The following is a 70347-nucleotide window of genomic DNA, read 5'->3' on the forward strand; positions in this document are numbered from 1 at the left end:
ACCCGAGGCTTTTATATTCATATGAAATGCAACCTAGTCATGTCCTTAACAAAGCGAATCCAAATCAAACGATGAAATCAGCGTTTTAATATAATTTCCAATAAAAAAAACGGTCTTATGAAACGAATATTTTTCGACAATAAGTATTTCTACTCTAATAAAGTATCCATACAAAATAGTTGGTAGATTCACTCTAGCAAATACAGGTTATTAAAAACAAAACCTCTACTCTCAGAGACTCATTGGTCTTATATATGCAATGTGTATGAACGAATATAAAGCATTTTGAATACTTTTAACATTACCAATCTATACGCATTTGTACATTGTATGTATTGGAATCATCATTATCGAAATAACCGCTCTATATAGTATACGTACCAGAGAGCTGCAACACAATCAAATCAATTCAGTTCAGCATAGAGAACATTGTTGATCAATTCGGGTACCCGCCACCGTCAACTGATCTGATGCAACACGAACAATCTGTTCTTCGGCAATCACGATCGAGTAAACGGTATGGCTGGCTTCGGTTCCAATCGTATCATGTCAGTTCATAGCGTTGCGACGATTGTTTGAATCGATATGAAACTTCGGGTAAACTATAAGTAAATCTACGAGTAACACATAGAGCGTTCAGCACTTAAATCTATGAGTTCAGCAAACAACAACAATTACATACATGTATATACAAGCATATGTATGTATTTGAAATAGAACAGAAGTGCATGAGTAAATCAGTGTTTAGGGGATGATATACAAACCGATCATTTCAATCATTGAAGCATGAGTTTGCATCACTTCGGGTATTTTCTGCTGATGCGAACGTTCATAAACAAATCAGGTATAAGCTGATCGCTAGTGATTCAAAGTTGTTCTCTATCGCTGATTTGAAGACAAACGGTTGGCTTCGTATACATGAACCGAACTGACAGAATCAGACAGAGTAACGGATCAGTACTTAAGTATAAACAAAAATTTATTACTCCTTGCAGTTCTCTGATACGTACACATATGTATAGTATATGTACATTTACATTATGTGATATAAATATCCACAATAACACTTTCATATGAATCTTATACAAATGGTGGTTAAAATTTAATTGTAATCAAGTTATATTAGATATACATATGTGTATATTAAAAAGTTATAGAATACATTTATGTTTTGAAATAGAATCTATTCGAAATCTACTTTCAAGGGCTCTTCTCAACGTTTGGATGAAAACCAGTTGAATCGGCTGTATAAGTTACCCGTACCTTCTCACCATTTTCACCGGGAAGAAAATATTCACCATGAATTCCATTAACATCGCCCTGTACTTTAGCTTCCACTCCATTGGTTGCCTCATATCCATAGTTGAAATGTCCTTGAGCATCAATTTCGCGGTAATTCGATTTTAACTCTGCCTGGACATCTTGCTCATTAGCGGCTACAGCCCCCACGAAAACTAGTAGCAAAACCTTTAAATATAATATACACATATGTATGTATGCATATGTGCATGTGTGTAAATAAATGAATCGACAAAATATAACGAACTAATGAATTTAAAACAACTAAAGTCTTGAAAAAATGCATTTGACATTTTTCGATAATTTTACTTACATACGAATATTTAAGCATTTTTCAAATCAATAGGTATTATTCCTCTTAGTTGGCAAGATCAACTGAGAATCGTTATCATCGTTGCGCAAATTATAAATTGAATATTATTAAAAATCAAGATTTGTATGAGTACATATGTATGAACATATATACAAACCCATATTTCTACTCTGTGAACTGGTTTAAAGTCATCCAATCACCTAAATTTAAAATTATTAATTTTTAATACACTATAGATGACTCCTGATATATGTATGTATGTATACTAAACGATTAGATTTATATCAATACATAAGTGTGTATATTTAATTATTTGCGTGGACACAAATTAGTCAAAGAAATAAAGCACCTATTGTATATGTACATACATATGTACATATGTATGTAGTTACTTCATATTTTTATACACTCACATGTTATACTCTAGTTTTTTACCTAACAGTTGTTTGTATCATCTAAAACTAATCAAGATAGATATAGAATTGTATACACATACATATGTACATATATATAATATTTATGCAAATGATCAGGAAAACAGGAAGTGTTGAATTAGGTATGACTGTATGTCCGTTCAAGCGATAACTTATGTGTCATAGGATTACTTATTTTCATTAAAAATCAAACATCAAAATAATTTTCGATCGGAAACTTTTAGGCGATCATTGATACCGTCGATAACCTGCTTTACCAAAAGTAAACTGTTTTATCAACACGATACGAAAGATGAGATTGTATACAGGATACATCAGTACCTGTGTTACTGGCATACCATACCCCTTCCCAGGTTTGTGAGGTAGGCTCGGGACCCGCCACGTGCAAAACCCTACCAATGAAAAGGAAACAACAGCCTCGGATAAGTGACCCCCTTTTGATGACGACCCCTGCAAACGTGTTAAGGATTACGATTTAATGGTATGCACCTGGAATGTCTGGTTCCTTAATTGGGAAGGTGTACCTGCCCAGCTGATTGACGTCTTCGTTAGAGTAAAGGCTGACATCACTGACTTCCAAAAGTGTGATGGACGAGACAAGTACTAAATCGAGTATGTCCTTGTGGCATTTACTACAGTGGTCATATAAATTTCCGCAATTTCGGTGTGGGATTTGTGGTGGGAAAGAGACTTCTTGCTGACTACTGGCATTCACCCACAATCCGCATCAAAACGAAGTTCTTCAACATATCGCTGATTTGCGCCCACGCTCCGGCGGGACAGAAGGACGATGTGACGAAAGATATTTTACGACCCAAGGTCCCAACATTGACTCAGACCACTATCTTGTTGCAACCGAACGATTATCAACTCGACTTGCACTCCTGCTCTCTGAGAGCACTCGTCAGTAACTCGGTATAAGAACTGTGGGACGACATTTCGAGCTTCTACGGAGAGGATTGCCTAATATTCTGAGTGCGTTGTAGCTAAAGGATCTAGGTCCAGGAGTCATGGCCAGATGAAGCAGTACAATTCGGGTGGGCCGTTAGAGCGAATTGGCGTGGTTATGGATGGTCCATCTCTCATCAATAAATTGGGAAATATACACGTTTTGGTAGTCAAGGAATGTTTCAGCGAATGCCAGAAGTACTTAATACCCAATTCCTAATCAACAGGATGAACCTGTAGTGGATGTATTCATTAACAAGGGGGTAACGCGATTCGGTCAAGGGGTTTACCAGAAACTGAGTATCGTTTTCAATATAGAATTAACGCCGATAAGAAAAGGACGGTTAAGCAAATCAACAGAATACAGTTCATATAATTAGATTTAACAAAAGCGCGTTTATTTCTTTTCATAATTTTCATAAAGAAAACAAGGATGCAAAAAGATTTACCTCATTTTTGTGAACAAAAAAATGGAACAAATTCTTCACATATTATTTTGAAACTAACCGTTCAGCAACTCTGAATTTGACACGTGCTGAGTTAGAAGACATATGTATATGTAATTAGTAACCATAATCAGTTAACTGTAAATTGTTGCGAGCAGTTAGTGTAAAAATGAGTTCTAAACAAATATCTAGTGATTTAAGTATCTAGTGATTTAGTGATTTTCTTCACTTGCGTGAACTTCTACACATGAATCCATCCTCCATATCCCATCCCTCAATGAAAATTACAATCGACCACAACGCGTGCGGAATGGGATAGATACCAAGAGTTGAAGAGGGAAGCGAGACGTATTTGAAGACAGAAAAAGAGAGAGGCCGAAATGCGTGAGTACGAAGAGCTTAATAAGCTGCTCGAAAATTCTACGAAAAAATGTGGCGACTAACAGTAGGTTTCAAGAGCGGAGCATACTCTTTTAGAACCTCAGAGGTGATTAAATAACCGATGCTCAGAGCATACTAAAATTATGGAGGGAACACTTCACCAGCCTGCTGAATGGCAGTGAAAGCCTAACCAGGAATAAGGGGATGTCCAACTTATTCCAGTGTGAGAGCGCTTCAAAATTATCGTTTTTTATAACATTTTCCATTGTGGCCAGATCAAACAAAATAAGAGCTTTTGAGCATTTAAATTTAAACACCCAACATTTATTACGATTGTAAATTATTATCTATTGGCGAAACTACTTAAACCCTTTTTTATGATCTTATGGTAAATTAAAACAACTGACTTTCGATCTTTAAATACTTAATAAGGTGAGTTAAGTCTGTTAATTCTCAATTAATAAATGTTTTTTATCATTTGTAATTAAAAATTAATTGCAAAACGTTTCATGAGATATGTTTAATTTTCGCAAGTTTCTTTCATTTTCATTGTTTTACATTTTTTTATTAGCGATCTTGACCGACGGCAACAAATCCCCCCGTACACATATGTATATTTTTAGTATAATTTCAACCTGGCCGTTTATCTCTGTCTTCAAACACGGCGGCGAAGAACTGATAAGGAGCATATATCAGCTTCTTTGTAAAATATGGTCGGACGAAAACATGTCCAACGATTGGAATATAAGTGTGCTCTGCCCAATCCACAAAAAGGAAACCCCACAATCTACGCCAACTACCGTGGGATAAGTCTCCTAAACATCGCATATAAGGTTCTATCGAGCGTATTGTGTGAAAGATTAAAGCCACCGTCAACAAATTGATTGGATCTTAGCAGTGTGGCTTTAGACGTGGAAAATCAACAACCGACCAGATATTCACCATGCGCCAAATCTTGGAAAAGACCCGTGAAAAGAGAATCGACACACACTGTCTGAATTAGGTATATCTGCAAAACTAATACGACTGTGTAAGCAGACGTTGAGCAATACCAAAAGCTCCGTCAGGATCGGGAAGGACCTCTCCGAGCCGATCGATACCAAACGAGGTTTCAGATAAGGTGACACTCTATCGTGCGACTTTTTTAATTTGCTGCCGGAGAAAATAATTCCAGCTGTAGAACTAAATCGAGCAGGTACAATCTTCTATAAGAGTGTACAGCTGCTGGCGTATGCCGATGATATTGATATCATTAGTCTTAACAGCCGCGCCGTTAGTTCTGCTTTTTCAGACTAGATAAGGAAGCAAATCAAATTGGTCTTGGTCTATCTTGGAATCAGCATTAACAACAACAACAATGTCAGCCTCGAAATCAAACGCAGAATAACTCTTGCCAACAGGTGCTACTTTGGACTGAGTAGGTAATTGAGAAGTCCTCCCTCGACGAACAAAAACCAAACTCTATAAGTCAATCATTATTCCCGTCCTGTTTTATGGTACAGAGGCATGGATGATGACAACATCTGATTAGTCGACGTTACTAGTTTTCGAGAGAGAGGTTCTGCGAAAGATTTATGGTCCTTTGAGTGTTGGCCACGGCGAATATCGCATTCGATGGAACGATGCGTCAAACTGCGAAAAGAAGAAACGAGTGGCGCGCTTTTGTTAACTTGGCTATAATAACGTAAGCGGTGTCTGTGCCAGTAAAGAAGAAGTACAACCGTTAGGTGAACAAAACTTTAATACTTTGAAGCAATTGGTTGTGGTTTAACCGCGAAAAAAAAATGGAAATATAAAGAAACGTTTCAATAACGCAAAGGAATATAGGAAAGAGCCGCAAGCATTCTGGGACTCCGTTGTTTTTTGCGATCAATCAAAATTCAATATATTTGGGTCCGATGGACGTCGTTTTGTCTATACCCACAGGGAAATATGGTGGGGGTAGTACTATGGTTTGGGCAGCAATGTCAGCTAAAGGGCCAGGAACTTTGCGTGTGTTGCATGAAACCTTGACTAAGTATTTAGATTTTTTGAAACAACACTTGCCCGAAACTGCAACGACATTGTAACCACCACGTAGTTCTTTATCTGGTGCATGATAACGATCCTAGACACTCAGCGATGGTCAAGGAGTGGCTACTTTATAATGTCAAAAAAGAGACACCACACCCAACGCAAAGTACGGATCTAAATCCGATAGAGCATTTGTGCGCCCATATAAAAACTGAACTAAGAAAAAGACCTATGCATAATAGAAACGACCTGATTGCCATTCAGGACATTTGGTCTAATATTTCTGAAGTAACAAGAAATTTGGTAAATTCTATGAATAGGAGACTTCAGGCTGTTATTGATGCCAAACGATATCAAACAAAATATTCAAAGTATTAATTTTATAAATAAGAACATATGTTTACCATAAATTCAATTATTCTTATTGTCCCACTAGCTGTTTCCTTTGCTGTAAAAAATCTCAATACTACATATGTTCAGTTGCAATATATTCAACGCCATCATTTGTCCCATTTTTTTTCACTGTATATAGTTTCGACGATATCTGAAGGTATTTCCCTGACTTTAAACCTTGCAAGTTGTGAGAGAATAAAATGTTCGGTTACACCTTCGTTAAAATAGTGTTGTTAACATCCGAGGGTATTTAATCGGCATTGATTCTTGTGATAAAAGTATGAAATGTCCGGTTACACACCACATAGATCTTTCTTACTGATATATTTTTAAACCTAACGACGCGTTTTTAGACACGCAGACATATTTTTCAAAATAAAATTAAACGAATAGGGGTTAACTTAATAATATAAGTTGCGTGTTTATAAATGTAACAAAAGTAAATACTTCTAAACTTAATATGCATTACACAAGTTTTTTCGTAGGCTTAAGTCCTCGTCGTTTCAAATCATTCACTACTGATTCAATTGGTGCTCCTCGGGCCAAATACGTAGTTTTGGTAATCATTTTCCGAATTCTGTTATTCTGGTGGGAAGTAAGTTGTTTGCTGTCAAAGTTGTTTAAAATTTTTTCGTCCACTACAGGAAAGGAATTTTTCGATGTAGGGGATTTATCCTTATTTCTTTGGTCTTTCTTAATTTGTTTTCTACGTTTTCTTTTTTCGCTGCTCTTCTTATGTGCTTTTTCACTAAAGTCTTCCCATTTGATGTCTTCTTTTCGGCCTTCAGCTATTTCCGAACGTCGAAAATTTTGCTCTCGTTTCTTCAAAAACTGCCTGGCTTCTTCACTTTCCATGTTTGGATTGTTTAGTAATTTTGCCTCCTCTTGCTGTTTCTGAATTATTTCGTTCTTGAAGGTTGACCATGGGGTTGGTAATTGAGTTTTCACAACTGGCGTAAATTTTTGTATACCCCATTCTTTCTCCTTCTTATTGAATTTACCCCGAGTATCAACTTTATTCCGGGACACTCCAAACTGCTTGTCTTTCTTGTGAAATCCAGGCTTTTGCCTAAACGGATTACTTTCCATTATCAAATCTTCTTCAACAAACGCGGATAGCACAATAAATGTGTAAAAAGTTATCGATATTAAACGAACCGATTAACTAATTTTTCTATGAACCTGTTGGATATACATCTTAAGGGCCGTCCATAAGCAGAAACTTTTGTATATTAATAGGGGTATTCGCTTGCTCTTGCAAGATTGCAGATTGCAAAAATACTATACTGAAATATACAAGGGCACGAGAGCACCCATTGCAGAATCTAGTGATATATGAATGGCTAATTCGGTCAATTTGTTGTGAATGACTATTAAGCATAGCTATTGTGAATTGGTGCACCTTCTGCATACATTTTTAACAAAAAAAACTGTAACAAATCTTTATATTTTAAATAGAAATAATAAAAACTATTTAAAACTTACCTTACTCAACAATTTAACGACGTAATATGTCTTTATGTAAAATGACAGCTAAAACAGGGTTGCAATTATATTTTTACGTGACATTGGATGCAAATATACATAGGTTTTGGTCTGACATATTTTACAGCCATTGCAAATAATTCTCTGCGTGTATTTGTTGTTGTGCCGGTGCACCAAGAGGAAATATATGCAATTCTTGCACCGTGTAAGGGTTTTGCAAGAGCAAGAGAATACCCCTAATACCCGTTTTCACTGCCGTTGGAAAGATGAAAAAACAGCTGTTTTTGCCATTCAAGAATTCACATCGCTTAATATATATCAAAAGAAAACATTGTCATATAGTATTTTGTAATAAAAGCCGTCTTCTGTTAAACATTTTCCATATAATGGAAATAATGGACACAAATTTTTATATGGGAAGTCGATTTTCAGGAGAAATTACATTCATTGCTGTAAAAAAAATGTGTTCATTTACATTTTTTTCTGATTTTTGTGTCTAAATCAGCTGTGATAATTCAATAGATTTCCAATGCTGACAAGTAGATGGCGCAAAATCAAATCACTTCAATGAAATGATTTTGAACTGTTATTTTTGCATGGCGAAATCGTGATAAATTTATAGGACTAGTAGGAGAAACCACTCAACAGCCGAAATCGTGTGATTAAGTGTCGGTCTGAACATGGTATTAGATTAGCATCCCCCCATTTCGGGGTTAAAAAGGGTATGTACGAACAGAAGAGAGAGGACTAATGGTTATTGAGATATAAAGGTAAAATATTCTACTATTTAAAATGCGTGTTTCTCCTATTTATAATGAATTTTACACTTATATTTTTAACTTTAATATCCACTAACACTTCACTCATTTGTTTCTACGCATTTATTTTATATTAAATAGTGCAAAAATAACTTAAATTAAATATTTAGATTAAATTAGATTAGATAAATAAATGAGGATTGCACCGCGCCCTAGGGCCTACTGTGCTCTCTCCCAACTCACAACGTCTCAACTAGCACCAGCAATTTGCTGAGTTCTAAGATACTGGTAGGTGCTATTGAGGCGGTGTGATCCATGTTTGGAAACATAGATCCAAGCGCCTTAACCCTGCGCCTACAGACTGCTGTGCAGTCTATTAGCAGGTGTTCCGGTGTTTGCGGTCACAGAACCGGCAATTTGCACAAGAAGATAGGCCCGTTGTAAATAAGCGCTTCTTGAGCTTGCAATGGCCAGTGTAGAAGGCGACAAGTAGCCTGAGTTTTTTCCTTGGGAGATTGATTACATATTTAAACCTTTTGAGGTTGTAACCATGTAACACAATTGGACGACGATGAAGCTGGAAAGAAATTGTCTCCGCGGAAAGAATTATTGTGGAGCTTATGCAACAAGCCGAGAAGGAGGTACAGTTCTTGCGCCAGACTAAACGCAAGCAACTTATATATGTGACAGTTTCATCATACCTGGACTTAAAAAGTTGTACGACTATATGATTAAGAACTATGTGAGGCCTCGTCGATGGTTGGCACTCAAAAACTTCGGGGTATACGCAAGCGCTGCCTACTTTATTTATTAGTGGACTTGCCAATAGAATGGATTTCGGCAACTATTCGGAGAAAGCGATCAGAAAGATATTTGAATATCATTGTGGCCCTCGCATTCTGATTATTACAAATGATTAGAATGGCATCCCACTTGTAAGCAATGTTGAATATGGGCAAAATGTTTTATCTTGTATGTAAAGTGGCTACAATTCAAAATGTTGTTAATACGACTAGTGCAGGTGAATCATTCGTGGCCGGTTTCTTGCTTGCCTTCCTGAATAAAGTAAATGGGTGAGTTGATTCCGTAACGGATGAGTATACGACTGACAGTTGAGAACCGGAGAAGCATCCGGTAGACCAACTCTCAACTTTTGCATACGGTGGCGGTTTTGAAGAACAGCTGATTTTTTTGCTTGCTCAGCGTATGCGTTGTGGCATACCTATACAATACGTACGCCTCATCATTCGCAACTTATTTAAAGTACAAGTACCCATTCTGACGTGGCCTTAACTTCTCACGCTGGACTCCATCACCATTCAGTTCTTAAATTATGATAATTTAAATTTTACTACTACTACTACTAATAGTTACATATTCATTAATTTAAAATATTGTTCAATTTGCTTACATATGTACTATTCTAAATTATTCAAAGTATAACAATTAATATAAACTACAAAATTTACAATGAACAAATGAATTGACACTAATTGTAGCTGCGTGAGCTCTTTATACGTATAGCTTAGATAAATTTTTAGGTTTCGATTATTCAAAATGTCAAGTAAAACGAATCTTTTCCACTGTTACGCTATCTACGTTTTTGTCAATAGATTTAGAAAAGGGTTGTATGTCATGTGTTATGAAATTGTAAATTTTGTCTGTTCTCTTTTAAGTTTTCTCCTTCGCTGAGTTAAGAATCGGCGCTATTTACGAGTTGTAAATTATTTCATAATGTTACGTTCATAAGTATTAGAACTAGGAATGACTAAGTTGACAGATTGTTGATTATTCCATTTGCGATATTACAGTTAATTTGAACGATGTTGTTGTTTTAACATATTTATATACATATGTCGTAGATGATTCCATTTTTTTGTATCACTTTACACGTTTATCATACTTTAGCACAATAACTTCACTTTATACTTTTATTATAATAATATAGTACAAGTTCTGTTCCTATCGATGTCACTTTTCGAACTGATTCTGCGAGGACACAGCGCCTAATTATTACGCACTTCTTCTTTACTCTAAAAGCACTTAACGGTTCCTGGTTCTTTTCTCTCTGTTCGCAGAATACGATCAGACCTCACTCAGAAACAGCTGTTATACAAAATATTAGCACTCCGACATACGCAGTCACAGTGACATACAAAATACAAGCATAAGCGCACCGACATATACATATAGGAAGTGTTCTTCGCATTTGATTCGACATTTTGTATTAAACATATTATAGAAATATAATAATATTATACTAGTACTAGTCTTATAATGTTTAATATGGTATGCTGTTAACCACCCACAGAGAGTAGGAGATGACTCCTGTTGTCAAATATCTGGGCCTCTGACCTCTGCGAATGGTAGGCACTTTGTCGTGGTGCAGGGGCTTAAATGTAATGCATTTACGGCATCTCCTAATCTTCATGAGCGGTGCTGCATGGTAGCTCCTGGGGGTTGGCAGAAGCTGCATGGTGTGGCGACCAATAGACAACACCTTCTAATCCAGGATGTTATGCGACTCCCGTGCCCATTAGATGATTTGCAGCCAGGAGGTTATTTCGGCTGTATCCGAACAGAGCCTTCCCAAACCGTGCCGCCTTGGGAAGTAACGGTGACCTTACCGCGTCAAGAGGCTCTGGCAAGTAGGCCCACTTAAATGGACCGATGGTCGTAAGAAATAGATGAACAACCCAAACAGAAAAACAAATACAACTACAACCACGTCGACAACAACTAAAACAACAACATCAACTGACTGCAACATACGAACTGCAAGTTCTCTCTGCTTTATTTACTAATCATTCAAGCAGCCAAACATACAATGTTTGAAATGACAGGGCTTGGCAGAGGGAGGTAATCTCGTCTCAGCAATTGAAGGCACTCCTGTGACGAAATACTGCTGGCTCTTTTCCCAAGGGACAACATTACCAAGATGATAAACTTCACTTGGAAGTAAAAAGTTATCCTTTTCAGTAAGTCTGAATGGAATGGTTCCACGCCTGACCTACTGCTAAGGGATAGCACAATCAAGTTGTAAACCAACTGCTCGAAAACGTCGGAGGGAATTATTGCAAGAGTCACAGGACCACGTACCAAACTCTCCATACCTATGGGAAGTTTTCCATGCATCTTCCAAGCGGAAGTCTTTTCTATAGGTGTGTAGAGATAAACCTCCAATGCAACTATCACAACGAAAGTATCGCCTTACTCAGCGATAGTCAAGCGGCACTTAAAGCAATCTCTTATGAGATTAAATCGCTACTGGTGCAAAAGTATATAGAATGACCGAACAGTCTTTCAGGTCGTAACCAAATGCACCTAACCTGGGTGGCTGGTCACAAGGGTATAGCCGGGAAAGAACTGGGCGACGAGCTCGCTCCGCAGCTTCCATCAGAATGGTAAAGCTGGAGCCCTATATGCTATACAGGAGCTGCTCCGCAAGAAGGAAAGAGTAGGCAGTGACAAATATTGGCAACAACTCCAAGGCATGCGTCAGCCCAAGTTCATAATAAGTAGTTACAACCTCAGCAGGTTTAAAAATGTAAATATAACCATTTATTTTGTATTATAAAGTGCAAAAATAACTTTAATTCCATGTTAAACTTTAGTTGAAATCCATTTATTCATACAATAAGAAAATGGTTGCAAACAAGCAAAAAATTAGTATTACCATATTTTGTAATAGAATAAAAATAAGAAAAAAGAAAGATTATGCCATCAATACAAAATTCAAAAAGGAAGTTCAACGCCAAAGAGCTGAGCACGCCCGATGTTATTTCTTTTAAGCGCGCCCGAAGGCCGCCAATGCAGAAAGGAATTCTATGCGAAAAACTAATGTATTATTTATTTCCTGTCATTGGCGTACTATTTGTTTTCTTTATTTCTTTTGGTTCTTCTGTAGAATATGTACGTAAGGTAACACTGATTATTAGTTAGAATGCAACCGTTTTGTTATTGTGTGAACAAAAATAATTGAACAAAAGTTAAATATTGAATAAAAGTTATTTTTACATTTTTTTTTTAATTTTTGAACTTTAAATGCAAATATCTCAAAAACCATAAGTCAGCGGCAACTATATATACATATATATATTTTCTTGTTCTGAAGGACCTCCTCTATCCGTACATTCTCATTTTAACCCCGAAATCGGAGGATTCTATTACAAAATTTACCCCATGTTTCCAAATAGGGTCCCATTGCCTCAATAACACCTAACAGTATATTGGAATTCATCAATTTCTAGGCAATATGATTCGTTATAACTCAGGAGAGGAAACAATAAAACTTAGATCCAGGTTTAACCGTGCGATTCTGCAACTTGAGACAGTCTCAAGTCTCTAAATTTGAGATTTTAAGTTAGAGACAATTTTTGAGACTTGAGATGATATTGCTATTCTGTAAGTGACAGTCACAAAATCTATTACATGTCATTATTCAGAGATGTTTTTACACTTGAATGAAAATAAATATGTCGATAACAAATATTAAATTTTCTATAACATAGTCAAAAAACATAATTATCAATGAAAATAAAAATATATGTTGACTTTGTTTCATAATATTTACGAAATTTATGTAAAATTGATTTATTTTTAACCTTTTCGTGTTTGAGTTGCTTACAAAAACGACAGTCGATTAATATCTATGATGATCTCTATTCAGTATATTCAAAATGGCAGACAAGAGTTCTTTTTAGTTTTGTGACCTGCTAACTACCAGGTCTCAATATTTTGAGACTAACGCTAGAGACTGTTTAGTGAATAGTAACTAGTCTCAAATTGATACTTTGCCTCAAAATGTCTCACATAGAGACTAGAGACTGGTTACAGAATCCCGTTATAAAGCTCACTTATTATCTATCTATCTAACCAGCTATAAATAATAATTGTATAGTGTAACCAACTTATGAGCCATAACATCAATACGTTATCGAAAAATAACATATGCACATATCTCCGACTCTTGGGAAATTGTTTTGGAAACTTCTGAATTATCGATATAGCAAAATAATAAATATTTGCCGCTTTTAGTTCTGTAGTGGCATTTTGCTCAGCAAAGATATAATAACAATCTAGAGGCAATATGGTAATTACTAACGATATCTCTTTGCCCACTGATGAAGAGTTAACAGTGCAAGAGTTGAATTTGTCCACTTCGGCCCTTCGAGCTGGTGCATTTCATTTAGGGAAACATTGTGAAAATCAGAATAATGTAAGTGGCGAAGTAATTAATTATAAACTAGTGATAATATTTTTCTTATTGTTGTTTAAAATAATTATTTTGGAATTTTAGTTCACTAACATTTAGTTATATAATTTTTCCAAGAGCTCTAACCTCAACGTGTTTGTGTCGGAACATCTGTTTTATATCCAGCTGATCCAAATGATAAACAAATTTTATTACAGGAATTTATGCTATGTCGACAAGAGTTAGACGACCCCCGGGCATGCATTAATGAAGGCAAAGCAGTAACTAGCTGCGCTTTGGACTTTTTCCGGAAAGTAAAAAAGACTTGCCATGAAGAGTTTCTTCAATATGCAACTTGTTTAGACAAAAGCAGCGGCAATATGGCTTTTGGACAGTAAGTTTTATGATTATAATTTATTGCTGTTTACTGTAATCGCTTTTATATTTCACGTTTTCGTTATATTTTGTTGCAGTTGCCGAAAGACACAAGGTGTTTTTGATAAATGCGTATCCGATAATTTAGGTATTGATCGTCCTGAATATGGCTACTTTACTCGAGCAAAGGTAAAACGTTTATTTTACATAAAGTTAAAATTATTAATTTCATTCTGTTTTATTTATAGATTCACTCCACTGAACGTGAAGCTCCTGCTAAACCTATAAAGAAGGAATATCCTGATGCTACACCTGGTCTGCCAGATGATTACCCAAAGCCTCCAGCCAAATATGGATCCCGTTTTCATTGGCTGGAATAAACTACAATCACTGTTATATATCACTGCGTCAGTCTTTAGTAAAAATACGGTGTGTAAATAGTGAATTCTCAGATTAATGCATATTTGATTGTTATTGAGAAAGGGAATATGTCATATATGGAAAAAAATATAATTCAATAATTAATTAACTAGCACAGTTTCCTTTACTACTATGTAACTGGTATATTTTTATTTTATCGCTTTCTAGATAAACAATTCTTTATTGTATCCAAAACGGTTATATATTGGCTTTTTAAACAGCATGCACAATATGTCAATGGTAGTCGGCCACTGCCCTCAATTTTTCGAGGACGTTGTACATTTTCATAGAACATCCAATAGTTTGACTCTTCTCCCATAAACACAAGTATTTTATCGTAGCGGAATCCTTCAACGTAAAACAATTTAGCATCACCTGAAAGAATTCGCCACTCTGTATATCGAACTTTGGAGCCTTGTGGTAATTTCGACCGTTCCCGGGCCATCACTAGATCAAACTATAAATAAATTATTATTAGTTTATGGAGAATTTGTACTTTGTTACTGTATATACCCAATCTCGTGCTTCTATTAGCGACGCACTAGGTGAATGCTTTTTATGTGTGAAACTAATACGTGGGTGATTCGGGTGGCTATATTGGTGAATTGAATGATTTTTAATTATTAAATTGTCTTTGTGTCATAAAATGATACTTACAGATGAGATTCATATGTCATACGGAGTACAACAAATTCAAAGTATACTCTCGGCGCCATTTTTGCAATATCAAATGTAGAGTTAAGATGGTAGGTCTATAATGTGCTTGTGAGAATGGCTCTAAATCTCTTTGAACTTTAGCTTTTATATGAAAAAAGCAGGTAGATGTACTTACGTGTATACCTCTCGTAAAAGACGTCGCTTTAATAGTTGTGCGAGTAAAGTTTCAAGGTCGAAAAACAACAGTGTTATGCTTGTTATTCCAAATTTAATTTTATTTAACAAAGGATCTATTTATGTATATATATATATATATACATATTAAACCACTAAACGCCCACATACTATTCTAAATACCATTTTGTCCTTTTTGGTACGATTTGTTCTGTTTTCTCTTGATATTCCCTGCTACTTCCCACGTTAGCCTGACTGTCTATCATGCGCTTATATTTTTTCACCAGATGTTCTAAATCGTCGTGTTCTTCTTTTTTTCCTTGTTTTGGTCTCTCAACCTCGTTTCGCTCAGCCAAATGAATTTGGCGAATTTTTTTGGCTTTCTCTCTACGTTTATTTGCTTTTACATTTTTTCGATGATCCTGTGCCTGTTCAGCAATTTTTTTATTTGATCGTAAACGGATGTTAGAACCAGGTTTTGCTGCTGTACCAACGAAATCGCCGAACACATCTATTTCATTGTCTTTCACACTTGTTTGAGGTGCAGTACGCGATTCTTCTAGTTTTTTTATATGTTTTTTTAGTTTCGCTTTATCGTCACTTTGAGGTATTTTTTTATTTTGATTTAATTTTCCTTGTCTTTTCAGGTTTCGCATTTCTTTTCGTTTTTCTAATTTTTCTTTGAAAGTTGGATTGTTTAGTTTGGATTTTTCTTTACGTTTCTCCTTTATTTTTTCTACTGTTCTATCTTCAATACTGAAAGCTACAATCGGGCGCTACAAAAAAAAAATATGTAAACAAAATTTTAGATTCAATTTATTTTATACAACAAAATGAAAAAGTAATACTCACATGTTGAGTTCCAAATATTGATGGATTGTTGTTAAGCTTTCTCAAGGCTGCTAATGCTTCTTGATGAGTGCTGAATGACATAAATCCAAAGCCTTTTGATTTCCCTTTTGGATGTTCAGGTGTAATTTTATTTTCTCGCATTACTCTGCATTCATGCGGTCTGTATCCCGTATAAGTCATAGCCATTTTTTTCAGCTTTTCGTTATCAAAATTAAGAGGCAAATTATGAATAGAAAGGCGATTTCTTGAAACAAAACTGTAAACAAAATTTAATGAAAATTTAATTATGCTTCTAGGAATGTTCAGCTTACCGGTTAAGATTTTTTAACACTTGAGTTTTTATTTGCTCCAATTTGTGTCGCTTAGTCATGTCGGATGCAGATACGCCTTCAGCAGACTTGCTGTTAGCCATAATAAGCCCTTCTCTGGCTAAATATAAGTTACGTGAGTCCTTTGCAACTTCTTTATTTGATTTGAACTTTTCTTGGTTTTGAATTTCATTCTTGCTTAACGCTGGATATATTTCAAGAAGTTGGTCCATCAAATAAATTTCACCAGCGGATTGTACACAAAGATCGGCGGATTCTTTATTCTTAAACTTAACAAAGGCTGTACCCTTTGAGTGACCCGATATCGGTTCTCGGTTAATAATTGCATAGTAAAGGGGACCGAATTTGCGAAATACTTTACGTACATCCGTATCCACTGCATCGAAGTTGACATTTTTTACGAATACCGTACAACCATTTTGCACATCATTCGATTTGTGCTTTTCTTTGTCCACCTGTTTAATTTTTAATTTTGATTTGGACTTGTCATCTGAAACCGAATAATCGTCTTCTGTCCTGTGCTCATCATCCTCGTTGTCACTTTCTTGTACATCATCATCTTCAGCATTTTCGGACTTAATTTAAATATACATGTAATAAAACAGCATCCAACTCGATTTATAAACAAAATTCTAATTCCACATAAAAATACCTCATCATTAGAAGAGTCTCGTGATTCCTTTTCGTTTTCTTCCTTTAGTTCTATTTTAGGTTTCTTTTCATCTGGTTCTTCTGAATTTTGACCTTTCTTTTTATTTGTATATTCATCTTTACCCAATGCCCAATCGATATACAGTGGCCGTCCGAGGAATTTCATATTATTTCCTTTTAAGATAGCTTTGGAAGCTTGGTTTACTCCACTGTACTGCACAAATGCGCAACCTACTAATTTTCCATCAGAACGCTTCAGAAGATTAAGTTCCTCCACATTACCCCACTGACTAAAATGTTTAAGTAAAGCATCTTCTTTTACTTTATAACTTATATTTCTCGCAATGATCCGAGCTTTCTTCTTCTGTCGGCGTTCCTTATCGTCTTTACGTAGTTGTGTATTGAATGGATTTCGCCGCTTTCTATTTGTTTCTTCTTTATCGACGGAACTGTTCTCAGTTTGAATTGAATTAGTTAACTCCATAACTTAATAGAAATACCGCAAGTATTTAATTCGAAATACTTTAAGAGCTGCTGATAAAAACAAAACATTTGACAATAAATAATAAGTGTATTGACGCACGTGGGTTGACCATACAGTACGTAGCACCATCTGTGTTATATGTGTTACAACACTTTTGGTGTTATAGCCTGTATCAGAGAACATAAAACATATGCCGCTATATGCGGTATAAAGTCACCCGGAGGTTCGAAAATATTTGTATTAGATATAAGGGGGCTAAGGCAGAGAACTTAAAAGTATACTTTAAGTTCTCTGATTCAAGTGCTGAACATGTAGAGCGCGATAGACTGCAAGCGACTTCTGTCAAATATTAAAATACACACGTTCTAAAGGACAGAGTTATTTAGACAGCTGCACGACTACACGACTGCAGGCCGTCAGTTGTCGCTCTCGCTAACTTCAAAATATTCTTATATTTGCCAACGTGAGTAGGACGACAGTAGAGTTGACTGCAGAGAGGAGCGATGCCACTAATATGTAAAATGTACAATTATTCAAAGCTCTAACAAACCTGACGTTATTTTACAAATAAAAGCATAAAAAAGCTCTGTTATATCATTTGTAATAACAATTTATAATTTAAAACAAATAAATTTACCTATTTACTTATTTTTTGCATAAAAAATTTCACTTTGAACAAAATATTAAAATTTCGCTTATGTCGCTGTCTTCTTACAAATGTTCATGTAGAAGAATTCACGACGCCATTTACAGTTCACTGTCGTGCTGCCATGCCGTGTCGCGTTCTATGTGTTCAGCACTCCATGCAAAGTTTTATCCCCTTCATTGCTGCTTGATTTGTATACTGGAAAGTAAAAGCATCAAATGAATTATAAAATTATATTATATGGGAAGTTGATTTGGATGTAAACCATTTTCGCAGTGTAAGATTAAAATGTCAGTAGATAATTAAAAAAAAATTGTTTGTTCTCCTAAATTTATTTATTACATGAATATTTTACGTAGATACCCCCAAAAAAATTACATTTTGTGTGTCATTACTGTCTAGAAATGTTTTTAATTTCTAAAAGAAGCAAATGCAAAATTATTCCAAATTTTAGTAAGTTGTTGCTTATCAAGCATCAACAAATTGAGGCATAAATCAAATAATTACACCTCGTAATAAATTAGAACGCGTTTAACACCACCTTTTTGATTAAGACAGAGATGTTTGCAGTCATCAGCCCGCGATTCAGTGTGGTCAATTTTGATTATGACATTTTGGTTGTCATCGCGTAAAACCTGCCTTGTTCCGTTTGCCTTTTGGTAAAAGAAAATATTATATTTAAAGGAAGTTAATAATGTTTTGTGCATATACACATTTGGGAAGCCTGGGGCGAAAGCCCACACATAATCGCTATATTGCACGGACAAGAACAGCTGGCGAAAGGAGAACAGCGGAAACAAGGTAACCAAGCCAATAAATTTCCCGGATCCTTGAAATCTACATGAATATTTTGTATGTAGTTACTACATAGTTTACGCAAATAAAAAAGATATAGAACATACATAATATTTAGAAATATGATAAACAAGCTCATCACTCATCATTCACATAAGATAAAAAAGCATGTCTGTAAAATAACAGTTCTCTTCCTTCCTATACTTCCTAAAATAAAATTAAATTTTTTACAATAACAACCACTATTTATTGTTATAGACCTTACCAATTTGATTTGATGAGAGACTTATCTCAGCTTGTAAACAAGTCTCCCCGTAATATTAGACGAATAATGGAACACAACGCCTACTCTCGTTCATTCTTCAACCCACAACGGATAAACGATGTACTATCCAGAACGAAAACCACTATTACCTCAAATGGTATTTGTGTAAGTGTGGATATCGGCTTACCCATGCGAAAGCGTGCCAAACACTTGATTGATATCACTTTTAGTGCATCTGGACAGATGAATTCAAAGCTACTTGTCCCATTATTTGGCCAACAAATGTATGTAGAAATTATTGCATATTAAGAGGGAAAAAACGTTAAAACCGTGTAATTTTTAGAGGTTTTGCTCGCCATTTCAAAACGGATCGCTCTATTGACGCAGAGATGAAAAGGAATCCCACAATATTTTCTAGATTAAAGACAGCTTTCGGCGGAAGCTCACAAAAAATTGATGCGGAAATGTCTCAAGTACAAGCGGAAACATTAAAAAAATTGCTTCAAAAAAGTAGCGAACAGGGACAAAAGAAAAATGAAGTATGAAATTTGGTTTTTGCATTTTTATTATTTATTTAAAAATATTTTGCAGGTGGATAATATCAAAATAGCCTTTGCCGAAGGATATTTGGCTGCTACAAATTCCGATGAGTCACCTAAGTCGGGGAAAACTATGAAATACCTTAAAGTAAGTGCTTCAGGATTGATTCATGTAGAAAATGTATTTTAACATCTAAACTTTATTTTCAAAGGTTTTTCAACAACTATTGGTAATAGTTGTCTTCATTGGAATATTTCTAAGTTTGTTCTCGTCCTCAAATGGTTCTATGTTTAGGTATGCAATACACAAGTGTTCTTTTAATTTCTATACGTTTTTGTAATGCTAACTTAATGCTCTCATCAATTAATCTGATTTACGTATCTCTCATGTTAATATGAAAGTAGAATACAACTGGGCAACCAAGTAGAAGTAGATCCAGAAGAAATTCATGTGACATTTGATGATGTTAAGGGATGTGATGAAGCTAAACAAGAGTTAAAAGAGGTCGTGGAATTTCTTAAAAGTCCTGAAAAGTTTTCCAATTTGGGGGGTAAATTGCCAAAAGGTGTGCTATTAGTTGGACCTCCTGGTACTGGCAAAACGCTACTTGCACGTGCGGTGGCTGGCGAGGCAAACGTTCCATTCTTCCATGCTGCTGGTCCTGAATTTGATGAAGTACTCGTTGGCCAGGGAGCAAGACGTGTACGCGATCTATTTAGTACGTATAGTTTTTATATTTAAATATATATATATTATATATATATCAGCAAATTGTTTACAAACATTTCAGAAGCGGCAAAGCAGCGTGCCCCTTGTGTGATCTTTATCGATGAAATCGATTCAGTTGGAGCAAAACGAACGAATTCAGTTTTACATCCATATGCCAACCAAACCATTAATCAATTGTTGGCAGAAATGGATGGTTTCCACCAAAATGCAGGTGTAATCGTATTAGGCGCCACAAATAGGCGGGATGATCTTGACCAAGCCTTATTGCGGCCAGGACGATTTGATGTTGAAGTAATGTTGTATCTCCTTAAGTGATATAGCTGTTTTGTAAAATTCTTAAATACGGTATCTTCGTTTTAGGTTGTGGTATCCACCCCAGACTTTACTGGTCGAAAAGAAATCCTTTCACTTTATTTAGCAAAAATTCTTCATGACGAAATTGATTTGGATATGTTGGCTCGAGGTACATCTGGTTTTACAGGTGCAGATTTGGAGAATATGATAAACCAAGCAGCTTTAAGGTAAATTAACTATTTTGTTTTTAAGACCAGAAAATATATAATTGTTATCTAATAGAGCCGCTATAGATGGGGCTGAAACCGTAACAATGAAACATTTGGAAAGTGCACGGGACAAAGTTTTAATGGGTCCCGAAAGAAAAGCCCGGTTACCTGATGAAGAGGCAAACCTCATCACAGCGTACCACGAAGGTGGTCACGCTATTGTTGCTTATTATACTAAGGTGATTGAGTTCATGCCGATTTTCGAAATACTGAGTAACATTTTATTTTATTTAATTAGGAATCACATCCATTGCATAAGGTTACAATAATGCCAAGAGGTCCTTCACTTGGTCACACCGCATACATTCCTGAAAAGGAGCGTTATCATGTGACTAAAGCTCAACTTCTAGCCATGATGGATACAATGATGGGAGGAAGAGCAGCAGAAGAGTTAGTTTTTGGTGTTGAAAAAATCACATCCGGAGCGAGCAGTGACTTAAAGCAAGCTACTTCCATCGCAACGCATATGGTCAAAGACTGGGGTATGTCGGAGAAGGTGGGGCTTCGCACATTTGACAATGCAAAAGGACTTGTTGCAGCGGAATCATTAGGCCCAAATACAGTAGAAATAGTTGATGCCGAGATAAAGCGAATTTTAAATGAAAGTTACGAGCGCGCTAAGGCAATATTAAGGAAACATACGAAAGAACATAAGGCATTAGCCGAGGCGTTACTAAAGTACGAAACTCTTGACGCGGAAGATATAAAAGCTATTATGAATGATTCGCATTAGCTGCATTATGTTAAAACTAATAATAATAAAAATATTTGGTAAAACTTTTAACAAAAATTGGTAAATAAAGACTTAAGCTGTTAAGCCTGGCTAAACATTTATATATAAGAGCAGTAATATTTTTTAAATTCATTAACTTAAATTTAGGCAGTTTTATATATAAACTCGCCGGAAATAATTTCATAATATTAAAAATGTACACAACATTCAATTTGGATAAATTGGAGTGTCAATCAATTTTCTGTCTCCTCATATATTTCAGAATCAGTTAGTATTCAGCTAATCTGCAGCAGCAGATACTTTTTATACCCTGAAAAGGGTATAATAAATATGCCACGATGTTTTTTACACCCAGAACGAAAGGTCGTGACTTCTCTATGTTTTATGTTCTCTGTAAGAATATATGATACTAGTGTCTCGAATGCAATTTGATCGTTCGCAATGTGCAAACAGACTATAAAAATTTAATTTCAGTGGATACAATATAGAACAAATTAGTAGAAATGAAAGAAACTGCTTTCCATAATTTTTTCTTAAATATTTCGGGTGAATCATAATTCATTATGATAATAGAGAAGACTATGTAATGAGACAGCACTTTCTCTTGCCATAAATTATGTAACATGTTATAAAAAAATAAAATATTAATAGATGTTTTAAAAAAATTAATTTTTGCATAATTCATATTAATGAATGACGTTCAAAATATTATTCTAAATGGTCAACTTTTGCTTTCATATAAGCACTCAAACGATTCGACCATAGATCAGCACGTACAATTTCTATTGGTATAGACGACGCTGCTCGAACCAAAGTTTTTTTGAGATTCTCCAAATTTCTGTGGAGTATTCGAAAGTCCATGTTATACCAATTCTGTATTCCAATGGACTTCCAGACGGCCAATCATGTGCAGTTATGAAATCAGGAATATTGATTTTATCCATGTTGGTGGTTTTTGCCTTTTGTGATAGAGCATAATTTTGCTGAAAGATCCAATGCTCTCCATCGAAAATAAAATTGCTTAACAGCTTTGCTACGCCTTCTAAAATATCCTACTAATACTCTTTTGCCCCAGTTTTAACCCTTTTACATTTTTTTAGTTTTTGTAAGTCATTGCGCAGATTTTGTTGTCTTGCTTATTAAAAATTTCTTAAACAGTGACCATGTTTTTATCTGTAAAAAAGAAGCTATCAGGACCGTTGACCCCGTGCCACTGAAAAAACCGTCTGTTGAGCCTAACCTACTTCAAGCGCAATGTCAGAAGATGATTGGGAGGCCCATTATACCCATTTTTCTTCACATTTTTTTTTTTTTCTGAGGGGATTTCTGTGAATGCGTTCGCGAACAGTTTTTATGGTTTAATGGGTTCGCACCACGCGGGGACGACCACTTCCCTTTCTTTCATCAACTGCAGACGCTTGTGAAACCCCATCAATAGAACAAACTTCTTGAATTACATTATGTTTTTTGAGAAGCTGATAAATTTCACTTACGCTTTTTCCAAACCTATCTATGTATGTAAATCAATCACGGCAATACGATTATAACAGAAAATTTATACGGCACTTTTTCTGAAAATTTCTCTTCACTTACTTTTAAAGTGAAATGATGAAAACCCTAAGTATACATATGTACATATGTTATATTAAATATAACTGGAGTCCTGGGGTTGTCACTTTCAGGGGGTTACATGTTAAATTAGCAAAATGCTAGAATTGGACTAATGCAAAGCGCAATACGGTTATGGTTATGAACGAATCCACTTAGAGTAATTCTAATTGCTGAACTTTAGTTTGGATTCAATTTACTTTAATAAGATAATTAAACATTTTCAAACTCTTAATAATAAATATTTATAATTTAGGCATATATGTACATACATCTTTGTAAATACTTATATATTTGTAACAATAGCTAATTTATTAAGTATTAAGTAGGATATTTTAACGCAATAATGAATTCGACAATTTTTGTATACACATTGATAAGTCAATTAAAAGAAATACAATACTTGTACAATGCTTGTATAATGAACTTTAAGTTATTGATCATAATGTATTCATTAACCTTTCCATTTTTTGGGCATGTATTAAGTTTGTTTGTATGTATGTATTGCTCGTTTAATGTACGCTTTATTCATATGTATGTATGTTTTGTTACCTTTAGAGAATCCAAAATAGTTAAATATATATATAATGTTTAAACAGGATATACATATGTATGATCAAGTATATATAGAATTTTAAGCTGTTAACTGAATTTAGTTTTGTAGGTATTTAGCATATTGTTTTCTTAGATATTATGACTATATTGTATGATATATATATACATTTACATATAGTATATATGAACTACATATATGTGAAGATTTTGATGTATTTATGTACATACATATTTGTTTAAACAATTCTGTATAAGAGCATTACATTTGTGAATGTACATACATACATATACCTATCCATCATAGCAATACAAATATCGGTTAAGTTACTAGTTAACTAACCAATAACTCAAGCAGAAATTTCTGTTAAAGTTTCTATGAGTTCCTTAAGGTCATATTAACAAATACAACCGAAACTCTTGTGTATTTGGATCGTTCATGCCGTCCTTACGGATATGTTGTATGGTGTTTATATGTATGTTAGTTTACATGCTAACTCTTTCAATGAAATGGAGTCTCAATTGTGGAGTTTTATTGGGATATGCATCTACATATGTATGCATGTACACACAAACGAATTGCTCTAATACAAAATCAGTTCAATGTTATTGCATTTCCATTTATCTATACATTAGAGGCGGTTGCTTACTTTTCAAGAGGAAAGGGCAGAGTAGACAAATTGATAAAAAATAATAGTGCGGAAGATTAGGGGAGTTACGCAAGATGTAGCACATATGGACTTACGAACGGGTAATAAGTATTAGTGTCTTTATTATTTGTGTGTATATGCGTTTTAAACATTTTAACCCTATCCGCGTCAGTTCACAATTTGTATTATATATTTGTATTTAGGATTTTAGCATATATTTATATATGTGTGTGTAAGTTTGTATGTAGTACTGCTATGAACTTATTTTGTAATCACTGGCATCCTTGAAGTGTAAGGTTGGTAAACCTTAATAATAATATTTATAAGACTTCAAATACTCATTGCGTATGTTCTTTAAAGAATTGGTTAGCTCTACATAAGCACTTCTGTTGGTATACAATCCCACGCGCGAGTGTTGTTTCTCCTTGTGGTTATTTGTCACAAATGTAAAAGTCCTTCAGTCCAGAATTACTTATTTAGTTAATCTGAAGGTAATGGATGGAGAAGGTATAGTAATTTATATAAAGTATGATTAATGTGAGTATGTGTAAACTAACATCGAATCATTTCCGATGAAAGGGAGTTTAGTGTGTCTTCCACAGTTGCTTTATGTCGGTCAATTTTTGATGTGTTAATTGGGGAGAAGTTCTCTGTCAAGAAATTGAAAACAAATATCAACAGAAATATTCATCTAACTTAGTGTATGTCGCTTACCAATATCACCACTGGAGCTGGAATCTGTAAAGCTTGGGGTTCCTTCTGTCCAAGTCGGTGTTGACCCCTCTCCAGAAGCTGGTGGTGTCCACGCCAATCCTCCACGAGATCCATATTGACTACTGGATGAAGTATCTACAGCCAAATATGTGTCTAAGTGTATTTCAGAAATGCTAAAATTGTACATAAAATAAATGATGTTGTAAAGGTGCGCTTTCGTATGAGCTTTCTAAAACTAACCAAACAAATGAAGTGCGAAATAATATAATGCACATCACTATATGAAAAAAATTTACTATTTTACAACAAAACATATGTATGTATTTTGAAAAACTACTGAAATAATTGTCCGATGTCCGACTAAAGTTAAAAAGTTTCTCTAACCCACGTCTTTTCTCCAAAGCCAATGATCTCCGATGGTACTTTTTCATAAAAATACGACCCTGCATTTGCAGCAATATATAGTATTATATATGTATGAATAAATAAATAGGAAGAGAGGCTGGGCTCAGCACCTAAGATACCCATGAAGCCAATTAATTATATTGTATACATATATTACATAGTTTACAAGTCAACAATGAAAGAATGTATGACTTTACGGCCTTAAAAATATTAATTTGTTAACGCATTGGCCTTCAGAAATTTGGCATAACACTTCTAAAGTCATTGCTCTACATCAAGGTTATTTTTTCAGTTAGGAATAATGTTTTATCAAAACACGATTGCTGGAGAAAGGTTAGAAGAAATCATGAAATTTCGAAAGTATTCTTGTTAAGGTTAGTAATCTAAGGTAAAGTTGGAGAATTTTTGTTTGTGGCGTGATTGACAAAAATCGTTTTTATTGTTAATGAAATTTGACCTCATTTGTATACGGAAAAAGAATCAAATCAACACAGATTTTTAAACTAAGAAATTATGTTTAAAAGAAATTTTATAATTAATATTTGGTAAAATATCATATATTCGCAATTACGTGCATTGTTTTTTATGTTTTCGATGGACTAATTTCCTACCTTGTCTAATTTCAACAAAATTTCTACAGGTTAAGTGCAATTAATTCTGGTGATTGCGCAAACCAACAGATCATTTTAACTCCATTGTCCGAAGAATAATTTTTTGCTAGACCACAAGGAATTTTGAGGTATTATCTTGCTGATATATCCATTTGAAACGTATTTACAACTTAGTAAAAGGTAGCATAATCTCTTCAATTATTTGCACGTAAAAGTATTTGCCCATATTTTCTTTAATAGAAAATATTGGCCCATTCCAGGCCAAGAAATACACGTCTACACTATAATGCATTTACCTGCAGGTTTTAAATCGCTGATTATATAAGCAAATTTTTAAAAAGTCTTAGAAAGTTCTTCCCAATATTTCCCACTAAATTGGTTGCCTTTTCGTTCGACTAAGACACTCTTTGCCACTTTTCGAATAACCTTTGTGAGATTTTGCTAACAATAAGTCTTGGTTTCTATAGGTCCCTAAGTCCGAATTTCGACTTATTGACATGATCTGCAATAAAAATTTGTTTAACTAAGAATCTGCGCCGAATAGTAAGAGAAAACTATTGCAAATTTAGTTAGGCGTTGATATTATTTTCCTAGGTTCAACATATGTGACCTGGTCTACGGAAAGGGGGCTTAGGTGTCACAAAAAAAGGAGAACAATTAATGAGATAACGAGAAACTGACGATTATTTTTAACAGCTTTTCCCAGAAAACTTGTTTTCGCACGTTAGCTCCCTTTTCGTAGACCAGGTCACACATATTTCTGTCGTTTTACAAGACTCTCCTGCCCTGGAATGCGGTTTGGTTGGCTGAAAAGGTGAAATAATTTCAGCTATTTTACGCTGACTATTTTCTTTCGCTTCGCAATTTTTGAGTAATTTTATGATCCTTATTGTAAAATGTTTTGCTAGATACGTGCAACAGTTCCATAAAAATTAATTTCTTTTTATAAAATTGCAAAATTGAAATATACGGAAATATACTAACATTGTATATTTTGTTGCTGAAAATAATTACTACATTGCTCCATGCGCTACGGCGGGTGTATGTGTCTTTATGTTTATTTATTTTACCGTTTATTTTGAGAGTTTTGTCTAAAGCAGTCAATATTTAGTTCTCGTCCAAGAGTCTCAAAGAACTTAACTACATTTACACTTGCAACAATTACGCTATTAAATATGTATTTTGACCGTAACTGTTTATATAACTCATAGTAATTCGTCAGTAGTTATGTAAATGCAATCATAGTGATAATAATAAAAATTTTGCATTCAAAATTAAACTAGTGCAAGAATAACTATGATTTTTATTAAGATTACCTGACAATATCGTCCTTTTGAGAGCCCCGATATGCTGGACCGACATTCATTTTACGCTCGTGAGAGTATTGTGATTTTCTACCAAAGGACGAACTATTTCTATTCGAACTGTCTTCAGAAATATCATCAAACGCGGGTGGAGGCGTTGAACTGCAAGAAGGTGTTGAGCCTAGCGATACATGAAAACAACGCATTAATCAATGGAAATTAAACCGGGTTAGGAGATAGGAGTCGATAAAAGGGTACAACGCAATGAGCCGATTTGCATGGATTGGGAATGGAAAGGAGGAGTGAACAAGCAAGTAATGTAAAACTATTTGTGTTTGTATTTATGTATGAGAGCCTCCAATGATTTGCCTTGCATTGCAGTTTTAACGAGTTTTTTTCTTGTTTGTTTCTTCTTTGTCGTTTTGATTCTGCATATTGGACGGAATAGCGGGCGGTGGTCGAGATTTACGCGACTTAAACTTTGATTCTATTTCTTTCCTAACTTCCACAAATGCATTAACCGACTGCAGTAGATTTTCGTCCTGTTCAACCTCGAACCGGTCATCACGAAGAGCCATATCAGCGTATTGAAATATTTTTCTATGCTTGTTACTATTTTGTTGAGATCGACGATAACTTTTCGGGTTTTCCGTGGGACGTAGGAATGGCATTTCTGGTGGATCTGGCTCAATAGGCGGAAAATTGTAAACAATCGAGCCAATCGACGGTCGTCCAGATCGCGACATTATACTGTTTTGGCGTTGAAGCACGTCAACGCGATGAAGTAAATTATACCGATATGACCTATGCGAACGTACCTCCGATCGAGCTGTGGAGTATGTAGATTTTATTGAATCGCTGGGTGCGATTGAACGACATATTGTACGGTTTTTCGTTGGTGAATTCACTGTTTCTGGACTGAGGGGCCGCGATGTCTTGCGAGTTGTAGCTAGTGAGTTTAATTTAGGCGGAGGTGGTAAAGGAGGCGGCAAATCAATGTCAAACAAATCGTGTAACTCCAGCCAATCTTGTACATTACTCGGTGAACGTCGCTCACCGAATCGTGGCAGTGGTTTCTCCATAACTTGCAAGGTGTTGTTTGCTTTAGGTGGTTTTTCTTCTGTGGGTTTTATTGTTTTAAATGTTGTTGCTATTGTTAGTGAGGAGCTCTTGACGGAATGGTTCACTATGTCTGTTTGTATGCTATTCTTTTTGTTGTTGCTGCCGATGGAATATCTACCTGTATTGGAAACACCGCGTGCGACTTCGTTATGACCATCACTCTTCTTCCGCCGGGGTGAACCTCTTGGTGGCACAGGTGGAGGGACCTTAGACTTTGATGCACCACTGCCCGCATGTTGAATAGATAATCGAGGACCAAGCATTGGAACAACGGGAGTTGTGGAAGCGAACGATGTGGTCGATGTGGGTACATCAGTACCAGAAGACTTCAGTCCACCTGACGGCTTACTGGATTGTGTGTGCGCCTTAGTGCCGGAAGTGTTCGATGGATACGCTGGGCGATGTTCGACGGCGCATTCCGCTATGTGAAAAAGTTTGTATAAGTTATTTTGTCACGGACTAATACATGGATTTACTTACAGCGATTTTCACTCTCATTTTCAATAGAACGCTGTATTGCTTTCGATAAACTTTTCCTTTTTGAAGGAGAGTGCTTGAGTGCTGCAATTTTTTAAAAGCATAAACATATAAATATATGCCTTGCTTACATTTTTAAGTAAAATGATTCAAGAAACTTACCGATATAACTGGTTACCAAAGTACGAAACTTTCTATGATTTCCTTTAATTTCCGGTAAATCCACTTTGATCGCAGAAAAAAATTTGCAATTTTATTTTTTATGTACATTCTTCAACGAATATTTTAAAAATAACTTACACGAAGGTATTTTTCGAAATACGGTTTTGGCCATAAAGGTTTGAAATCTTTGAGCATAAAATGATGGCCGGCACACTGATACAGTGTCCTAAAAATAAAAGCAAGTACAGTAAATTATAGAGCGCTTAATATGTTCTAAAGTCGGCTTTGGTATAATTTACTTGCTACTCCTCGTTAGTATTGGATTCGTTTCATCAAGCAAATTAAATATACCGTCTTTTTAGGGATTCAATCCAGAATTGTTTAAAATACTCAATAATCCAACTCAAAGTTTTAAATAAAGAAAAACAGAAAAAAACGACTGCACCGAAGCTATAATACCCTTCATGGGTAAAATTTTGACAGTTGAAGTTCAAAACAAAGGCAATCGCGTTGTTCTAATACTTGCTTTGTTATTTAAATTATTAAATATATTCGTAAAATGAACTAAATGAAAAGCATATTATTTGCTTGCTAATAACAATTACCAAAAGCTGGCAATCGTATTATCTTGAAGAAAAAGGTCTTGTGTATCACAATCTGACATACCTGCAAATACGGTATTAAAAGGTCTTTACCACTTAAATCAGCGATCAAAAGACAGAAGCTAAAAGAACCTAGGGTTCTAAAGCTAGAAAAACATTAGGCCAGCATCCAACTATCTTAAGTCCCGCGAAACTTACAAAGAGTCAAAGTGGTGTTTCTCTCTAAACCGTGCAGAAGAACACACAATAACTCAAAAGATTTTAAGGCCCTTAAGCTTCTCATCCTTCATGTTGATGGTTCTGGAAATGCTTTTGGTTATCGAATGCACTACATGCACACTTAAATGGACGATCAACAGAAACCGCTCTGCACAAAGTGATAAATGCTATTGAAAAGTCACTACGTCACAAACAATACACAAAGGCGGCCTTTCTTGGCATAGAAGGAGCCTTCAATAATATTAAAATAAGCACGCCTATTGTTCTCTGTCACATGGCGGCAGAGGCAAGGACACGATTGATGATTAGATAACAAAGAGCAAATAAGCGCCTACTAAACTTGCAAAAGAATACTTGCAGGTTACTGGGGCCTTAAACCAAATATTGTTAGGTAGATGTATACGGCCGTCATTCTGACATACGGTAACCACCTCTAAAGTAACACTATAATATCATGAAACTAACAGGAGTACAAAGAGCAGCCTGTGCAGGGGTTACCGATGTTATAAGGTCATGACCGACTGATGCACTCAATACACTTCTGCTTCAGCTGCACATTGACTCTCTACTAAAATAATACAGGAATTTAGAGATTGAAATAGGTAAGATTATGGACAGAGCGCCATCCTGAACCAGCTAAACATAAGTAATATATATGATATATTCTCACAAAGGTTAGATTTCAATATCCACTTCCGGGAGAGAATACCCTCTAGACGTTAGTGGAGCAGAGGTTTGGTAGAAGAGGATGATGGTAGTCTCTACCTATACTGATGGGACCAAAATGGATTGAGGAGTAAGTGCGGGTGTATACTCCGATTATCTCAAAACCTCTCTCTCTATTCGACTACCAAACTAGCCCATCATCTGCCAAGCGGAAGTACTAGGTATAGAGAGGGCCTATGGTGCTCCATTCAATAACTACGAGAGGATACAGAGAGCAACTATATACATAGATAGCCAAGCAGCATTGCTGTCATTGTCGACGAAACTAATTAATTCCACCGCAGTTAGCAATTACAGAAAGGCTTTAAGCTTCCGGGCGAATAAACTCCACCAGTTATTAATATGGGTTCCCGGTCACAGGGACATTTTCGGTAATGAAAAATCAGACGAGTTGGCCAAACAAAAAGCCTCTTTAAATGAATCCGAAGCGGAGTTAATACCATTTCCGCTGGGAACGATCAAAAGAGATCTTTATACTCACTATAAATAAATAGCACACGCAGATGGAAATCAATAATCAATTGCAAGTTAACGAAGCAGATATGGTTCAATATGATAAGACTAGAACCAAGGACTTACTATATAACTAAAACGGGGCAATGGCCTTTTGGAGAATACGCTCTAAAAATGCGTCTGTCCTATAACAATATTTGCCGTAGCTGCAAGCTGGAAGTTAATAAGAAAACGCTTTCTCTGTAAGTGTACAGCTCTATTACAAACTAGACACAGAATATTTGGTAGCAAAATTTGAGAGTGGTGGCTATAGCGGTCTGAATAAGCAGCTGCTTAGGGCGAAAAGGACGCGTTCAAAGTTTCATGCTATCAAACTTCGAGGCAAACTTAATATTCCCGGTTCAGTGTATAAAAACAAAGGATTAAGTGAAACGATGTTGTTATTTGACAATGACTAATTTTACAAATGCTAAGAAAGCTTTTCTGATGCGCTTACCCATTAGATGTGTGATTTGTTATGTTAAATTCTTACCCCATCGTGTATAATACTCTTGAAAGTATGCTCAAGTTTTTTCTTCAATCTGTAAGACTGTAATATATCAATTATACCGATGTAGAGAAGGAGACGTTCGCCTTTTTCACTTCTGGCAGGAATTCCACCAGGTCTAGCAAATGAGAAAAATAATAATATAGCCAGGACATTAAAATAAAAGTAATCAAACTTACGGAACATCGTCTTCATCGTCTATAGGCTCGCTCTCGGCTTGAATGCTTTCCATTGCTGTAGAATGCGCCACTAAACGTTGCCGATTTGCTGATCTAAACAAATAAAAAAAAAAATTGATATGTAATCGTTGCAACCATAGTTATATACATGTGTGTGTTTGTAGTATAATAATAGGTTGTCAAAAAAGTCTTGCGGTATTTTCGCTAGTTGGCGCTGAAAGCGCGTAGTTCTAGTTTTATTCGTCGCATCGGGTCATGCTATGCTCATTTCAAGCGCTAACACGTGTTTAATTGATTGTCGTTTCTTTTAAGGCGTTCGTGAGTTATAGCGTCGCAAAGTTGGAGCAAAATAAAGAGAAAATACGCCATATTTTACAGTACTACTACGATAAAGGCAAAAATGCATCTCAAGCCGCCAATAAAATTTGTGCAGTTTATGGACCCGATACAGTTTCCATTTCCATCGCACAACGATGGTTTCAACGTTTTCGTTCTGGTGTAGAGGTGGTCGAAGATGCGCCACGCTCCGAAAGGCCTGTCGTCGAAAATTGCGAAAAAATCGCTGAATTGGTCGAAAGAGACCGGCATAGTAGCAGCCGTAGCATCGGTCAAGAGCTGGGCATGAGTCATCAAAAATTCATTTCAGTTTCAAAATAAAAAAAATAAAAAAAAATTCAATACAAATACCGCAAGACTTTTTTGACAACCCAATATATTATTTAATGCATTTTTTTTAATAGCCATAATTAAATATCATTTAAATGTTTTGAAATTCACAGAATTAAGTTTTGTGTCCATTATTTTTAGTTTATACTTTTCAAATTTGAAAATAAAATTTTCTACCTTAAATCTGTTTTTTAATTCCTAACGGAAAGCATTTTACTTGTTCTTTATATATTTTATGAAGAAAATAACGCTTGCAAAACTTCTGAATGATATCTCAAATATTATCTTATTTTATGAGCAAACAAGGTTCGATTTTTGTTTTAAAAAAATTCAGAAAAAAACGGGTATGCGGTCAATTTTTTTGGCGCAAATAAAAGTTGTAAACATTTTTCTTGAACGTTGCATTTGGTCTTACATTCAAAGCCTTTTATGCGTGTATTCATTTTTAATTTATTATTTAAGAACGGGAATTCTGTTAGAACTTAGATTCGCGGAATCAAATTGTATTGAAGAAGATATCAAAAATTTTAGAAAATAGGTTCGGTTCGGATCGAAATGAAAAATACCAATAAAACATTTAATTGACATAATAGACGACGTGCTTAAAAATGCAAACCTTTAACGGAAGTTGATAAAATCACAGAAAAATGAAAACCGTAGTAAAGAATCTGTTCTATAGAATGCACGATTCGAAGCAGGTACAGATACATACATACAATTGAATATTTTTCTTTCAAAAGTGCAAGTTTAATAACGAATGTCAGCTCATTGAGAAAATCTTGTGAAATTCTTAATCCAGCTTATAGTCGCGCTTGATTTTCAATGAAAAAATATGTTTTTAATACGCTTTTATTAGCTTCACTTGTATGTATGTATGTACATATGTATGTTTTTAAGTGATATATTTTTAGCTTGGTATTCTAGTAAAATAAAAGCTGAAAAAATCTTGAAATGTGAAGCCACTAATTTGAGTATTTCAGCTTCCGCTTATTAAGATCGCCATGTATCAGAATTTATTATCAGATTGCTGAGTCTGATTTGAAAAAAAATTCATTAGTAATTTCAAATGTAACTCTAAAATGCAATGTTTATTGGAATCTATACTTGAACAATCGAATAAAAATGAAACTTTACCAAATAGTTAGAAAAACGATCATAGTCATGATTCACTGTTTTGACACTATTAAACGCCTTTCAAACATACATATTTAAAAATTTCTGCAAAATTATGCCGAGATATAGTTAAAGAATTTAGGTGAAATTGTTCCAGCTGCTCCTGTAACTCAAGTGTCAACCGAAAAAGAACTTTCAACTTTAAAATTTATTATTTCTCAGACTTAAGAGCTGGTATAGGCGAAGAATTATTAGAAGACATTCTTTAAATAAATTTCAATACTGATTAATCAAGAAAATCGTGCATATAGTTAGAAATCGGTAGAATTAATGCACAATTTTCCCAACAAAAATGAAAATCAATGAAATTCACTCCATGGAATCTGTCTTTAGCAGATTGCTATATTGATCTCATGTATGCCACTTCTTCAAGTACAAATTCCACTTCATATTTGGATTTGATCTCATTTTTGTAATAATAACATTTTAATATATTTTACATGAATTTGATCTCAATTATTAAGGCTTTTAATAATATAAAGTAAACTATTTGAACCGGACCAAATCGCGATTTAGAGATACTCATAAGCCGGTCCTTGAATCGGTACAAGTATTTTCTGAGTGCTTCGAATCACTGAACCGAACCGAATCGATTTTTGTAGTGGTTGTAGCCCTGATTTCTAACATAAAGTATTCAACAAAATTTGCAAATGCATACAACTTTCATAATTGAAGGTAATCCCACGCCTATGTGCATAAAGTTTATTTGGTCAACTTACTTATTCCGATTCATGCTCACTGATGATTCCCTGTCGCGACCTTCCGATCCCCCGGCGGCTTCTCCATCCCCATCTGGATTGTCTTCAAAATCGGAATCCTCAGCTATGGGAGCTTTTGATTTTTTACTTTCACTTTTCTTTTCTTTGCTCGCCTGATCCAAATTATGCACTCCAACTAAAAGCGAATAATCCATAATCTTGAATGATTCCAGCACTGTACAGTCGCGTTGAATTGTTTTGATGAGTGCGCTGTATGTTTCGGCTTCTAAAAACAGACCATTTGGATGATGCTCCATAAAATCAAGATCTTTATAAGTCGGCGATTTTTTTGAACGTTCCCCTTTTGAAGCTTTTCTCTTGAATGTCGACCCCTTTAAATCATATTTCAAATGCATTTTAACTGATGAGGGCAAGAGATTGTTCATAACAACCAATCGAATGTTTTTACTAGTACTTGTCTGTAGGCAGTAAAGACCAAAAAATTTTGGCAACAATGTACGCGGATTTTGATTCAAATTCATGTAGTATCTATTGCATATATAGTAAAGATAAATAGGATAAGACTTTGTATAGAGACCTTTGTTTATGTTACAGTGGTTTTACCCAGGCAAAAGCTTTTGCAAAAACTCTCCTTCTTTGTGTTGAACAGTTTTAATTATGAATTCATCATCAGCCGTCAAATAAAAGATTGAACCAGAAGCACCAGGGTTGGATAACTCTCTCAACGGTGCTGAGCACATGGACATCTAAATTTTTGGAATGGTATTTAATATATTATTATTAATAATATTGTGCCTAAAGGAGTGACTATAAAGTTCGACTTTGGAATATAGGACTTAAATATATATGCATAATATAATTATAAAACTAAATTAATATAAATCTTCTCACCATAAAATCATCCGGTTGTATTCCAAACAAATCCCTAAAATACCGAAATGCAATAGGCGCATAAATTTTATATCTGAATTCACTGTAGTGGTGGGCTGGCGTAAGGCTTGATCCTTCTGGGGGGAAAGTTATACTTTCAATTTCGAAAAAGTCCATCATTAGAAGATCACGTTTCGGTTTAGATGCCAGGCTTCCGACCTGAATAAAATTTTTCATTTAACTACGTTTCAATAAATATTTGCAGCCAAATATTCCCGCCATTCAAAGCAATGCTTACCGTATGTTGAATGCCCAACTGGATGGAGCCCATTATCTGGCTAGTTTGAATTTTTTTATAGGTGATCTCCCCGCCTTCTCCAACGCGCCGATGACCAATCTTGCGCTCCTTATCTCCTTTGTTTCCATATCGAGATTGGCGGTGTTGATTAATCTAGAGCAACAACATTTCAAAACTTTGTTTCTTAAATTAGATAAGAATATGTACTTACATCTGAACTTGAAGATTGAATATTTTGATCTGCGAATATAAAACAGTTTTCTGAATACTTTTAAGTATTTTATCACAGTGTTTAATGTTGTGAACACAACGTTCATATATATGCATATTAATGTGTGTATATTGACTTAATGTTTGTAAACCAATTTGTCATTATTAAAACAGAAATTTCATTAAAATGTGTATTTGCAACAATAACTTTCACCTTGATAAAAAGAATTTTCTACAAATAGATATGGGCTTGACTATATTCCGATTTATTTGATTTCTTGTTCATCGTATTCATGTGTTTCAAGGTACCAAAAACTCTCATTGATTTTTTATGCCATTCCAAGATATTAAATTTGCTAGTCGTACATTCTCGCTTACTTTTAGATTATCGCACTTTTTTTTATATATAATATCTGATGATAAATTCTCTAAATGAATATACTCGTTTTGCAATTTTAGATATTTCTGCTTAAAATCACCGAATTCCTATTAATACGCCCGTGTGTAACACACAACCATAAAAATGCATACATAAGTACATTGAAAAGTATTTCGTAAGCACCCCTAGGGTGCATGTGTAAAACTTATAATGCTGGAATGTAAAAATTACCATCTTTAATAAAATTTGAATTGTCTGCCGTTTTAGTATTGGACGTGGTTGATTGATCCTGATCAAAGGAGTTGATAGCATCTCCAGAAGCCATTTGACCGATGTCGTTGGTTGAGTTACTTTCACCAGGCACAAACTGAACGGGTACGAGGAGACGTTCATTTCATCTCTTGGCCTTGTGCACTTTGCCAAACCCTTCAGTTTTGCCTATAACTCCTACCAAGTATTCTAACTTTTTTTTTCAGATCATTAACTATGTTAGTCCATATGAATATTTTACTTTTTTCAGCAGAGAGACAGTCACTTTGAATTTATAAAACTTTAGTTAACGCTTTTACTATAAATGTGCCATCCGTTGGAAGCTTAAAAACTGTCTACTTACATACTTTTAGGCAGAAAGAACAAACTTCCATAGTGACGGCTGGAAGTGCAAAAAAACCCCGATTGTTGCTCATGTCGCAAGACATCTACAATTCCTCAACTGAATTAAATGAAAGCATTAGATAATAGAGTTGCCATATTATTCATATACAATTGGTTGGTCAACTTAAATGTGTTTATGAATTTATTTTGTTTCTATTTTTTGTTTGAGCATAATATTATTTTTTTTTTCATTATTTTTTTTATTTAACTTCTAATCTAATGCTCAGAACAATTATTGGTGTTTGTGAATTACAATTTTTGAATTACAGAACATCTTAATTTCTCAGCGTTTTTGCAAGATTTAAAAATTGCCTTTGAAGAAAAGGTTGATAAAGTGCTGTGTGAGTTTTCTTAGTTGAACAGAAATACATTAGTTTTAAAGCCAATATTTTTCAAAATATTTAAAGTTTAATAAAAGGGAAGCAACAGCAAAAAGAAAGTATCGGACTGTTGCTATGTATAAATAAATATTATTTTACTGTTAACCATTTATTTAATAAAAAAATGTGTTGTCACTCACTAAAAATATACTAATTTTTATTTCCCCATTCGCATAAATTCCGAGTAAAATTAAAAAATTTATATACTAGTATCATACAGCGCACGCTCGAAAACGTGAACACTCTTAAACGAGAATACCCAGAAACGTGAACATACTTTTTTGGGCTTTGGCTATTCTAAAATGCAAACAAGCCAAGAAAGCTCTTATAGGTGAACAGTAAAGCTTTCAATGTTGGAATTTATTTTGCATCGCTCTTAAATAATTCTGAACTTGGGGAATCCCTAATAGTCAATTACGCGATTTTTTTATCATGCAACCATAAAAAATCGCGTTGCAATTTTGGGTTTGCTTGAAGCTTTACATATTCACGTAGCTAGTTTTTACACTCGTGATGGATATTTTCAAAAGTTCAAAAAAATATTTGGCATTCGAATTCAGCTGTACTTCCGCAGTTTTGAAAGCAGCGCCCAGTTGTAAAGCCGGAGAAGTGGCGAATTACGTTTTTGTGTTGCTCACTAAGTCGCATAAACTGAAAATCTTGGTAAGCATCAAAAATGATTTGAATGTACTGTGACCTCTAAGGGAGAAAGATGTATGTATTTCAATTATTAGAAAAACAACAAGAACAATAGAAGATAACTGTTTAAAAAATTACGAAGTTAATCCGTTTATTTGTTGCGAAGAAAGTTAATTCAAAATTATTTTTAATTAGATTCCAAATAAATTCAAATGAATCTTTCGGAATACAATTTTGTATCGAAGTTGTGTGTATATTAGAGTGATTCAAAAAACATTTTTTTTTCGTTTGGTACTCGGAAAAATAGGTTGCTAGACACCTCTAAGAAAGCCTCTCCAAATATGAGTTTTTAATTGTAACGGGAAGGTCCTCCTACAAACAGTTTTCTATTTTTTCTTATTATCAGATAGAAAAATTTATATCTCGCTTCCAACTACTTGAAAAAATATCTTGTTCCTTAGATTTTGTAGGAAATTTAATGCTCTACAAAAAAGGTCCATCATGATTTTTTCGTAAACCCAAACGTTTAAAAGATATTAACAGTTGAAGTTTGATTATTTTTGGGAAAATTTTTTATTACTTATGAATTTTATAACTCAATGAAAAAAAATTATTATGAATGATGAAACTTATAGGCTTTCTTAGTGGTGTCTAGGAACCTATTTTTCAGAGTACCAAACGAAAAAAAAAATTTTTTTTTGATCCACCTTAATATGCATTGATGTTTGACAATGAATATCTCGCAAACGCTTAACTTAATCTAAAAATCATCAGAGACCATTTTTATAGAGCAGTAAATTTCCTACGAAATCTAAGGAACAAGATATTTTTTCAAATAGTTGGAAGCGAGATATAAATTTTTCTATCTGATAATAAGAAAAAATAGAAAACTGTATTTAGGAGGACCTTCCCGTTACAATTAAAAACTCATGTTTGGAGAGGCTTTCTTAGAGGTGCCTAGGAAATTATTATTCAGAATACCAAACGAAAAAAAAAAATTTTTTTTTTAACCACTCTAGTGTATACACTTAAATTACATAAATACACACATATAAAAGTGATTAATTTACAGCTGTGCAAGAACACCTGCTCCTCTTTAATGTACATTGCGGTCGAAGCCGGGATTGGTCGGAAGTCACACACTTAATGCATTATCGATTCCATTATGGCCTACTAGTTAAACGCCAGAACAACACAACAATGGGCAATCTGAAAAGTTGATTTCGTTTTAAATTTTTGTATTTTTTTTCAAAATTCAACATGAATTTTTCGGCTGGTAAACGCGCGAAGCACCGTCTTTCCAAAAAGCTTTCGCATACCCGGTCGATTTCTATGGCAGCTATAGTAAATTAAGCGATTTGTATGTATAGTATGTGTTGCGATTTGTTCGGCACTTAATATAATATCTACACATACTCTGTTCTGCGTTTAAATATAAGAAATAATTAAGATGTTTAGTTCGTTTCGAAAAGTAAAAAAATCGTATTAGTTAATTTATTAAGTTTATGAATCCTAAAATTTCTTTAGGTGATACTATTTAATGAATAAAAACACGTCCATTTGATCTAAACTATGTTTTTTGTTTTCGTATTTATTAATGTTCAGTACACGTCTGTACTTATACATAAAAATATGAATATGATTTTTAATTTTTCTTGTTATGACATTTACATGCATTTACAAAATAAGCACTTTTGAAAATACCGCAAAATTCAGTTTTCATTAAAATCTAAACAAAAGTATTCTAAGTGAACAAAAATGTTCTATCAAACTAACTGCTCAGTGTTAAAGATGCAATCGATATTACTACGGCAACTGTAGTCCACTTGCGTTGTATATTTGTCGCTTTATCTGCAAAAGAAATTGACGACATACTTGTATAATATATTATTTTATGTCAATATACATATAAACAAATGTTTTTTATTAATCAAAATATTGGGATTAAGACGATTACATATACACACATATATGGCATAATTAGAAGAATTTCGCTTATACATATGTACATATGTTTAAGTGTATTAGAATTGATAAATACGAGGTATGTTCAAAAAGTATCGCGAATTTTGTGTTTTTTCAAAAATTATTTATTTATTCATGAATATCTATTTTGTCCCCTTCAAAGTAATACCCATGAGATATTATACACTTGTGCCAACGGTTTTTCCAATCTTCGAAGCACTTCAAAAAATCATTTTTTTTTTATCTTCTTCAGCTCCTCCTTCGATGCCGTCTTTATCTCGGCAAGAGAAGCGTTACGGCGTCCTTTCATGGGCCTCTTAAGTTTAGGGAACAAGAAAAAGTCACAAGGGGCCAGATCTGGGGAATACGGTGGCTGCGGCATCATTAGCGGCATCATTAGCGGCATCATGATGCACCACGCCCAATTGCAATCGAAGAAAACTGTCAGCAAACTGTCGCGATACTTTTTGAACACACCTCGTACTTTTTACAACGATGCTGATAAGTCTGTCGAATAAGGATATTGCTTCCACTGGTATCAGGGGATTGTCAATAGGGTTTTTTGCGTTTATGGTTTTTTATGCTTAAAAGTTGTGTGTTTTCTATTTTTAATTTTAAGATTAATTACATATTGTTCTAACGTTGATGGCAAGAATTGCATTATTTTAAACCTTTTCGAGAAGTAACCAGACTGTATATGTACATAGTATATCATTTTAATACTGATCATATAATAACAACATTAAAATTTAATAAATAATTTATTTCTCTTTATTGCCTCTTTGAATTACTGATCAAGCTTCGCTATGTGAGCTTTAACAAGAAAGCATGTGGGCGCTTGTTTCTTTTTATTGTTGACAAATTGAAAAATGTTGTAAATGTAATGAATTAGATTCCTACAAGAGCTTTATTTTCATCGCCCAATTGCAACTACAATGACTCGATCTGAACAATTTCTGCGAATAATGCACAACTGCTTTGGACAATAATAACTATATGCCCAACTTTGTGAAAGAATCACTTTCGATCTTTCAGTTTGCATAGCAGCTATGTGCTTTAGTAGTCCACAAATGAGAGAGTAGAGAGAGAGAGAGAGAGTAGTAAGTAGAAAAAAACGTTTGCAAAATTTCTCAGATATATGTACATAAGTATATCTAAAAACTGAGGGACTAGTGCGCTTATCTACAGACAGACTAAATCGTTTCCGTTCGTCTTACTGATCATTTAAATACGTACATATGTACTATATATGTTTTGTAAGGTTTTCGACGTTGTCAACTTAATGTACCCTGTTCACGGTATACAAATGAGTTATGAGTAAAAGTAAGTAAGGTTCAGCAGCCTTGGAGCAGAACATTTTATTTAATAAAGGTCTAATATTTAACCCAATAATACCAAAGCGATTAAATTTTTGTTTTGCAGTATTTGTCAAATAAACTATAAAAAAGGAAAGGGTCTAAATAGGCCATTTCAAAATCTCTGTGTGGTAATTTGAAAACTAGTAAGATGATCACTAAAGCTATTTTGGTTGATTTTGGTGATTGCTAATTGTAATTGACAAATATGTATAAATATATTTTTTAAAGATTCTATCTATGGACATAATTTCATGTTTTTCATCACTAATTAAAGCCCAGCGAAATTAATCGAAATAAATGAAATTTTTGCGCACAGGAGAAGAAATCACAAGTAGTTCATGGCAGACAAACAATTTTTATTTTCTTTTGAAGGCAAGCGAATTTTTTGTTTTCTATAATAACTTAAAAAAATTATGTAAAAAGTAAATAAGGGTTATAAACTATGCAAATAATTAAATATAAATTTTATTAAATCAATTGAACTAATTATAAGTATGTAATTAAAAGTAATCTACAAATATTTAAATTATAAAAATATATTTTTGTTACTTTTTAATATGGACTTTTACTTATTATGATTTCCCAATCAAATAATTGTTTGAATTATTAATCTTAAATAAATATCCTAGCTCTGCGTTTATAGCTCAAGTGTGAGATGCATACATATACATACATATATGAAATGTGCAATTGTACGATCAATGTAAACAATTTTTGTTGGGGTAAACGTGGATGTATGGTGTGCCTCCATGGATGTTGTGGATTTACTTCTTTATGTGCACATATACATACATACATATGTGTATATGTGTTTAGATTCCAATTTCACAAATTGCACATAAATTGCACATTGTGTATGTGCCGAGAAGGTTAGACTTTAACAATTTCTTTTCAATATGTCTTTTTAAAGATCCTTGAATGTAATAAAAAAAGCTTACCTCTACTTACCATAGAAAATTGTTTCTCTCCTCTTAGTATAAGTGGTACCAAGTAGGAAAAATGAACACGAGATCGGTGTAGGCGATTCCAATTTATCCCGCGGAATTCTCGTTCTGACTGTCGTACTATACAGACCGCTTGAGTTCTGATCAGTGTGTGTCAGAACTGAGTCTATTATCTTTGTATCAAACCTACGAAGAACCAGGACAGTAACATAAAAGAAGAATTGAATAACTAAAATAAAGTAAGCATTCAGAGTTCACCTACATTACAGAAAGTTGGGGTTGGGGAAATACATTTTGCACCGCGCACATTATATCTACGTCACTTTGCTCTCCATCCATTTTCGTTTCTAACACGAAATCGGACTCAGGAACTGTTGAAATAGCATGTGAATATCACTTAAAAATATGACTTTAACATGAAAACATACCAACAATTTGAAGACGGGCACTTTTCTTATCTGTGGACTCGAACGTTTGTACGGTGCATGTGTACTCCCCAGTCATATTCCAATCTGGTTTCGTTATAGTTATAACACCAGGACTGCCTTCCATGGTGAATATTTTGGTGTCTATTTTGGACTTCATTATGCCCTTGAAGTATTTGGGATTGAATTTGAAATGTCTGATTTCATATCGCTACAGATTAAACTACAAGCAACAACTGTTCGTTCTATTTTATACACATCTACATAACATTTGTATACGTAAAATTTTGTGTAAATCGAATTGTGTTGTGTTAAATCGAACTACATACCGATAACATTTCGAAAATACCCTAGTAAATCAACTAGCAAACTCTTACCATGGCAAAACCCTTTACTGATGGTATCCATTGGTAAATGGAGTGATTGTTGAATAACCACTTTAATACGAATCCTTTTTCGCGCGGCTCTACCTCGTACTCGCAATCCAGCACCAGGGGATCAGGCTCAGTATTCCGATCCAAAGTGTACGTGTGAGGGACTTTGAGATTTGTTATCCGAACCGAATTGGTAACTTAAGGAATTTCCGATATTATCAATGTCAGCTAATATTATTAAGGAAATTTTAGAGCAGCGTCTTACCTGAGAGCAATGTCAGCCATGTGAGTGTGGAAATGCACAAGGACCATTTGTTCGCCATCAGCACCAGCATTTAAGGGATTATTGTCGCCCACGTACAATTCAATGCACTGTTGCAGCGCGTTCGTTGCACCGTTCGGAATGGGGTGAGCGACCAAGCGAGCTGCTTACTTCGCAATTTTCATGCTTTTTAATTCACTAACTGGATAAAAGACAATCGTACACATTAGCAAATATACTCGTTGGTATATAATATGTATGTATGATATATACATATGTGCGTGTGATAGCGGTGTTTCGCTTACTGGATTTACTTACTTATAAGATTAACCTAATATACGCGTATACCTAAAGTTTAAAGTTGCTCTTCACCACATAATTAGGCCTTCGAATTGTTCGAGTATCGATGTTAGTCGTCTTAACTTCTGGGTATGTGTGTAAGGTTGAGTTTTTCAAATGAGTATCTGTTTTCGTGCAACGAGTCGGACTTAAATTTTATATAAATTGTGACTGCTGCACAAACTATTGGTTAATATAGTTTGTGTTTATTTGTGCCTAGTCCTTTGGCTTTTTCTACTGTTATTTTCACTTTCGCCATCCATTCACTTCACGTTCGTATAAATTTTCGTGTGAAAAATCGACTTTTTAACTTTGAGCAGGTAAGTGGGTATGGAATTGTTATACTTGTGGGTACACAATAGTGTTGCTTCCTTTTTGCTTATATTTGCTTGCAGTTGTCTTCTTTCCAAAAGCTTTTGACGGATAGATTACTCCACCGTTATGCGCATACTCGGAACAAGTTGCATACATTTAGCGTACGATAAAGCTTTTTATATTGCTTTCCAAAAAACAGCGTTGCATTTGGTTGTTCATAAGCAGCTGATTGCGACTTCCTTCAACTCTTCCTTTTCCGGAACAATATATAATATTTTATAATTTATAATTATCAAATACAGTGAAAGCTCTATTAAACGGATGCTCTATTAAGCGCACATCTGCACATTTGCGGATTTTTACATTTTTTTATGTTTATTCAGGACAATTTATTAAGCGAACAATTTTATTAACCGGACAGAAAGGCTGATTCTGCCAGGGTCCACTTATGGGATATTTCACTGTAGAACTGTCATTGTAGGATTAAGATTGGCTTACTGCAAGGCGATTATTAAAGAAAATTTGAGTTTTTTACTTGTGATAGGTAGAGGTAGTCCGTAGAATCACATTTCCGGACCAATACAAAAAAGATCATCATCATTATCGGTATCATGAAGTAGCTTACAAATGGGATTATGGTAGTTTGGCTAGATTTCCAAGGAATCCTAGTTCTTTCTATTTATTTTCTCTAAGTAGAAACCATACATTCTTTCCTCAATTGTATAAGAAGCGCCGTGTACATACATATGAAGTTTTTATATGGTCGGATATAGGGGATTTCAATCAACGGTTGACTTAAGACTTTTCAGAAATGAAATACATCATGGAATGTATATTTGTATATTAAATAAATTTACTGTTATTATCAACTATGCAGTCCAGTAAATTACTATAACATTAATATTATTCATTGCATTTATCAGTTTGAAAGGATATGTATTTCAATTTTTTATTATTATTATTCTTTATTCTTCAATTGTGGAGGATTTCGGATAACATATAATTTCGATAAATTTGAGATCTGACAAATAAGCTGGTAAATTGAAAACAGCAACGGCATTTGCAGCAAAAAAATGTTTTCTTCCCAGTTATTATTATTAGTTTCTTTTTTATTCTCTCGCAACATGTTGCAACAGAGTATAATAGTTTTGTTCACAAATGTTTCTATATGGAAATACAGAATTGATTAAGACGATGAGACGAGTTGAAATTAGGGTGGTTATCTGCTCGTCCATTCGTGCAAGCGATAATTTGAGCATACACAAGAAAAACGTCAACTTATAGCCTTGACAGACGGCAGCGTTAATCCGGATTAACTGCGCACTTAATCAGATCCAAATTTGTAGATGACAGACGGCAGCTATGCGAGTTTGAAACTCTCATAAACAGCTCATTGTCCTTTTTATAATATTTTCAATGAAAATTGGTAGAAGATAAACATTACGGTTGTTAGCCGACCAATTTTTACCAAACCATTTTTTATTACAAAAACATATCAACACATTATTTTTAAAACTGCATCATAACATAGAAGTTTTATTGATATTATATTGAGAATTTGATAAACAGCTGTCAGGGTTGCTTGTATTTCATTCACAATAGATGAAAATTGGCCATTTTTAACAATGTTGCCAACGAAAATCTCACAAACTCCCTAAAATTTTGAGAGTTATTTTTGGATTCAGCAACGGAGCTGTGGTAACTCCTGAATTAATCCCGAAAAATGCAATTAATCTGGTTTAACGCTGCCGTCTGTCAATGCTATTACCCTTTACATGAGCATTTTTTATAACAAAAGGGTATACCAATATAATTTTCTTGATTTGATCGGTCAGTTTAAATAGCAGCTATATGCTGTAGTTGTCATTTTGTATTACAACTGTATGCTATAGTTGTCATATCTTGTATAGTTTCTTCGAAGATTGTAGCAATGCCTTGGATAATATTGTCTCTGCAAAATTATCTTCACGAAATAAAAACGTTTTCCCTACAAGAGTTATATCGGTCAGTTTGTTTGGCAGCTATATCCTATAGTTGTCTGATATCGGTTCCGACTCTGCTCGTCACGCTGATTATTTATGTTTGTATATTTTTTATAGAGTCTCCCACTTTTCTTTCGTGGTGTTACAATCACCATGGCCAGGGTATAATTAGGATATCATGATAAAACTTGGAGCACGTGATCCTTGGTGCAAAATATACACGAGATTCTACTGAAATTCGGTATTATATCTAACAATATAACCCAATGTATATTTTAATAATTACACTGGTTAACAAAATTTTACTTATCTTTGCCATATGTAAACTCATATCAAATTTTGAATGTACTGGGATCAACAATGGAAACAATAATGAGAAAAAATTGACACGTCAGGTTTTAATGTGATTTTAAAACATATGTATGTAAATTTTCTTAAAAAATACAAACATCTGCTACATTCAGAGAAATCAATACTTGCGATATATTTGGCTTCTGGAAGCTTTTATTACACACGGGTTATGCATACCTTATTTGTTTTGCATTTATACCCCAAAATAAGAGTAAAAATTAACAAGTAAGGAAGGGCCAAGTTTAGGTGAAATGGAAAATGTTATATTCTTGAAACTTGCAAGGATCAAATTTAAGGAAATACCTTCAGATATGGATTACAAACAAATTTGATATCATATTGACTTATTTTGATAGTCAACAAGTCACTTAGTTTTATGACCATATTTTACTTCCCTTCAGTGAAAATTATACTAAATCATCCTCAAATGAGATATGTATATCTGACATAAACTTAACCGCAAAAACTAAATTAAATATATTGAGTTGATGCGGAAAACGTCAACCAGAAGATTGGAATTCATTATAGTAGGGATATGAGGTTTAACCGAAGTCTAGACCAATTCTATTCGTGTTCAGTGGTAAACCACATAATATTTAAGGAAATTTGTCCATTTAGATATCACATGTTTTGAAAAAATATTTAAAGACAGGTGGAAAGTTGGAAATCATTACACAGGATATATTGGGTGCATAGAAATGGAAGAGCTGATTGCATTATATATTTTCAAGTAACTTTATAAATATAGAAATAGAAATATCTGTGAACAATTGATAAAACAACCTCTTTCTAAAATCCCAACTTTTCAGTTTATATTTCTGATAATGTATCCAACGTATCCTCATCCATTCAGACTTTGCCACTGAATTTATTAAATAATAAATTTATTACTATATACTTTGTATGTATGTATGAAACCAAAAACTAAGTACGATTTGGAGAAATTTATTTAAAACAAGTATGGGAGGGCTGCAACCGAACATTTTATACTCTTGCAACTTACAAGAATCAAAGCCAGGGAAACACTTTATGGTGTAAAACTGAGGATCGAAATCCAAGCAATTTTATATATAGTACATATAAATCCTGTACTGACAGACACATAAAATTTGTTAGAAAAACGAAAATAATTATGTGTAGTATATGGAAGATTCCCAAGATTTGGTCTATTTTTCCACACCACGTACTATTAACATGTCACTTACTAAAAAAACTAATCATATAGAGTAAAGTCAACCGGATGTTCGAAATTGATATTAGTTTTATAGGGGGTAGGCCAAGTTATCCCTCAAATTTATCTATTTTAGACACAAAAATACACTGTTATGAGTAAAACACGCTCTCTTATTTCTCATCGGTTAACTTTATATTAGGTATATGGGACTAATAGAAGTATTGGTTCGATTCAACAAATTTTTGTCATACAGACATAACATTGTCAGAGAAGTACTATCCCTGAATTTCAAATATATATCTCAGGCATTGATCGATATTTTCGAAAAAAAAGTTAACTATAGTACCTAGGGTCCTAATATTCGGTACCTTGAGGCTTGAAGAGTTATGATTGGATTTGAACAATTTTGGGTCATAAGGTGGCATATACTAAAGGCATTATTTGTGCAAAGTTTAATCCCGTTATATTAATTGTTTCTTGATGTGTGTATTGAAAAGTAAAAGAATCAAGTGCAATTTAAAATTGTGCTATATGGGAAGTATGCGTAATTATTGTCCGCTTTCACTCATTTTCACAATGTGACATACGAATATGATAATAATTCCACGTACCAAATTTTGTCGAAATCGGTCGGTCGGGTCCCGTGATATGGTATTTCACCAAAAAGTGGTCGGTGCCACGTCCATTTTTCCCCCAGTCCCTATAAAGCCTTGCCATACCATCGCGGCGGCAAATTTTTACGTTTCTTGCGCATTTAGTTATTGATTTATCGCGCTTTTTGTAGTTTTGAACAGTACCGTTATATGGGGAGTGAACGGAGTTTTTATCCGTTTTCATCCTTCTTGTTTCAATTTCGTGGACAATACATTTATTATTTGTAGTAGCTTTTAAATCCGCCAGTCGACAAGCCCTACCTACGTTAAAGAGCAACTCTAAGTCGAGAGAAGCAAAAATCCTACAATTTCTGGACGGTGAGTGTCTCGGCGGCAGTACGCCTCCCAACATCATCTACACCTTCGAAGTTTAGTTCCAGACATAGATGAGGAAGTATTAAGAGCAAGGTGACTCTCACATCTCCCTGACCAAATGCGCGCATATTTGGTTGCACAACGCACGGCCGAGCATTAACCATTAAGCGAAGCTGCAGATCGTTTACACGACGTCCTTCAACCTTCTCACTAAATCCTAACAGCCATACGACTCACAACTCGCTCACAATACGAAATGCCTTCAGAAGCACCCATCAAACCACTGGACGAAAACGATCTCGTTCACAACGCATCAACAGAAGCAGATCAGTCCCATATCCGCGAGTAACACCTGCTGGTATCACAAAAAGTGCCCCAAAAATGCACACCTGATTGCCAACAAGGGGGAAGCGCACCAGAGAGACGTTAGCGGCAGAAAGCGCCTCTCTCCCACCATCGTACCGCCTCTTTACCACGGACCGCCACTTACACACACAATTTCTAGTGGACACAGGATGCGAAGTTTCAGTCTACCCTCACAAACGAGCAACTAATACGAAGATGGCGCCCGGCTAGCAACTCATAGCAGTTAACGGAACACCCGTTAATACTTATCGGTTTCAACATCGGCCTTCGCAGAGCGCTAACATGGCGCTAACATGGCATCCACAAAACGGCTATAATCATACCGTTTGGTCTCTTCGAGTTTCCATTCGGACTCCGAAACGCAGCTCAGACCTTTCAACGCTTCATCGATGAGGTAACCCGAAATCTACCTTTCGTTTTCGCATACATCGATAATCTACTGGTCGGATCTGCCAACGAATCAGAGCACAAGCAACATTTGCGTATCGTCATTCAACGCCTTCAACCCTATGGCTTAGTCATCAACACAACAAAATCATGTCTAGGTCTCAAACAAATCGAGTTTCTAGGGCATACAATTTCCGCCCATGAAATAAAACCGCACCCGGATAACTATTCCGAGTGGGCCATCTTTTCAGAAGCATCTGAATGCGCAATTGCTGCCGCGCTTCAGCAGCGTATTGGCGAACATTAGCAACCGCTTGCATTCTTTAGTCGCAAACTTGCACCATCTGTTCAAAAACGATCGACCTACGATCGTGAACTCAACGCAGTCTACGAAGCAGTGAAATATTTTCGTCATATTTTTGAGGGACGGCACATCGCAAATCTACACTGATCACAAACCCTTAATGCACGCATTCAAACAGAGGATCGAACGCGCCATGGCAATTTCGACGACTTGATTATATCGGTCAGTTTACCACCGATATACGACACATATCCGGTTTCAGCAATATCGTTGCGGACGCCCTATCTCGATTCGATGCCATTCACACAGCAGTTACATCCGAAGACCTTGCATGCGCTCAAACCAACCACGCAGAACTTCAACAACTACTCAACAGCTCGAATACACCATTAGAGCTACGCAAAATCAACAGCAATACCACGGACATTGCTATACAACGTCCGGAGTGCTTTACGTGAGTACCTGCCGGCGACGGCCTAACCTCACGGTCTTTCTAGAAGCACATAGATCAATACAATGCGTTGGTCAGCATCCCAAAGAATAAATGCATTTAGCACGTATACTTTGGTTCCAATTGGTTCAGGTGGATAGGGACACCTTAGTCACCTTGGTCGGGTAACTAGGCCGACCAAAAACCTCTGCCGTAATATGGGTCCGGCACCCGGCCGCGATTCGACTCCACATTGGACTGAAATTTTTCAACCCTGTTTGCCTTTAGGTTTAAATCACAGCCACCACGAATCTCCACAAAGGGCCAATCCCAATGAGCAGATTGGAGTTAACTCCAATGGCTAACTGCTCCCCGTGTTGAGCCATCAAAACTCAATGACTGGTGACATTTGTCGCTTGAGCAATAAAAGTCTTAGGTCTTATTAGGAATAAATATAAAGCCTATAATATCATTTCAAGCTGAGTATTTCTGACATATGTAGTCTATGCTGACATTTCAATGCAAGCGCAGAATGAAAGACAAAGTGCATATGGATTTTAGTCGTCTCTTATGACAGGCTAAGGCATGCCATGGGTATATTCTCCCACTACCCGCAGGGGGGGTCCGTACTTTCCTGTAGTATTATATATTAGAAACTGTTCAAGCCCCTAGATACCGAATATTTAGACCCCGTTACCTATAGTTGTTTTTTTAGGTTGACTATTCAGTATGGTATCATACATTCAGGAGCGGAATGAAGATATTTTGCTGGATAATATTTCTAATTCGTGTGAAATTGAGGAGTTAGAAGTGCTCGATGATGAGAAGTACGATTTAGATACAAATGTGCAGAAAATAAAACCAAACGAAGCCGTCGAAATATTAAACAGGGCGTTGGATTAGGCTCAATGCGAGAATGTTGAGCAAAATGACTTAAATGTATTAAGATGTTTAAGAAAGAAGGCTTTCTTCCAAGTGTTGGAAATAAAAAAATAACCGATTTTTGTTTTAAATGCATATCTGGGCATGTACAATACCGATACCACGGTTTTAATTAGTTGACGTTTTCCCGAGTGCATTGTATTTTGAAGAATTCGCACGATAGGAAGTCGCCTTGTCTGAAACCGCGTTTGGTATCGAACAGCTCGGAGAGATCCTTCTCGATCCGGACAGAGCTTTGGTATTGCTCAACGTCAGTTTTCATAGTCGTATTAATTTTGCGGGGATATCAAATTCAGACTTAGAGGTAAGGCAGCTTCGTTTTGTGCTGTTAAAATCGACCAAGAGGTGGTGTGTGTCGATCTTCTTTTCACGGGTCTTTTCCAAGATTTGGCGCATAGCGAATATCTGGTCAGTTGTTGATTTTAGTCTTTCACACAGTATGTTCGATAGAACCTTGTATGCGATGTTGAGGAGGCAGTTCTTCGCCGCCGTATTTGAAGAACTCGGCCGGCAGTCCATCGGCCCCGCCGCTTTGTTGTTATTCAGACAAATTATACTTTAATAAGATTGCTATTACTATAAAAACGAGTGTTCATTTAAGCTCGAGGATTGCAAAAAACAATAACTAGAACGGAAAGGCATCTCCTTTCCCTTACCTTTCACGCATGTGTTTCTCTTACGAGAGCAACAAGTCCCTTCCCCCCCTTCCTTCCCAAACTTCAACTTATTTTTTATACTCTTGCAACCAGTTGCTACAGTTCACCTGATGGTTATAGTACGTATCACCTAAAACTAAACGAGATAGATATAGGTTTATATAATTGTATATGTATGTACATATAAATGATCAGGGTGACGAGAAAAGTTGAAATCCGGTTTGTTTCTTAGGGCAAAAAAAAGTTCGAGTTCCACAAATCGCCATTAACCTAAAACCTATAAAGTGTCATTTCTAAGCACCAAATTGAAATATAAAGCTCATATTTAGCAGAGGGGATCGCAGTAGCCAGGGGCATCTGTGGAAAAACAGTTTGAAAAAGTAGGGGTGGCCCCGCTCTCTAATAAGTTTAATGTATATGTCTCCTAAACCACTAAAGCTATAACAACCAAATTTGCTGAGTGCAAATCTTATAAGAACTTCTACCGACGGTGTGAAAATGGAATAAGAACCCCGTTCACTCTCCATATAACGGTACTGTTCAAAACTACTAAAAGCGCGATAAATCAATAACTGAATGTGACAGAGACGCAAAAATTTGCCGCCGAGGTGGTATGACAAAGCTTTATAGGGACCGGGGTAAAATTTAGACGATGGGCGTGACGTCGCCTACTTTTTTGTGAATTCCCATATCTCGGGACCTGACCTACCGATTTCGACAAAATTTGGTATGTGGTATTTTTTTTTACATTTCTTTATCATGTTGTAAAAATGAGCGATTTGATCGGTAATATCGGTCAATGTGTGAGATATATAATTGAAATTCAGGGATAGTACTTCCCTGAGAATGGTATGTCTGTATGTTAAAAATGGCTTGAATCAGGTCAATACTTCCCTTAGGTATATGGGGGACCTAATATAAAGACTTTCGAATTTCCAGGTGACTTTATGCTGGCCAATATTTTAGTTATCTCAATAAAAATTAGAGAGCGTGTTTTACTCATAACATTATATCTTTTTGCCTAAAATAGATAAATTTCAGCGAAAACTTGACTTACCCCCCATATAACTATTATCAGGATTTTCGAACATTCGGCTGACTTTACTCCATATGATTAGTTTTTTGGTATGTAACATGTTAATAGTATGTGGTGTTTGGAAAAATAGATAAATTCTGGTCGATACTACCTCAACTGCCATATATAGTACTACATAGAATGGTTTTTGTTTTTCTAACAAACCTTATGTGTCTGTCAGTATAGGAGTTATATGTATATAGTATACCAGGTATTATATAGAACAGTTTTGTCGTTTGATAAGAAAAACACAATTTTATGATTCAAAATACACTTTATTATTCAGTGTAATCTCCCTGAACATTAATACACTTGCTCCTTCAATCTGTGGGCCCATCCCTAAAGTGAGAATCCGGATACGGTTCAACAGCCGTTATGAAGAAGTCCATTTGATGAAAAACGGTTGCCACGCATAAATTTTTTGAGTTCTGGAAACAAATGGAAGTCGAGGGGGCCAAATCTAGTGAATACGGTGGATGCTCCAACAATTCGAACTTTAATTCATGGATTTTAGCCATTCTCAAAATGCTCTTGTGACTCGGTGCATTGTCCTGATTAAAAAGGATTTTTTTCCCAGTTTTTCACGAATTTTTTCCTTCAACTGGTCCACAAAGTTGTAATAATATTGAGAATTAATGGTTTTACCAGTTTGCAAGTAATCCACAAATAAAGTTCCTCTCGCATCCCAAAAACTAATCACATAACCTTCTTGGCCGATTTCCGGACACAAACTCGTTTCGAAGCCGAACAACCAGGTTTACACCACTCTTAAGCCTCTTGTTTTTATCGACGCACAAAATCCACTTTAACCTTTTTAAAACGCTCCAAAGCGTGCTGAGAAAGTCGCATTCGAATGTATTTTTGTTCCATTGTTAGCGAAAGCGTCTCCCATTTTGCACACCGCTTTCAAAAACCCAAAATTTCACTTAAAATATGGCCCACACTGCCTAATGAGATATGTGGAGCCTCTACTAAATCTCTCTTAGTCAAAACCATATCCTGTATTTTGGCTATGTTTTCTGGTGTTGATACGATTTTGGACGTCCTTTTACTGTTCTAATTGTAGGTAAACAATCATTATACACTTTTAACATTCGTTCGTGAATTTCTTTTGGTTCTACACCTTCCAAAAATAAGAATTTTATCACTGCTCGATATTCAATTTTTTCCATTGTAAAAAAATACTGTGACACTATATGGCTTGTAAACAAAGAACGAATTGACAGATTGAAAAGAAACTTTACATACATACTTATGTTCATATGAAGACAGTTCCAACAAAACAAAAAAAAAAAAATTAGACTAGTAGCAACGCCCTCTCTTATCGAACGACAAAACTTATTGAACAACCTGGTATGTATATAGTATATAAACTTGCTTGGATTTCGATCCTCAGGTTGACGTTTTACACCATAAAGTATGCCAGGGAAATAATTCTGTGATTCTTGTAAGTTGCAAGAGTATAATATGTTCGGTTGCACCCGAACTTAGCCCTCCCTTAGTTGTTTATATTTATAATGAACAATAGTGAACAAAAAAGTAACACTTTGGTCAACCACTTTTTGCCATTTTTCCCTTACGAACATTATTCCATCAGTGTACAACTTTCATCAGTGTTAATCTTTCACATCGAAATTTCCAGAACGGAAGCGAGCGAACCATTGTTGTGCTACACGAACTGATACAGCATCGTCTCCGTAAACTTCACAAATTTCTTTGGTGGCTTGCGTGGCATTCTTCCCTTTTTTATATAAAAATTTCAAAATATAGCGAATTTCTTCATTATTTTCACTCATTTTTGAACAGCTGTAACTTTTTTTCAACTTCCCCGATTTTAATTTTTTTTTGGTTAAATGAAGCTTAAAATCTCACCTTTCCAACACTATATGGCACTGGAGATATACGACTGCAACGACATCTATTGACAAAATACGAAAATACTTTTTCGACTACCCAATATTATAAGTATATAAAAGGTTTCAGTTAATTAAATAATAATTCCTATGTTTTAAGGCAGTAAGCAATTCTTTTTTAGAGGAGCGTAGTCTTATGGCGGCTAGTGTATATTTGACTGTTATAAATTACTTAATTTATTCTTTCTCCAGACTGGGCAAGACGAAATATCTCCTGTCATCAAACAAACAGTCGTCGCATTCGCGACTTGGCTCTCACGTCACTGTTGACAGTCATAACTTTGAAGTCGTAGATAATTTCGTCTATCTTGGAACCAGCGTAAACACCACCAACAATGTCAGCCTAGAAATCCAACGCAGGATAACTCTCATAATTCCCGTCCTGCTATATGGTGCAGAGGCATGGACGATGTCAACAACTGATGAGTCGACGTTGCGAGTTTTCGAGAGAAAAGTTCTGCGAAAGATTTATGGTCCTTTGCGCGTTGGCCACGGCGAATATCGCATTCTATGGAACGATGAGCTGTACGAGATATACGACGACATTGACATAGTTCAGCGAATTAAAAGACAGCGGCTACGCTGGCTCGGTCATGTTGTCCGAATGGACGAAAACACTCCAGCTGTGAAAGTATTCGACGCTGTACCCGCCGGGGGAAGCAGAGGAAGAGGAAGACCTCCACTCCGTTGGAAGGACCAAGTGGAGAAGGACCTGGCTACGCTTGGAATATCCAATTGGCGCCACGTAGCCAAAAGAAGAAACGACTGGCGCGCTGTTGTTAACTCGGCTATAATCGCGTAAGCGGTGTCTACGCCAATTAAGAAGAAGAAATTACGTTACAATAAGTGTTCTTTTATAAAAACAAAAAATAAAAAAATAAATAAATAACAACAATAACTATCTTATATTTCAAAAAGTTTTGAGTTTAAGTTTTATGAATTATTCCATTTGGACATTTCATTCTAAAGAATTCCAAATCGAAAAACGTCGTGTGGTCGCCGCTTATCCCCCTCATTAGACTGTAACATACTATGCGATATGGACTTCATTGGTACGAGTAAATGGGAGGGGAGTCAACGCCAAGAATGTAGATGAAACTGTCGTTTGCGGATTGAGTGTAACTTATACGAGAATGTTTAATTATCTCGTATTGACTTCACATTTTGTATATTGGTCAACATGTATGCTGGTCTACAGGAAGAGTTATTTTAATGAACTAAGGGAAGAGAATTAATCGAAAGAGGCTATCATAACTATATTTGATTATTTGCTAGGATAAAGTAAATCTTTAACTACAAAACTTATCAATAGGGAGTTATGTGAAAAGTGATAAAAAAAATTTCGCCAGGAGTTGAATTGTTGATTAGGGTGATGTATATCACATGTTTGTTGTCCCTGTCGGTCTATTTTTGTAGCGGCCTTATTGAAACCCCCTTTGCATAAAAGCAGGAGGCACTTAAGTTGCAAATAATTTCGAAATATCGCACACACTAACCGATATTCTTACGGAAAAGTCTAAATATCATAAAATTATTTGAAGGTTATGCTTCAATTAGTGAACGACGCGAAACCAACAAACATCAAAGAATGTTAAGATCAGCCAATATGCACGGTTCAGGAAGATATACGCTTAATCGAACATCCCTTTAATATAGCTTTTGCCGTTTTTGAAATATTCTTAAGGGGGTACGAGTATTCTGGTCTAGAAGCTTGAATTTCAGGTAATTTTTTAAGTGTCGTAAAAAAAAGGCAATTAATATTTTTGCTATCCATTTTTCTTAATTGGCGTAGAAACCGCTTAAGCGATTATAGCCGAGTTAACAACAGCGCGCCAGTCGTTTCTTCTTTTCGCTACGTGGCGCCAATTGGATATTCCAAGCGAAGCCAGGTCCTTCTCCACTTGGTCCTTCCAACGGAGTGGAGGTCTTCCTCTTCCTCTGCTTCCCCCGGCGGGTACTGCGTCGAATATTTTCAGAGCTGGAGTGTTTTCGTCCATCCGGACAACATGACCTAGCCAGCGTAGCCACTGTCTTTTAATTCGCTGAACTATGTCGATGTCGTCGTATATCTCGTACAGCTCATCGTTCCATCGAATGCGGTATTCGCCGTGGCTAACGCGCAAAGGACCATAAATCTTTCGCAGAACTTTTCTCTCGAAAACTCGCAACGTCGACTCATCCGTTGTTGACATCGTCCAAGACTCTGCACTATACAGAAGGACGGGAATTATGAGTGACTTATAGAGTTTGGTTTTTGTTTGTCGAGAGAGGACTTTGCTTCTCAATTGCCTACTCAGTCCGAAGTAGCACCTGTTGGCAAGAGTTATCCTGCGTTGGATTTCTAGGCTGACGTTGTTGGTGGTGTTTACGCTGGTTCCAAGATAGACGAAATTATCTACGACTTCAAAGTTATGACTGTCAACAGTGACGTGAGAGCCAAGTCGCGAATGCGACGACTGTTTGTTTGATGACAGGAGATATTTCGTCTTGCCCTCGTTCACTGCCAGACCCATTTTCTGTGCTTCCTTGTCCAGCCTGGAGAAAGCAGAACTAACGGCGCGGGTGTTGAGGCCGATGATATCAATATCATCGGCATACGCCAACAGCTGGACACTCTTATAGAAGATGGTACCTTCTCTATTTAGTTCTGCGGCTCGAACTATTTTCTCCAAAAGCAGGTTGAAAAAGTCGCACGATAGGGAATCGCCTTGTCTGAAACCTCGTTTGGTATCGAACGGCTCGGAGAGGTCCTTCCCGATCCTGACGGAGCTTTTGGTGTTGTTCAACGTCAGTTTACACAGCCGTATTAGTTTTGCGGGGATACCAAATTCAGACATCGCGGCATAAAGGCAGTTCCTTTTCGTGCTGTCGAAAGCAGCTTTGAAATCGACGAAGAGGTGGTGTGTGTCGATTCTCCTTTCACGGGTCTTTTCCAAGATTTGGCGCATGGTGAATATCTGGTCGGTTGTTGATTTTCCAGGTCTAAAGCCACACTGATAAGGTCCAATCAGTTTGTTGACGGTGGGCTTTAATCTTTCACACAATACGCTCGATAGAACCTTATGCGCGATGTTGAGGAGGCTTATCCCACGGTAGTAGGCGCAGATTGTGGTCCCTTATTGTGAATTGGGAAGAGCACACTTGGGTTCCAATCATCGGGCATGCTTCCATTCGACCATATCTTACAAAGAAGCTGATGCATGCACCTTATCAATTCTTCGCCGCCGTGTTTGAATAGCTCGGCCGGCAATCCGTCGGCCCCTGCCGCTTTGTTGTTCTTCAGGCGGGCAATTGCTATTCGAACTTCTTCATGGTCGGGTAATGGAACGTCTGCTCCATCGTCATCGATTGGGGAATCGGGTTCTCCTTCTCCTGGTGTTGTGCGTTCACTGCCATTCAGCAGGCTGGAGAAGTGTTCCCTCCATAATTTAAGTATGCTCTGGGCATCAGTGACTAGATCACCTTTGGGGGTTCTACAGGAATACGCTCCGGTCTTGGAACCTTCCGTAAGCCGCCGCATTTTTTCGTAGAATTTTCGAGCATTACCCCTGTCGGCCAGCTTATCAAGCTCTTCGTACTCACGCATTTCAGCCTCTTTCTTCTTCTGTCTACAAATGCGTCTCGCTTCCCTCTTTAACTCTCGGTATCTATCCCATCCCGCACGTGTAGTGGTCGATCGTAACGTTGCGAGGTAGGCAGCCTGTTTTCTCTCCGCTGCGACACGGCACTCCTCGTCGTACCAGCTGTTCTTTTGCACTTTCCGAAAACCAATGGTTTCGGATGCAGCTGTACGTAAGGAGTTTGAAATTCCGTGCCACAGTTCCCTTATACCGAGTTGTTGACGAGTGCTCTCAGAGAGCAGGAGTGCAAGCCGAGTAGAAAATCGTTCGGCTGTCTGTTGTGATTGCAGCTTCTCGACGTCGAACCTTCCTTGTGTTTGGTGGCGCGCGTTTTTTGCTGCACAGAGGCGGGTGCGAATCTTAGCTGCAACAAGATAGTGGTCCGAGTCGATGTTAGGACCTCGGAGCGCACGCACATCTAAAACACTGGAGACGTGTCTTCCGTCTATCACAACATGATCGATCTGGTTGGTAGTTTTTCGATCCGGAGACAGCCAGGTAGCTTGATGAATCTTCTTATGCTGGAATCTAGTACTACAGATAACCATATTTCGGGCCCCGGCGAAGTCAATCAGCCTCAACCCATTTGGGGATGTTTCGTCGTGGAGGCTGAATTTACCGACCGTAGTGCCAAATATACCTTCTTTGCCCACCCTGGCGTTAAAGTCGCCAAGCACGATTTTGACATCGTGGCGGGGGCAGCTCTCATAAGCGTGCTCCAAGCGCTCATAGAAGGTTTCATTGGTCACATCGTCCTTCTCTTCCGTCGGGGCGCGGGCGCAAATCAGCGATATGTTGAAGAACCTCACTTTGATGCGGATTGTGGCTAGACGTTCATTCACCGCAGTGAATGATAGTACTCGGCGACGGAGTCTCTCTCCCACCACGAATCCTACACCAAACTTGCGCTCCTTTATATGGCCACTGTAGTAAATGTCACAAGGACCTACTCGTCTCTGTCCTTGTACCGTCCATCGCATTTCTTGGACGGCGGTGATGTCAGCCTTTGTCTTTACGAGGACATCAACCAGCTGGGCAGCGGCACCTTCCCAATTAAGGGACCGGACATTCCAGGTGCATGCCCTCAATTCGTAGTCCTTATTTCGTTCGCCATGGTCGTCATCAAAAGGGGGGTCTCTCATCCGAGGCTGGTTGTAGCTCTTCACTGGGGGTGTTTTTTATGTGGCGGGTCCCAAACCCAGCGCACAACCCTTGTAGGGAATGTTTCGCCTTCTCACTTTAGCTCGCCTTCGAACGGATGTTCTTAGGCTACCCAGAGGATACTTGGTCAAAGACCGGAAGTAGTGAGCTGCTTGAGCCATGTGTAAAAGAATCGTTTCTGGCCACTCCCAAGTGAATGGCAATCAGAGAACTTTCCTCACTTGCGTGAACTTCTACACATGACTCCATCCTCTTTTCCATTTTTACTAGTTATTTGTTAATTTTAGAAGGGTACAGAAAAAAATTAAAAACTAAAAAATTTCAAAAATTATGAACTGACGAAATGGGGGGTCTCCACGTGACCATACCCATAATTTCAATCCTCCTAGTTATCTGAAACCAAAAAAAAAAAGATTATTAATCTAGAATAATGTCGCAATGGCCGGAACTACGGAAAAGTGGGAAAAATTTTTTTTCACAAATTGGCGACTGAAAAAAAAAGTTTTTTTGGATCACTTTTTCTGACTATTTCGAATTTTTAAAAATAATAAAAATTAAAAAACCATAGACAAGCCGATAAAAAAGACTCTATAAAAATTTCAAGTAAATCGGTCCAGTAGAACCTGAGAAATCGTGGGTATCGTTCCGAAAAAATCAGTTTTGAGAAAAACACGTTTAAAGTTTCGCGTAGTCTTTTGTTCGATTAGTTCCGGCCGAAACAGTTTGGATGCCGGGTCAGAAAAATGCCTATATCTCCGAAAATAATTTGAATTTTGAAAAATCCTCTTTTACACATATTCTTGAATAGCTAAACTTTGAAAATATAAAAAAAATCGATTTTTTAAAATTTCTAGACCCCTTAAACCAACTCAAAATCATAGTCGAATATAATTATCTATAAATAGGTATAGGTAGGCTATTTTTATACTGTTGCGACATGTCGCTACAGAGTATAATAGTTTTGTTCATCTAACAGCTGTTTGTATCACGTAATGTAAATATGTAAATGATTAGGATGACGAAACTAGTTGAAATCCGGATGTTTGCCTGACCGTCGGTCTGTGCATGCTGTCACTTGAGTAAAAATACACGTGCGCCTTGGTAAAAAAGTAAGGACGAGTTCGTAGATGAGCGTAATTGAGTCATTGTGATGCCAACAAAACGCCATTAAACGAAAACCTATAAAGTGCCATAAGGAAGCATTAAATTAAGACATAGAACTTTAATTTAGCTCAGAGGATTGAGGTAGCAAGGAGCTTCTTTGGGATGTGTGTCGAAAATGGGTTGAGTCTGATCAATACTTCCCCTAGTCATGGGGGCTAGTGTAAAGAACTTGAAAAATTGAGAAAGCATGTTTTTCTAATGACGACACATTTTTGTACTTAAAATGACAATAAGCGGATGAAAACTTGCCCTAGACTCCATATATCTACTAAACCGCACGTACATGAAGGTATTACCCCTTCTCTAATCTTTGCAAGCTGCAAAAGTCTGAAATGTTCGGTTATACCCGAACTTAGCCCTTATTTACAGCTGTTGACAACTAATTAGCAACTCTACATAGTTTGAAGTAAATGATATTATTTTCCAATAAATCACTTATTTTTACTGTTTTTTCACTAATTTTATTGAAACTTACGTTAAACTTAAACTCTAATAGTAAAAATTTTAATTAAAAATTCTTTTTTTTTTTTTTGAAGATTTTAACAAAAATGTGTAGAATCAACGATTTGAGTGCGACAGCTAATTAGAAACGAAAATATTTTATAAGCAAAAAATACTGTTATTAAAAAAATTGCTTACTTTCAGTTAGTATTCTGTTACTTAACCCTTTTACTTTAATACCGCTTCACATCATCAAAGAGGACATCCATATTTGTGATATTTTTGGTATCTACAGCGTTTTTGACATCAGGCCAGATGTGTTCTCTTCAGGCCACTCCAAAATATTCATGGAATTTTCAACAAAAAACACACAAAAGTCAACTTTCCCGTATGTTTTGGATTGTTATTTTGTTGGAATTTCCATATAACAGGCAAATTGCTCTTTAGTCCATGGCAGAATGACATTTTTTTGAATGTCGACGTATTTCTCCTTTTTTAAAATTACATCAATCGTATGGAGCGGACCTACACCATTCCAGGAAAAACATTCCCACACCATGATTGATCCTTTACCATACTTCACTACGCGTGAAACATAGCGAGGATCAAATTCTTGATATATTGGTCGGCGAACATACCTTCGACCACCAGGATCTATGCGATTAATTTTGGTTACATCGCTCCAAGCAACATACTGCCGTTGATTTGTTGTCCAAGATCAATAAGAGTTGGAAAAGTCTACGTCTTGTTAACCTTGAATTTTAATCAAAAGTGGTTTCCTGCGTGCTGCCCTACCATGAAGTCTTCGCGAGATAGTATTAATTCTGTGGTCTATTTCTGTTGAATATTTAAGATTTTTTCTTTGCTGGTAACCTTGGAAATAGTTTTAAAATTCTGTATATGCTTAAGGGCATTGAAAACAATTTTTTGACCTGATTCAAAATTTCTTCGTACGTCTTCCAGACTGACGTTTTTTCTCATTAAAAAACTTTAATAATACATTTTAATATATTTTAAACCACAACTTTGAAACACATCCTTACCAGAAATCAATAATATTATTAGTAAAAATTAGCACCAGAAAGAATTTTAAGTGATGTCACACTTAATTCACCTTCTTTATCGTAACGCATTTATTATTTGGGAAAAAATTAACAGAACTTCGACTGCGTAACTACAAAACTGAGCGAATTTCGTAGTACATAGAGTAACACAAACAATGCAAGGCTTTTCTTCTTCTTCTTAATTGGCGTAGACTCCGCTTACGCGATTATAGCCGAGTTACAACAGCGCGCCGGTCGTTTCTTCTTTTCGCTACGTGGCGCCAATTGGATATTCCAAGCGTAGTCAGGTCCCTCTCCACCCGGTCCTTCCAACGGAGTGGAGGTCTTCCTCTTCCTCTGCTTCCCCCGGCGGGTACTGCGTCGACCACTTTCAGAGCTGGAGTGTTTTCATCCATTCGGACAACATGACCTAGCCAGCGTAGCCGCTGTCTTTTAATTCGCTGAACTATGTCAATGTCGACCACAGCTCATCTTCCATCGAATCGCAACGCGCAACTAAATTTCTCTCTCGAAAACTCGCAACGTCGACTCATCAGTTGTTGTCATCGTCCAAGCCTCTGCACGATATAGCAGGACGGGAATTATGAGTGACTTATAGAGTTTGGTTTTTGTTCGTCGAGAGAGGACTTGCTTTTCAATTGCCTACTCAGTCCGAAGTAGCACCTGTTGGCAAGAGTTATCCTGCGTTGGATTTCTAGGCTGACATTGTTGGTGGGGTTTACGCTGGTTCCAAGATAGACGAAATTATCTACGACTTCAAAGTTACGACTGTCAACAGTGACGTGAGAGCCAAGTCGCGAGTGCGACGACTGTTTGTTTGATGACAGGAGATATTTCGTCTTGCCCTCGTTCACTGCCAGACCCATTTTCTGTGCTTCCTTATCCAGCCTGGAGAAAGCAGAACTAACGGCGCGGGTGTTGAGGCCGATGATATGAATATCATCTTTTAGGAATATAAATAACGGTATACCAAAACATTTAATCATAATACTAATCAGCACCTAACAAAAAGGGAGCGTTTCTAATTAGCTGTCAACAGCTGTACTTGTTAATAAGTGTAAGTAACAAAATATTTGATGTTTTACATTACAAAAATTATTATTGGAAAGCTAGATGGGCGCAAAACCATCTATACAAATTGAGCAATGACAATGAAAGGGCGACATGTCGGTCAGTAATTCCAGCATTACGCGAAAGTATGACCTAAGCGCAAGCTACATGTAGACAGGAGAGATTCTAGCTTAGTTGTAGTTTAATTGGACGCTGTCACCGACGGACAGACATTAGGAAATCAATATGTTTCAATAGTAGGACAAAGTATTTCAACATTTTCTCAAACGTATAATATAATGTAGAGCTTTCTTCTGTTGAAAAAGAGTTAAGATGCCTTAAATTGCCATATAACAAGCAGTTAAGTACTCTCAATCAGATAACTCCTATTTGGGAATGAAATTTTAATTTTAAAACTGGATAGTTCGTTTATTTGTAAATTTCATTGATTTCATACTGATAAACTACCGTACAATTTACATAACACATTAATCTGTTTTGCGACATTCACATTTACATAATACCAATTTCAAGAAATATACACGTATTTTAAAATTTACTGCATACATAAACATATTTGAGGTTGGAGTTTGTCGAAGCAAACATATCGTACATTTGTAGGTTAGAAAAATTTACATTGGTTGCGCTAAAATAGTGTTGTTTGTGTAATTTATAAGATACACATTTCTAACCACTGACTTCATCAACATTCCCAATTAACGTTTCGATGCGAAAATCTTTCGCATTGTTGTGCTTTGTGGACCTAACATTATCATAATCGAAAGGTATTATCGTTGGCTTGTAAGATTCCTCCTCGCTATACTTAATGGCCGGCAAAGCTGCTTCCTTAAGGCCCGCAAAGCTGTGATTGCTTTTATGCTGCTCTGCGAAGGTCGCGCCGGCTGTTGAGCTATTCGAAATTTCCGAGTTTTCAAATAGTAAAATGTACGGAGAAGTTCTTTTTAAATTGGCAGCACTGTCTTTTCCGACTTCTTCGCCTTCCAACTGCGGATCTAGTCTATTATTTGTACAAACGCTATCAATTGAGTCTGATATGTGGGAGTCATGTTCGTTGGAACTTTCGACATCGATTCTATCACAGGACAAATCATCGCTTTCATCAAACATATTGGACTCTTTGTATTGAAGTAAATTACTACAATCATTATTTTGCTCATCGATAAAACTTGCGGCCGATCCGACGACTGGGTGTATTCTAGTGTACTTGTCCTGAATAGTATCTTGCTTTTGGATATCGTCCATTACACTAAGGACGTTTGCGTTTTTTCTCATAAATGAAACATTTTGACAAATCGTGTCGAATTTTTCGTTGTTCTGATAGCCGAGGGCATCCGCACCTGCGAAAAAGTTGAACTTTTTCTCTTCCCGTCGCGCTGCATCGAAAACATCCGTTGGTGCATGCAACATATCGAAGCAATCACGATTATTGGCAAAATTTGCAACATTAAAATGAACTGGCACTAACGGAACCGGTTTTCTTATCCAAAATGGTGAAATCGACCGAAAACAGCTGGAAAGGGGAATCTCTGCATAGCGGGCGGCCGTTTGTATCGCTTTCGTCTTCTTAGAAAACTTCCATTGTCGAACATATCTTCGGCTAGTGGATCCAATGTCCAGAAATTGCCTTTACCTGGGTTTCCAGGTTCGCGTGGAACTTTAATAAAACAATCATTTAGACTCAGATTGTGACGAATGGAGTTTTGCCAAGCAGGAAACTTCTCCTTATAGTATGCAAACCTGAAATGGCGTGTAAAATGTTAATTATTTAAATATAAATATTTGTTTATTGATTTTATATTCTTGCAATGAAATTTAGAAACCGTGTTTTTCCAACAACGGCGCCTCTTTGTGCCTAAATGGGGTGAAAACTGTCCCTAGACCCCATATAACTTATTAACCTTATGCCCCTGAAGATATTTCCCTGCCTTTGATAGTTGCGAATGGAAAGAGTATGAACGGTTACACCCGAACTTAGCCTTTTTACTTGATTTACCGTGCGATTCTGTACTGTGATACTGTCTCAAGTCTCTAAATTTGAGATTTTGAGTTAGAGACAATTTTTGAGACTTGAGACGATTTTGCTATTCTGTAAGTGACAGTCACAAAATCTATTACATTTCATTATTCAGAGATGTTTTTAAATTTGAATGAAAATAAATATGTCGATAACAAATATTAAATTTTCTATAACATAGTCAAAAAAACATAATTATCAATAAAAGTAAAAATATATGTTAACTTTGTTTCATAATATTTACGAAATTTATGTAAAATTGATTTATTTTTAACCTTTTCGTGTTTGAGTTGCTTACAAAATAGAAAATAACTACAATCGATTAATATCTATGATGATCTCTATTCAGTATATTCAAAATGGCAGACAAGAGTTCTTTTTGGTTTTGTGACCTGCTAACTACCAGGTCTCAAGTTTGAGTCAATATTTTGAGACTAACGCTAGAGACTGTTTAGTGAATAGTAACTGGTCACAAATTGAGATTTTACCTCAAAATGTCTCAAATAGAGACTAGAGACTGGTTTCAGAATCCCGTTATTATTATACTCTCGCAACATGTTGCACATAATAGTTTTGTGAACTTATTGATTGTATGTATCACTGTGATACAGCACAAGTCTCTAAAATTGAGACTTTAAATTAGAGACAATTCTTGTGACTTGGGACGATTTTGCAATTCAGTAAGTGAGAGTCACAAAAATGTCTCAATTGAGAACGAACAGGTATAATCAGCTCTTACATTTCATTAATTGAGAGTTGTATTGTATTTATACTTGAATGAAAGTAAATACACTCGTGGCCACGCAAACCTTACCACTCTAAATTTTCAAGTGTTGTGCATATTTGACATCATTTTATAACGGTACTTTTTGCGGTATAGAATTTTTTTATTTAGAAAGAAGTTAGATGACATGTTATTAATCAAAACTATGAAGAATTAAAAACAAAACACATTCACCTATAGATAAATCAATTGAAGGATAGTGAGCTTTACAAAATGAGCTCGAAATGTAAGAGACTGACATGCGATGGAAAAATGCTATTTTTTATTTTTTTAAATTAATTTCATTTACACTATATTTGAAATTAATATTTTATTTTATTTTTTTAATTGAAACACGAAGTTTAGTAGGTGTATCACTTTAAAAACGATAAAATCGGCCGCTTTTGTATAAGCACAGTAAAGCTAATTTGTGTTTTACTCATTTAAAATAATAAATTACAAACTATAATTATAATTAAATAATATAATTTAGTTTACTTTTGCTTACTAAAAACATAAAAAATAACAAAATTAAAGAAAATTGAAGAAAATCTCGAACGAACGTAAGAGTCCGAAAAAAATTTAAGAAAGTGTAGTGGTAAGGTTTGAGTGGCCACGAGTGTATGTCGATAACAAATACTAAATTTTCTATAAACTAGTCAAAAAGCTTAATTATCAATAAAAATAAAAATATTTGCTTACAAAACGCAAACAAGCGTTTTTATTTATCGAGATAGATATAGAGTTAAATTTACAAATATAAATGATCAGCATGACAAGAGGAGCTGAATTCTAAGTCACTTTTTGCTCGCTCGTCGTGCAAGCGATAAATTGAGTAAAAAAGATAACTTGAAGAAACTTGGTATGTATGTATATTCTTTGACTCCCAAGGTGGTTGGTACTGCAATGGGCAATATCGGACTACTGCCATTCGCCCCAATTGCCGTTCATCGAAAACCTTTAAAGTGCCATAACTAAGCCAGAAATTATGATAAAACAAGTGAGGAGGAGCTTAGTTCGGGTGTAACCGAACAAGAATCAAGCCGGGAAATTGTTTTAATGCTATGATAATTGTCGAAATCGGACCATAACTTTTGAAGAACCCAGACATCAAATAACTGGATCCCAGTGCATTTGACTGATTTTAGCTTCATTTTGTCATTTATAAGCTCACAGAATGCTACACTATAATTCGGTGAAACATTTAGTGACATAACTGAAGGATCAAATAAGCCACAAATAAATTTGTTACAACAGAGAGGAACAGCATATGTATGTATTTTATGTACGGTAACTCTCATCCATAACCCAAGTATGCTGAATTTAACCCCCAAAAATTAAAAATAAATATTTCCGCGTCTGCTTTGTACGATGGTGACCAATGTCTGGTGACTTGATTAAAAACTTGGAATTCCGCTCTTGTCGGTGTGATTTTTGAAGGTGTACTGAATCGAAAGTATATAATTGAGCGATCTAAGTTTTTTTTGTACAGTAACAATGCTGGTACAATAGAGATGACTCGCTGGCAAACTTTTGGCGTGGTAATCAAACAGCCGCTAAACACACACTAATTGATATATAGTAGGAGATCACATGGACAAATGCTGCATCAATCTGCGAAAAAAAAAAACATTTATAAATTCGGTTTGTGCGCGAAGTTTAAGTGGATTAGTCCGAGTCAAATTTGATCTTGAGGTAAATACATGATACAAGCAGGTAAGCTGGTCTCATTTTTCCGGAGGTATTAAATTTCATCTTTAAGTTGGAGGCGCAAATTGATTTCATCGATTTTCTCGCAGTATGTGGAGATGCTAGAACGGCCTGTTCTTGGAAAAGTTGTTCAATATAGCTTTTTTAGGTTTGTTAGATGTACTATATACTTTAAACCGATTAGCGGATGTGACCACGTCAAATTTTAAAAAGTTTTAAACCGCAGATGACAATCCATGATTTGGTGCCCGCTTAGCAACTTCAAAATATCTTGACTTGCGGCTAAGTTATAGCAATTTATAGCTGTTTTCTTTCCTTTTTCTTTTAATTGCCGTAAAACGATTAAAATTCGACCTATAGAATACCACTCAATTCTTCGTCGATATATTTATATGTCGTTTAAAATGCCCCAACTTGGATGTTAAGCTGTGAGCTTGAATTTTTATCAATATTGAATATCATGTACCATGTTCACGGTACCGTAAAATTCACACAATTTCCTTTAGCACTTTTCAAATTTAATTGATACCGTGTGAGCTTCGATTACAAGTTATCGAAAATGGTTCATGGTAGTCGAAAATTTCATGCACTAAACAGCCCCCCGCCCATATCGAAGAAATACGTTTCGTTATCACATCTTCAAGAAATTGAATACACTGGTATAAAATTTTGAATGTACTAAACAATAATATGTGAATGAAAGAAATTTTCTTGTGATATCAAAACAAATGTTTAAAAATATAAATATGCGCTACATTTAGAGGAAATATTAATTAATATCGTCATATTATGAGTATCGTCAATGTTTGTCTTTCGGAACCAGAAGAAAAAAACAATTTCAGAACCGTTCAATTATTTTGAGCTTTGGTGAATCCTTGCCTTGATTTAAAAATGTTGGCTGAAATAAATGCCTTGTTGGGATATCACGGAGTGAAAAACCATGCTTGAAAAAAATAATAAATAAAATAAAAAAAATAAAATAAAAAAAAAAATAAAAAAAAAAAAAAAAAAATAAAATAAAAAAAAAATAAAATAAAAAAAAATAAAATAAAAAAAAAATAAAATAAAAAACAATGCGCCGCTTATCAAATCTTCATAAATTAACCGACAAACTAAAAGTTGCCTTTATTTTGTTGATCTTTTACTGGATCCTTTCCAAGGTCTTGTTTGAATATGAGTCTTGTTTGAATAAGTGAAACTTTTAATAACGGAAGAAAATAATAACAACTATTTTGTTTTATTATTTCTTTGCCTTCGATTTCTTTGATTTGAGAAAAACAGCAGTTTCAAAAACCGCACTAGGGAGTGCTTTAGTTTTGACTAACACTCTGTATATTATGAGCGAAGGAAGCAACGCAAACTTACGTGTGTTCTAAGTCAATCTAAAGTTAACAAAACATTAACAACATATTTGTTCAGCTATATATGCCATTCTCTTCAGATTATAATATTTATTCTAGAAAATTAAAAGTAATATTCGATTTTTATACAATACTCTTTTTTTTTAAGATAGCGAACGATAAGATTGATAAACATGGTTTACCATAAGTTATCAGACAAAGAGTTCTGGAAGTCTTTTACAGACTATCGTTGTCAAAAGGAGCTTCTAACGCTTAATTGAAATTTTACTTTGCAATCTGGTCTATTACTTTAATTTGGGTTGTGTGGTTTCTTACCTTGACATTATAAAATCACAGATGCCACTTAGTGTGAGCTTTTTATGCGGCGATTGGAGGATGGCCATTGTGATCAGGGCAATGTATGAATAGGGCGGTTTGACCAGCGGTGCACATGTGGAATTGTCGTTGGTACTACTATTACTGCAACCACTGCTGGAGCCCGATTTTTCCTCCGCCAAATTAGCTGCAGATGTCATCGTTAACGGAGGTGAAATTGAGCGGTGTGTACTGGAGGCGGGTCTTAACTTTTGACGGGGCGGAGAAAGCTGCAGTCGACTGTGGTGATGGGCGTTGCTGCAACCAATTGCAGAATCCACTGAGGTATGCATACCCAATACTATATTTGTACGACAAAGAACTCAGGCGGACATTGGAGAGTTTAATTTAAATTTATTATTAATTACTTCTTTTTTAGATGAAACAATAACGGTTGCGTCTTTTAAGCGATTTAAATATAGTAATTTGGTTTTTATTATTCATATTCTTTGCACAATTTTCTTTGACTTTCTTTATATTCATTATTCTTTCTTCATTAATTTTTCACTTAATATGCATACTTGTAAGTTGCTGCATACATTTCGTCACAAATCTTATTTTTCTTTTAAGGCATACATCTCCTAAAGCAAATCAGTCACTTTCGAACTTTTGGAATTACAGTTTTTCGTAGGAACTAATTTGATTTGGCATACATATTTACATATTTTAAAATGTCATTTGCATTTAATTATATTTTATGTTTATTTCACCATTAAATGTTAATTTAATTTAAATTAGGGACGATTCGTTCGATTTCCGTTCAATTCAGTTCGACAGTTTCTGCGATAGTGTCGTCTCGACAAACCGTTAATAATGTCCGCCGCAAAATGTGTTTTAACTAGCATTAAAAGTAAACGTATCCGCCGCTTGTCTGATTTTACGCGAATCCTTTTAGCAA

At 35.7% G+C, this 70347-nt stretch overlaps 8 protein-coding genes and 2 long non-coding RNA genes across 13 annotated transcripts in view; 4 read left to right on the forward strand and 6 right to left on the reverse strand.

Annotated features, from left to right (window-relative positions):
- Positions 1 to 6452: 6452 nt before the first annotated feature.
- Positions 6453 to 7361, reverse strand: LOC126755050 (uncharacterized). The gene has a single exon (XM_050467333.1). It carries the CDS (start codon positions 7314 to 7316, stop codon positions 6693 to 6695), a length of 624 nt encoding a protein of 207 aa, XP_050323290.1. The 5' UTR covers positions 7317 to 7361; the 3' UTR covers positions 6453 to 6692.
- A 6047-nt stretch (positions 7362 to 13408) lies between these two features.
- On the forward strand, positions 13409 to 14568 carry LOC126755052 (NADH dehydrogenase [ubiquinone] 1 alpha subcomplex subunit 8). The gene is made up of 4 exons (XM_050467336.1): positions 13409 to 13688; positions 13883 to 14058; positions 14138 to 14228; positions 14288 to 14568. Exons 1-4 carry the CDS (start codon positions 13560 to 13562, stop codon positions 14417 to 14419), a joined length of 528 nt encoding a protein of 175 aa, XP_050323293.1. The 5' UTR covers positions 13409 to 13559; the 3' UTR covers positions 14420 to 14568.
- A 45-nt stretch (positions 14569 to 14613) lies between these two features.
- Positions 14614 to 15281, reverse strand: LOC126755053 (uncharacterized). The gene is made up of 3 exons (XM_050467338.1): positions 15117 to 15281; positions 14973 to 15051; positions 14614 to 14916 (listed from the first exon to the last, which is right to left on the reverse strand). Exons 1-3 carry the CDS (start codon positions 15173 to 15175, stop codon positions 14614 to 14616), a joined length of 441 nt encoding a protein of 146 aa, XP_050323295.1. The 5' UTR covers positions 15176 to 15281.
- An 83-nt stretch (positions 15282 to 15364) lies between these two features.
- On the reverse strand, positions 15365 to 17701 carry LOC126755038 (RNA-binding protein 28). The gene is made up of 4 exons (XM_050467314.1): positions 17124 to 17701; positions 16454 to 17046; positions 16143 to 16398; positions 15365 to 16066 (listed from the first exon to the last, which is right to left on the reverse strand). The coding sequence occupies exons 1-4, from the start codon at positions 17604 to 17606 to the stop codon at positions 15461 to 15463; spliced, it is 1938 nt and encodes a 645-aa protein (XP_050323271.1). The 5' UTR covers positions 17607 to 17701; the 3' UTR covers positions 15365 to 15460.
- Positions 17702 to 18852: 1151 nt separating this feature from the next.
- On the forward strand, positions 18853 to 21990 carry LOC126755035 (ATP-dependent zinc metalloprotease YME1L). Of its 2 annotated transcripts, none has more exons than XM_050467306.1 (10): positions 18853 to 19053; positions 19306 to 19596; positions 19656 to 19851; positions 19904 to 19999; positions 20064 to 20146; positions 20254 to 20570; positions 20643 to 20872; positions 20942 to 21102; positions 21158 to 21323; positions 21383 to 21990. In XM_050467306.1, the coding sequence occupies exons 1-10, from the start codon at positions 18947 to 18949 to the stop codon at positions 21875 to 21877; spliced, it is 2142 nt and encodes a 713-aa protein (XP_050323263.1). In that variant the 5' UTR covers positions 18853 to 18946; the 3' UTR covers positions 21878 to 21990. The 2 variants fall into 2 exon arrangements, with proteins under 2 accessions (XP_050323263.1, XP_050323264.1); XM_050467307.1 differs by having other exon boundaries at positions 18854 to 19053; positions 20257 to 20570.
- A 1674-nt stretch (positions 21991 to 23664) lies between these two features.
- Positions 23665 to 37150, reverse strand: LOC126755033 (phosphatidylinositol 4-phosphate 5-kinase type-1 alpha). Of its 2 annotated transcripts, XM_050467302.1 has the most exons (16): positions 36755 to 37148; positions 36146 to 36174; positions 35935 to 36087; positions 35658 to 35855; positions 35370 to 35512; positions 34767 to 35294; positions 32209 to 32301; positions 32015 to 32147; positions 29621 to 29708; positions 29483 to 29545; positions 29324 to 29404; positions 28962 to 29264; positions 27734 to 27902; positions 25402 to 25574; positions 25245 to 25337; positions 23665 to 25172 (listed from the first exon to the last, which is right to left on the reverse strand). In XM_050467302.1, exons 1-16 carry the CDS (start codon positions 36846 to 36848, stop codon positions 25168 to 25170), a joined length of 2346 nt encoding a protein of 781 aa, XP_050323259.1. In that variant the 5' UTR covers positions 36849 to 37148; the 3' UTR covers positions 23665 to 25167. The 2 variants fall into 2 exon arrangements, with proteins under 2 accessions (XP_050323259.1, XP_050323261.1); XM_050467304.1 differs by lacking the exons at positions 23665 to 25172; positions 25245 to 25337 and having other exon boundaries at positions 25432 to 25536; positions 36755 to 37150.
- An 837-nt stretch (positions 37151 to 37987) lies between these two features.
- LOC126755056 (uncharacterized) lies at positions 37988 to 39946 on the forward strand. The gene is made up of 2 exons (XR_007666449.1): positions 37988 to 38220; positions 39269 to 39946. It is a non-coding gene; the product is annotated as an uncharacterized LOC126755056 (long non-coding RNA).
- LOC126755047 (uncharacterized) lies at positions 39756 to 44239 on the reverse strand. Of its 2 annotated transcripts, none has more exons than XM_050467328.1 (7): positions 43843 to 44239; positions 43528 to 43726; positions 43266 to 43459; positions 42892 to 43054; positions 42726 to 42834; positions 42458 to 42649; positions 39756 to 40047 (listed from the first exon to the last, which is right to left on the reverse strand). In XM_050467328.1, the coding sequence occupies exons 2-6, from the start codon at positions 43595 to 43597 to the stop codon at positions 42460 to 42462; spliced, it is 726 nt and encodes a 241-aa protein (XP_050323285.1). In that variant the 5' UTR covers positions 43598 to 43726; positions 43843 to 44239; the 3' UTR covers positions 39756 to 40047; positions 42458 to 42459. The 2 variants fall into 2 exon arrangements, with proteins under 2 accessions (XP_050323285.1, XP_050323284.1); XM_050467327.1 differs by having other exon boundaries at positions 42468 to 42649; positions 43843 to 44237.
- Positions 44086 to 44526, forward strand: LOC126755054 (uncharacterized). The gene is made up of 2 exons (XR_007666447.1): positions 44086 to 44183; positions 44259 to 44526. It is a non-coding gene; the product is annotated as an uncharacterized LOC126755054 (long non-coding RNA).
- Positions 44527 to 63623: 19097 nt separating this feature from the next.
- Positions 63624 to 70347, reverse strand: part of LOC126755498 (fork head domain-containing protein FD3) — a 6936-nt gene continuing 212 nt past the window's right edge. Inside the window, 3 exon segments of the mRNA XM_050468106.1 lie at positions 63624 to 64746; positions 64749 to 64984; positions 69411 to 70347. The exon segment at positions 69411 to 70347 is cut by the window's right edge and continues 212 nt beyond it. Of these exon segments, the coding sequence (XP_050324063.1) occupies positions 63914 to 64746; positions 64749 to 64984; positions 69411 to 69742 (1401 nt within the window). The 5' untranslated portion in view covers positions 69743 to 70347 and the 3' untranslated portion in view covers positions 63624 to 63913.

The sequence above is a fragment of the Bactrocera neohumeralis genome, chromosome 4, assembly GCF_024586455.1.
Source record: "Bactrocera neohumeralis isolate Rockhampton chromosome 4, APGP_CSIRO_Bneo_wtdbg2-racon-allhic-juicebox.fasta_v2, whole genome shotgun sequence".
In the NCBI taxonomy this organism is placed as follows: Eukaryota; Metazoa; Arthropoda; class Insecta; order Diptera; family Tephritidae; genus Bactrocera; species Bactrocera neohumeralis.

Bases quoted from the DNA above. Each gene is read 5' to 3' on its own strand.
- LOC126755050 (XM_050467333.1), bottom strand. From the start codon at position 7,316: ATGGAAAGTAATCCGTTTAGGCAAAAGCCTGGATTTCACAAGAAAGAC.
- LOC126755052 (XM_050467336.1), top strand. From the start codon at position 13,560: ATGGTAATTACTAACGATATCTCTTTGCCCACTGATGAAGAGTTAACA. The intron at 13,689-13,882 runs GTAAGTGGCGAA...ATTTTATTACAG, and splicing joins ATTGTGAAAATCAGAATAAT to GAATTTATGCTATGTCGACA. The intron at 14,229-14,287 runs GTAAAACGTTTA...TTTTATTTATAG, and splicing joins GCTACTTTACTCGAGCAAAG to ATTCACTCCACTGAACGTGA.
- LOC126755053 (XM_050467338.1), bottom strand. From the start codon at position 15,175: ATGGCGCCGAGAGTATACTTTGAATTTGTTGTACTCCGTATGACATAT. The intron at 15,052-15,116 runs GTAAGTATCATT...TCACCAATATAG, and splicing joins ATGACATATGAATCTCATCT to CCACCCGAATCACCCACGTA. The intron at 14,917-14,972 runs GTATATACAGTA...ATTTATTTATAG, and splicing joins TAATAGAAGCACGAGATTGG to TTTGATCTAGTGATGGCCCG.
- LOC126755038 (XM_050467314.1), bottom strand. From the start codon at position 17,606: ATGGAGTTAACTAATTCAATTCAAACTGAGAACAGTTCCGTCGATAAA. The intron at 17,047-17,123 runs GTATTTTTATGT...ATTTAAATTAAG, and splicing joins GAGACTCTTCTAATGATGAG to TCCGAAAATGCTGAAGATGA. The intron at 16,067-16,142 runs GTGAGTATTACT...TTTTTTTTGTAG, and splicing joins CAATATTTGGAACTCAACAT to CGCCCGATTGTAGCTTTCAG.
- LOC126755035 (XM_050467306.1), top strand. From the start codon at position 18,947: ATGTTTTGTGCATATACACATTTGGGAAGCCTGGGGCGAAAGCCCACA. The intron at 19,054-19,305 runs GTAACCAAGCCA...TTATTGTTATAG, and splicing joins AGGAGAACAGCGGAAACAAG to ACCTTACCAATTTGATTTGA. The intron at 20,571-20,642 runs GTACGTATAGTT...CAAACATTTCAG, and splicing joins ACGTGTACGCGATCTATTTA to AAGCGGCAAAGCAGCGTGCC.
- LOC126755033 (XM_050467302.1), bottom strand. From the start codon at position 36,848: ATGGCTTCTGGAGATGCTATCAACTCCTTTGATCAGGATCAATCAACC. The intron at 25,575-27,733 runs GTAATCTTAATA...GTACAATTTTAG, and splicing joins CAAAAGGACGATATTGTCAG to CATTTCTGAAATACACTTAG. The intron at 25,338-25,401 runs GTAAGCGACATA...ATTTCTTGACAG, and splicing joins CAGCTCCAGTGGTGATATTG to AGAACTTCTCCCCAATTAAC.
- LOC126755047 (XM_050467327.1), bottom strand. From the start codon at position 43,597: ATGCTGGTGCTGATGGCGAACAAATGGTCCTTGTGCATTTCCACACTC. The intron at 43,055-43,265 runs GTAAGAGTTTGC...AAATACTTCAAG, and splicing joins CAGTAAAGGGTTTTGCCATG to GGCATAATGAAGTCCAAAAT. The intron at 42,835-42,891 runs GTATGTTTTCAT...CTATTTCAACAG, and splicing joins TGCCCGTCTTCAAATTGTTG to TTCCTGAGTCCGATTTCGTG.